At 44.7% G+C, this 72,089-nt stretch overlaps 1 long non-coding RNA gene across 1 annotated transcript; it reads right to left on the bottom strand.

Annotated features, from left to right (window-relative positions):
- Positions 1-27,916: 27,916 nt before the first annotated feature.
- On the bottom strand, positions 27,917-47,883 carry LOC138249182 (uncharacterized). The gene is made up of 3 exons (XR_011194764.1): positions 47,851-47,883; positions 29,898-29,957; positions 27,917-28,481 (listed from the first exon to the last, which is right to left on the bottom strand). It is a non-coding gene; the product is annotated as an uncharacterized lncRNA (long non-coding RNA).
- Between the last annotated feature and the right edge of the window lie 24,206 nt (positions 47,884-72,089).

Below are 72,089 nucleotides of genomic sequence, written 5' to 3'. Positions count from 1 at the left end.
CCGCACGAAAGCACGCCATCGAGCTCTGGGACCTGCTCGACACCACCGCCCCAGATGTAGCCTTCCTAACCAAAACCTGGTGGAACGACTCCTCGGCCCCAGACATCGCCATCGCCATCCCTGACGGCTACAAGATCACCAGAAGAGATCGCACCAACGGAATCGGCGGAGGAATAGCCATCGCCCACAAATCCACCCTCAAGATCCACACCCACACGGACGACACCCTCAAGACAGCCGAACACCTCCACTTCCAGATCCACACGGACCCTAACACTACCCTCAGAGGAACCCTCATATACCGTCCTCCAGGACCAAGAGCCCCCTTCAGCGACACCATCTCCGACCTCGCAAGCACCCACGCCCTCGCCTCTTCAGACTACATCCTCCTGGGAGACCTCAACTTCCACCTGGAGAACAACAATGACGCCAACACCGCATCACTGACCACCAACCTCTCCAACCTCGGACTCCGTCAACTGGTCAACACACCCACCCACATCGCCGGCCACACCCTTGACCCACTCTTCACTGCAAGCAATCACATCTCATTCAGCCACACCTCCGAACTCCACTGGACCGACCACCACTGCGTCCATTTCACCTTCAAGAAAAACACCGAACACCACCGCACCCCACTACCACCTCACCGCCGCTGGGGAAAAGTCACCGAAGACCAACTAGCCAGCACCCTCGACAAAAACCCACCACCCGACCCCACCGACCCAGACTCCGCCACCATCAACCTCCAACAATGGATCCTCAACTGCGCCAACATCCTAGCACCACTCAAGAGACCCACCGTCAACCAAGAAAAGAAAAAAACAGCCTGGTTCACAGACGAACTGACCACCTCCAAACGCACCTGCCAGAAACTCAAGAAAAAATGGATCCTCGAGCGCACACCCGACAACCTTGCTACCCTCAAGGAAGCCAACCGCGAACACCACCAACTGATCCGACTCGCCAAACGCTCCCACTTCACAGAACGCCTTAACAACAACGCACACGACTGCAAGGAACTCTTCTGCATCGTGAAGGAGCTCTCCAACCCCACGACGTCCCACCATCCCAAGAACTCTGCGACGATCTCTCCACCTTCTTCTACCAGAAAATCGCAGCCATCCACGACAGCTTCAACACCGCACCTCCGCCTGACCCCACCCCCAACAACTGCTCCCACGCCGACCGCCTCACCACCTGGACCCACGTAGACGCCGAAACACTAAAGACCATGAACTCCATCCACTCAGGATCTCCCTCTGACCCCTGCCCACATCACGTCTTCAACAAAGCCGACGTCACCATCGCCCTCAAACTTCACAAGATCATCAACCTTTCCTTCAACACCGCTACCTTCCGGACAGCTGGAAGCACGCAGAAATCCAACTCCTCCTCAAGAAACTTAAGGCTGACCTCAACGATCTCAAAAACTTCTGTCCGATCTCCCTCCTCCCTTTCCCAGCGAAAGTCATCGAGAAGATCGTCAACGCACAGCTCTCGCACTACCTCGAAGACAACTCCATCCTAGACCCCTCCCAATCCGGTTTCAGATGCAACCACTGCACAGAGACTGCACTCCTCGCCGCCACAGATGACATCAGACAACAAATGGACAACGGCGAAACTTCAGCCCTCATCCTCCTAGACCTCTCCGCTGCCTTCGACACGGTCTGCCACCGCACCCTACTAAATCGCCTCCACGAAGCCGGTATCCAAGACAAAGCCCTCAACTGGATCTCCTCTTTTCTCTCCGGCAGAACCCAGAGAGTCCGACTCTCACCCTTCCGCTCCAAAGCCACCAACCTCATCTGCGGCATCCCCCAAGGCTCCTCGCTAAGCCCAACGCTGTTCAACGTCTACATGGCCCCCCTCGCACAACTGGCCCATCAGCATGACCTCAGCATCCTCTCCTACGCCGACGACACCTAGCTCGTCCTCTCCCTGACCAAAGATCCTCACACCGCCAAAGCCAACCTCCACGAGGGACTGAAATCCATCGCCGAGTGGATGAGCAACAGCCGCCTGAAACTAAACTCCGACAAGACGGAAGTCCTCATCCTCGGCCGCTCCCCCTCGGCCTGGAACGACTCTTGGTGGCCCACCGCCCTGGGCCCCCCACCCACCCCAGCCAGCCACGCACGAAACCTCGGCTTCATCCTCGACTCCGCTCTCACCATGTCCAAACAGGTCAATGCAGTCTCCTCCTCCTGTTTCAACACCCTCCGCATGCTCTGCAGAATCTTCAAGTGGATTCCAACAGGAACCAGAAAGACGGTGACCCAAGCCCTCGTCAGTAGCAGACTCGACTACGGCAACGCACTCTACACCGGCATCCCAACTAAAGACATCCAACGACTCCAACGCATCCAGAACGCATCCGCCCGCCTGATCCTCGACATACCCCACCGATGTCACATCTCCCACCACCTGAAGGACCTCCACTGGCTCCCCGTGGACAAGAGGATCACCTTTAAACTCCTCACCCACGCACACAAGGCACTACACGACACCGGACCCACCTACCTGAAAACCAGACTCAACTTCTATGTTCCCTCGCGCTAACTACGCTCTGCCAACCTTGCCCTCGCCATCGTCCCCCGAATCCAGCGCAAGACCTCTGGCAGCAGATCCTTCTCCTACCTCGCCGCCAAGACCTGGAACTCACTCCCGACCTCACTACGCCAGACCCAGGACCTCCTCACCTTCAGGAGACTCCTCAAGACATGGCTCTTCGAATGATAGCAGCTACCCCACCCTCCCCCCAGCACCTCGAAACCCTAACGGGTACATAGCGCGCTTTATAAATCTAATGATTGATTGATTGATAGTGCCTACTCTTCAACAGGGTGTGCCAATTTCAATTAATAATTATTGAAACTGGAGAAAGAAGACATTTTAGAAATTACAGCTATCAACAAAATGGAAAACCAGGGAGTGACAGTGCTGCTTAGTGTAAAACTACAAGAAAAATGTAACTGTTTGGCGGAATCTGTATCCAGGACTGCTGGACTGGAGAAGTGTTTGTGTGTGTAAAAAATGTAGAGTAATTTTGAAACATAATTTATATGTTGAAGAAGGACTAGTAAATGTTGCTATGGGTAGTTATTGATTCCCTAACGGTGATGAGGTTGAATTCTTAGCTATAAAGTTTGATTAGGTTGATGGCATAAGGCAAGTTAAACAATGTGTTATACTCTTTTTACTTTTAAAAGACTTGAACGTCTGGAGGAAGTAGTTCCCAGTATGTTTTGCGTATGCTGTAACTAACCATAAATCACAAGGTTTAAGTGCAGATTCTGCATTTATTAATACTGGACGTAGAGTATTTAAAGAAGGAAAGACGTATGTAGCATTGTCACTATTTCGAACATTGTCGGGTTTGTTTCTGGTTGATTTTGATAAGCAGCTTAGTGCAGATGCAAGTTGTGTCAGAGGCTACACCAGATTAAGAAGATTAAGAAGTAAATATGGTCATTTAGGACAGTATCCAGTTATTGAAAAACGGATATTATGTCCTAAGTGGAAACTTAGGAAAGAATCTGAATTTCCTGGGTAAGATAGTAAACAAGGAGAAACAAAAAGATGCTTTGAAAAAAAAAAATTGAATGATAGGGATATTGTAGGTTACCAGTTGGAGAACACTAATGGTGTAAACTGCTATGCTAATGTTGTTCTCAATGTTCTCTTCAACCTACTACATGTTGTAAATGCAATAAAAAAAAAAGCACAGAACACATTATGTACAGCAATGTTTCATTGCTTTCAATGCTTATCTAATGAAAGAACTGTAATCCATTCTGCTTCAGGGATTCGAGAACTAGTAGATATATATAGTGGATCTATAGTATTTACTTTGACTGCTCAACAAGATGCACAGGAATTCATAATGGTGATCCTTGGTGTTTTAGAAGAAAATGTAAATATTGATGACATATTCTGACTGACATGGAACCATGAGCTTGAAGATTGTTCTCTCAACTACCACTGAAATCCAATTGAGAAGATTTCTCTACTTAAATGCTGGATTCTAAGATGTGTCTTTTGATAAACTAATAAAGAAGAGTGACCAAAACATGACCTATCCAAATTGTAAATCAACTATGTATGGTCTACATTGCTTATGCAGAGAAGTGGGAAATACATTAAAGCAATGTTTCAACGATGCAGAGCAGATGTCTCAAAACTGGTCACCGAAACAAACTTTAAAGCTGGACAAATATCAATTTCTGGAAGAACATACCTTACCTTAGCTATCATCTTCCATAAAGGCCTTAATATTACATAAGGACATTGTACTGCATATTTAAAGACTCAAACTAAATGGACAGAATGTAATGACAGTCTGTATTTCAAAAACAATCTACCTTTCAAACATCCTAATTTATACCTATGGTTTCTTAAGCCAAAGTTCCAAGGAGGATTTGTGGAAAAAATATGAGATACAGTCTTTGTCTCTGTGAATCAGTACTGCTTGAGACATCATTAGGCCTAGGATTTTATCTGTTAGTAATATTGTACCAGGTATAATAAACAAAACATTGTAATCATATGGGTTTTTGCTTATTGTAATAACTGTAGCTTAAATAATTTAGAGTGCAATTCAGAGTATCACTTATCTGTAGTGAAATAATGTGGACTTATGTTTTTTATACAATCTATGATCATGCTTTCCCAACTGTTCAACAAACAGAAAAAGTGGGAAATTAAAATGTTTTATTATAATGTCATAGTGTGATAGCATATGCAATGCATATAGTTTTGTTTCAGAACTATTCTAAACATAATACTTACATATTTATGTTCATTTTCTTTGTCAACAGTTTCAGGAGAGATAAGTTATCAAAATACTAGTAGTGGCAGAGAAATATTTAATTCAGATAGTTACATATATGAAATGCTTTGCCACCAGTTTTTTTTTTATCTCTCACCCATACAGTTCACACACACCCAGTCACTCTCCCTCTTAATTACACAACTGTACATCTACCACTTATACCCTCACTAACTCCCTCATTCACAGTCATACTCTCACACCACTCATACACTCACACACACAACTCATGTACTCAATCACCCATATAGTACTCATGCACTAATTCAATCATTCACCACTCATGCACTCACACACCCATACACCACTTATATACTCTCAATCACCCATACACCACTCAGTCACCCAATCATCCATACAGTACTCATGCACTAACCCACTCATCCATGGACCACTCATGCACTCACTTGCACATACAGGCACTCATACTCCGCTATTCACCCATACGTGACATATGCACTCACTGAGTTACCCATATGTCATTCATACAGTCACTTACCGATGCAGTCATACACTCAATCATCCATACACCACTCATTCATGCACTCTGTCACCCACAGACAATTCATAGTCAACCAATCACCCGTACATTGCTCATGCACTAATTCACTTATCCATAAACCACTCATACACTCCATTACATATAGATACTCAATCATCCATACAGGACTCAGGCACTCATTCACACATACAGACTCATACACTCAGGGATTCACCCATACACCACTTATGAACTCAGGAAATACCTCATGCACAAAGTCATACAAGAACAAAACAAACATGCATTCAGAATATTACAAATATAGCATATCATTCTTTTTTAACCAGAATGGGTGGTTCTAAATTGTTTTTTTTTTTAATTTTGTGTTTTCAAATGGTTATGTTTGGTGTTTTTTTCCCCAAAACAAAAAACTTTAAAACAGTGCTATTTAACAAACAGCATAAATCTTCCTTGAATAACAGAAGAAAAAAAAACTGACTCTTATGAGTGTTGATGCTGCTAATGATGGTCAGAATTGATTGCTCCCCCTACACTCAAAGTTACCTTACATTTTAGGCAATATTATCCCACAACAACTAATTTAGGACCAGTGACTGGTGAATCTGCAGATAGCACAAGGCAAGAGGATGTGCCTGGCTGAAAATCATGTTCTCTGGATGTTCCAAGGGAGAGTTCCCTTTTCCTCTGTGTTCTGGCAAGACATCCACTGATGATTGTTTAGATATGCTTCATTATGATTGAAGTTCCACAGGAATATTTTCTCTCATGGACCAGAGACAGTACTTTAGCACAATGTACATGTCACCTTCAGTGCATTCACCCTGTTTTCACCCTTGGGGACTTTAAAAAAGGTCCCCACTATATTTTCCTTCCTCTCTTTTGGTAGTTCCTCTTTGTCAGAATGATTGCTTTTAATGTCTTTCTTCTGTACTGAAGCAGCTGACGGTCCAGATTTGCCAACAACAGTGAAACACTAAAAACAAACATGCTATAGACAAACACAGGACTGTTCCCATTGAAACACCAGAGGGGTGAGTAAAAATGGGTTGGCATTCCTCTGCAATGAATGGAGGTGTTCAACCAATCGAATACTGCTTTGTGTGAGTCACATGTGGTATCCGTCGCTTACTTGTGAAATTTAATAAAAAACAAGCTTTAAAACATTTGTCTGCATTTATACCACTATTAGGGGCAGATTTATGAAAAGTGGTGTTGCACCTAGTGCAGCGTCCCTTTTCTTGCATCTGTTAGTGCCCTCTAATGCCACCATGTGTGAACCGTATTTAAAACACTGCGCACCATGCGCTAGTCAGGGGGACTAGTGTCAATTTTGTGATGCTAGTCCACCGTTTTGAAGGATTATCGTCAAAAATTGTCGCTAATCCTGCAAAGTACCCAAGGCCCATTGAATACAATGGAAATCTCATTTTAATGCCTGCCCCCTAGCGCCGGAATGCCCCCTTGCATACATTATGCCTGGCGCAAGCATAATGCAGCGCAAGGGTTACAAAGTGGCACAATGCAAGCATTGTGCCACTTTGTAAATATACTGCAGTACTTTTTATGCTAATGTGGCATTGGAATGGAGCTAGGCCACTATAAATCTGGGCTTTAGTATTTTATTAGAAAACCTCTTACTTTAAATTATATTTACAAACTGTCTTTATATACAATGTAATAGTGTAAACAATACAATAGTCACGTCTCCACCCCAACTCCGGAAATACATCGCAGAAGGGGTCGCGTATGGAACCAATGGTCAAAAGAAATTTTCTGTGAAAATCAGTCCCTTAACACTCTATAAATGAATCTCTTTATGTAATCTAAACCTATGAACTGATTATATATATATATATATATATATATATATATACACAACCACTCACGTCCTATTCAGACCCTTACTACTACTGACTCACTCCCTTATACAGCTGCGCACACTACCACTCACACCCATACAGCTACTCACATTCATGCATCCACAAAACATACCCATTCACATCCACACAGCCACTCACTCAGTGACTCACACAGCTACTCATTTACCAATACAGCAGAGCTACTCACTCACCAATACAGCCACTCACATCCATTCACTCATCCACAAAACCACTTACAGAACTATTCACGTAAATACAATCACTTACGCACCACTCACTCATCTATACTGCCACTCACACCCCTACTGTGCAAAACAGCTACTCACATATGCACTCCCATACCCATAAACCCAAACAGCCACTCACTTACCACCTATACAACCACTTACACACCCAGTCACTCACCCACTGAGCCATTCATAGCCACTCAGTTGCCCATACAGCCACTTCCACACTCATCCACCCATAGAGCCACACAGCCACCATAGTCACCTATACAACCACTCACACACATACTAACCCACCCAAACAGCCACTCACCTTTACAGCTACTCACAAACCTACTTCCACACTGATAGTTACAGTGCCAGTCAGATGACATTAGAAACAGTATCACTCAGTATTAGAAAAAGATTACTAATTTAACTTTTGCAGTATTTTAGGATAAATCTTTAACTCTCAGAATCTTTTACGCAACACTTGCACTCGCAGGATGATGTCATTAGTGATGACCCTAGGCATATCATGAGTGATGTACTATGTGAGGTCATAAGTAGTGCACTGCGAGGGCATACATTATAGTTAGCTCTGGTAACTCTAACTGATGCATCTCAATGGTATTGTATGAGTTCAATCTGAGCTTAACTATAATGTCCCTTTAATCTTTGTGTTTTTCAGTGAATCTCAAAGTTTTTTTTTTTAGTTCTATTCCCCAATTCTAATATCTGGTTTTTTTCAGTGTGTGTGTGTGTATATATATATATATATATATACACATATATATATATATACATATATATATATATATATATATATATATATATATCTGTAACAGTTGGTGCCACATTTGACTTTGCTGCAAGGGTGGGAAATGAACCCATTAAGCCCTTGCTTGAAGTTTTTAGGTGCAAAGGTCTCCCAGTCCTGCTGTATGGTGCTCCACTTTGGGGTTACACGGAAAATAGGGCCCCTGCTACAGAGGAAAATCGCTTTTGCAGAAGTTTTAGGGGTTGGTTAAAATACTTCTGGCTTTAGTCTTCAGGCTGAATTGGATCTAGACTATATAGAAGATACCATCCAGATTGTTCCCTTCATGTTACGGAGCTCTACTTGGACTAACGAGTTTGCCTCTTAATAGGGAGATCCTGCAGGATTGCATGCCATGTGATCATGTGAAAGATTCCCTGGCTGATGTATATAAGAAAAGTAGCGTATGTACTGGCGCGGCCAGATATGTTTGAGGCTCCAACTAGCTCTGATAAACGCTGGGCAAAGGAGAATTTCCTGAAAATCTTGGGGGGCTAAGAGGGAGGAGGAGGAACTAAGGAAAAAATCTGTAAGGGATTTTCTAATGTTAAAGATGGGGGCGGGTCCTGAGCCCTATCTCTTGGAGATAAGAAATATGAGGGAACGGAATCTCAACTTGCGATTCTGTCTAGGGGTTATCAGAAGTAGCCTATGCTTTCCGTTAGGTCAGTATGTTGAAAAACCCATGAAACTATGCCCCTGTGATGGAGTGTCTCTGCAGACTTTAATGCATTTTACTTTGTTCTGTGAATTTTATGCTCCCTTCAGGCATTATTATTCCCCCTATTGAGGTCTAGGGGTTTTGTGCAATATCGTCCAGCTTTTCTGTGGCTGTGTATGGCGTCTGATGCACTAGTGTGGTGGGGGGAGGGGCTTTTGTTAAGGGAGCTATAACCTGGTGGAACAATTTAGAGTATTTTTAAATGATTAAACTTTTAACCTTATTGAATTATTATTTTAATGAATTTTGGAATGTAATTTTGTATACATGTAAATTTGCTTAGTAGGACAGGAGGTGATAGACATATTGGCTTAATGATTTTTTTTCGAATGTGATTTAAAAAAAAAACTTTTTTACATCTCTATATCTATATATATTACTGGTGGTTGTCAGTACGTAGTTATAGTTTCCAGTAGCTAGCTATAGTTAGGAACTAGTTTCCACAGGAAAGTGCTTTTTGTTTTGTCAATAACTTTGGCGACAATTAATGAATCTTCACAAAACTTTCAAAACTATTATGCTGTTCATTTTAGCAGCAATCTTAAAGGTTTTAGGGTGATTCTTCACGCAGGGGCCAAGAAAAAGGGGTCTCCCAATGCAATTTCCAATAGGGATTTTATACACAACTACTGATGTATCGAATTACACAAAAATTGGAAGAAAGCAAAATCATGGCCCAGAAAGCATGATTTTTGTAATTTGGTGTAAAACTGTTCAGTATTTTTAGACAAAGGAAAAAGAAATACAGCTTCCTAGGGCTGCGGATCCACCATGGTGGATCCGTGGATCCACGCGTCACTAGCAATGCTGTGATTGATTGGCTTCAACCTGGCGGCAAAGTTTCATCTGCCATTTTAGGTATTGGTAAATGGTCCCCAGGGTGTAACATTTTAAATAAAATACAATGGGTCAGGGTAGGGGTACCCTGACCACTTCAGTGCAATATAGGAGTTTGTGAGGGACCCCTGGTTGCCAAAAAAGTGCCCTGAAAATTTCACATTTGTGGCTCTGCGGATCTGTGCCCAGCCCCTGTTTAAATCAGCAATGGATCCATGAATCATGCTGTAACATATATATATATATATATATATATATATATATATATATATATATATAGATAGATAAATATAAAACATATCCACAGGTCCACTGAGACATTCACAAACCCATATAGACACACCCACTCACAGGCCCATATGGACACTCACACCCACTGACAGTTCCACAGACACACTCTGAGAAAATAGGGCTGATTGCAGAGGCCCCCTGACTTTTTGCCACGATTTTTAAATTTTTGCTGGTGTTTTCCTGACTCTGATGGTGCTCTAAGTACTGCTAACCAGTCCCAGGCCTGTGCTCTGTGTAAAATGAGTATGCCAATTAGGCTATTTATAATTGGCAGAATCAACCTACCTGTAATTCCCTAGTATATGATAGCGCATTTAGGTTTAGGGACCTCAACATAGGTAGTGCACCCATAGGTGCAGTGCGGATGTGCCCAGTACCATTTTAAAAGCAGGTCTGCCTTGCTGGCTGCTTTTAAAGTTTTATGCAAATTCGACTTTGGAATTAAAAGTACTCCCAAAGTCTTAAACTACCTTATCTTTACACATAAGTCACCCCTAAGTTGCACCTATGTGCCCCTAGGGTTAGGTGCCATGTAACTATAAGCAGGGACCTTACAAAACTGTTTTGTAAGCCCTGGTGAGGTAAAATAGCCACATTTGTTTTTCCCTCACTGTAGTGAATGGCCTCCATAGGCTAAAATGGGGACACTATTTTAATTAACAAATTCCCCTTAAGTGTCAGATACCTTGAGTTTGGTATCAAATGAGTTATTATAATAAATCCCACAACTTACAATTGTTGGATTTAATATAACTAGTTCAGGTCAAGAGCATTAAAACTGTCCCTGAAAGTTGCCAACTTCAGCTCTGTAGTGCCCTTATCTGATTGGTCTGCCGCTGCCTTGATGAGGTGTTAAGTAGCCTGGGCTGAACACCAAGGATGTGCCTGGGGGAGGAGATCTGCCTCAGCAAATGGGGAAGGAGGAAGGGGGGGGGGGGAATGGCCAAACCCGTCTTCAACGGCAGGGAAGGACATTTGGAGCAGCCCAGCACCTCCCTCAAATCCTGAAAACCCAGACAATTCGGTGCCCTCTTGATGAGAAAAGGAGAGGGCAAGGGAGGGGTGTGACTAGGACTTTTAGCCACACCAGTGTGTGGGCTCAGCCAGATTTAACCTCCAAATATCACTTTCAGCCATGTTGTATTTTTGAGGAATGTTGATCCCTGGGATTGATTTTTGCCACACTTCCCAGGAAGTGGTCACCAAAGGGGGAAGGAGCCTGTGTGTGATTGGCTACCCAGGACCCCTCTGTTTTTCACCCAGGAACAAGCATTCATGTGGCAGAGCTACACCCACACCTCAGATCCCTACAAGGAAGTACATTAGAAGAAGGACTGCCCTGCTGGATCCCTGATCTGCAGCTGGACACTGGCCTCTTCAGGACTGCACCAGCTGCACACTTGGGCTTCACCACAAGAAGGACTTTGCCTGGCTTCAACTGGTTCAAGGAGGAATTCCCTGTTTGCTAGAGGTGAAAAACAGCTAGAGTCCCCTGAATCAAATCTTGAAGAAACTGACCAGCTGAACCACAGTCTAGTGGCCATTTTGGAGTTTGAGCCAGGTGCATTCTGGGAGTTGGAGTCTTCTCCCTCAAAGAGCAACTCAGAACTTCTGGAAACTCGGGGTGAGCTGTGGACTCCTAAAGGACCTTCAAAGACCTTCTCGAAGTTTGGTGAACTTTTTGGGAAAAGATCCATAGAGGGACCGACTCGCTGCAGTGAGTAGCTGGCTTGCCTCAACCGTGACCCGGCCTAACTTGCAGGTTAGTCCCACTGAAGAAAGTCTCCAAAAAAGTGAGTTGCTCAGGACGTCCCCGCGCAGTGTATCCAAAGAGGGCTCCAGGGACGTCGGTTAAAGATTCTGGTTTGTTCCGGTCAAAGGATTTTCATCTCTAAAAATTGTCTAAGTCCAAACATAGTAAACTTCATGAGGTCTCCTGTGATGAGTATCTGAGGAAGGGCTCCTGGGTGGTTGGATCGGACTGGCAACTGCGTTCCACTGATGAAAATCGACTAAGTCCGAAGGTAAACTTTTGACCGAGGCCTCCCACTTGCTGTAGCTGAGCAAGGCTCCATCGCAGTCAGCCTTAAACTTTGACTTTGCCTGGAGGTGCGACCAGATGACCAGATTGGCGCTTTTCATTTCAATGCACTAGAAAACAGTAATTCTTTAAAAAATCATCTCCGGTTCCCCTTATCTGATTTTAAACATTTTGGTGTCATTTTAAAGATAAAAATATAGGCCCTCAGTACAACCCTGGCGGTCGGTGTTAAAGTGCCGGTAATACCGGCAACAGGTCGGCGGTAAAAAAAAAACAAATTAAGTTACAAGCACGGCGGTGACCGCCATGCAAAACCACCACTTCTCTCCGACTGCCAGGGTGGTAACGACCACTGGGCTGGAGACTTCGGTCTCCAGCCTGGTGGCCGTCACTACACCGATGGCCGTATCACGACCCCACATACCGCCATGGATTTTGGGGCGGTTCAGTACCGCCACAAAATCCATGGCATTAGGCACTATCAGTGCCAGGGAATTCCTTCCCTGGCACTGATAGGGGTCTCCCCACCCCTCGTCCCTGAGTCATCCCCCACACCCACAACCACCCTACCACCCCCCAAAGGTGGCAGGACCCCCCCCTTCCAAACCCCCCCACATTGACACCTCCCACCCCTCCCACACAAACACACACAGACATACACATTTCCCATACACACAACACACCTCCGCATGCATAGATACACTCAGACACCCCCTCTACACACACCCCCATGCACGCACACAACACAACACCCCTCCACCCACCTCTTATAACGGACAATCACCTTACCTAGTTTGTGTGGGATAAATGGCAGGACTTTCTTTAGAATTTGAATTAGCCAGGAGTATGTTTTAGTAACTTTATTTACCCAAACATCAAAAGTTAATGCTGTTGCAAATAACCGAGATTCCTGACCGCGGGTGTTGGTATAGGTAATGTACATGTCTCGGATCACCAGTTATAATTCCAAATGGTGGTATTCGCACCGAAGACTAAAACTTTGGTTTTGTCCCCATTCATTTTTAAAGTTTTGGTGCATCTAATTCTCTCATACAGGTTTGAAACCTGTCAGGTGTAATGTGAACATTGTCTTGAATGGTAACAATAATTTGGGTGTTGTCAGCATATGATGACACCTGGAAGTCAAAAGACCGAATCATTTTAGACAGAGGGGCAACATACAAATTAAAGAGCATTCTTTCTCAAAGATGAAACGTCACCACAGTACTCAAAGCTGAGCCCCTCAGGCCTGCCTGGTATAGTCTGTGCATCAGTATTTGGGGCGAGATGGTGTCAAATGCAGCCAACAGATCTAGTAGGATTAGAATAGTGCCCCCTTCCTGATCCACCTGTTTTTTAAATAATATCTTTAGTGGCCAGTAAGGCAGACTCTGTACTATGTTGTTTCCGGAATCCAGGTTGGGAGACATCCAATTGATCATGTGCCAGCAGAAAGGTAACGAGTTCATTAATATGCTTTTCTAACAATTTAGCCAGCATCTGTAGCAGAGCAATTGGATGTAAATTTTTAAGATCTCCTGGATCTCCTCCTTTATTTTTTTAATGTGCATAACCGTCTCTTTCCAAATGGTAGAAAATGTTCCTGATTCTAGAACTTCTGCATAGATCTTTTCTAATGGTGCTACTATAAATTCGCTGACCATTTGCAGTACTCGGGGGGAGGCAGAGATCATTTGGGGAGCCCAAGTGAATCCTGTATAGAAGGGAGTTGACTTTGTTAGCTGTCCATGGTGTAAATTTAGTCAGTGTCGCACCTCCAGCTATCTCATTGGACTCAGTGACCTGTACTCCTAGAATCATATGGGGGGCTGAAAATTCAGCAAATATTTTCATGATCTTATCTTTGAAAAAAATAGCTACACTGTCACAGAAATGTTGCTAATTTTCCAACTCCTGATAGGGGATGGAGACAGCTAAGGCCTTTAATACTTTAAACAGCTCTTTCGGGGAATTGCCTGTACTTCTAATTTTCTGGGACAAATAGCATGACTTAGCACATTTTACAGTGCTTTTGTATGTTTCAAGTTTGAGTTTCGTTCTTTCTAGTGGTCCAGGGTCAATTTTCCATTTCCTTTCCTGTCTTCTGCATAACCTCTGGAGAACGGGGCTGAAACCTTTTTTCCAGATTTAGGATTGATTTCCCTCAAAGGGGCCACCATATTGATTGCTTCTCTAACCTAGGATTCCAAGACTTCCCTCAAGTTTCTCCTGACCTCTCTCTAAAGCAGTGGTCACCAAAAGTTTTATGTCGCGCCCACCCCCCCACATGAAATAAAAATCATTGGGGCCCCCTCAGAATTTCACAGTTATTTTACAAAAAGGTGTCAATGTTTAAATATATCCAGACCTATTTAAACATTGCAGTTAAGTACTATTACCTTTTAAAAAATGCAATAACATTCTTCTATTTAAAACAAAGGCCTATTACCTGTATAATGCCTCTTTTGGCCACAGTCTGGAGCCCCCCAGGGATCACTTGAGGCCATCCCCCTAAGGGGGCCCGCCCCCCCCCCCCCCCAGTTTGAAGACCTCTGCTCTAACGCTAGGGTGAGATCCTCTTTCTCAATACGGTTGTAGTTTTACACTGGGAGTAGTGAGTCTGCTTGGATTCCTTTACTCACCTGTATTTTACTTCAAAAGGGATCAGGTTATATTCTGTCCAATCCAGGTGCCTCACTTTCTTACCGTGATAAATTCCTGATTGGAGAACATGTCATACAGTATATGGCCCCCAGTAAGAATATTTGAGGTAACCTCTTATACCAACTCACCACAAGTTTGAAAAATCCGCTGTACCATAAGCACATTGTATGCTGTGTCACCTCTAATAGGGCCAATATAACCTCCTCACGATTGTGATGGAGCTTCACACATGACAAATTGTGGACTGTTTGGTACAACTGTCCTTCATAACAGACAAAATCCAGGTACATCTTTTTTTAGTCATGTATCTGCTCATAATACTCCTTTGGTAGTTATCAGAAATCTAGTGGTAAAATTGTGCACAAATCAATACACAAAACATCATCATACACCTTGTGCAAAACTTACACCTTCCAGAACTTTATTATGCTTTGGATGTGTGCCAACCTTTATGTTGATCAATAATTTGTTGCTGTAATCTTTATGCAGCTGTGGGGCTCCCAACCTCCCATCAAGCTCAGGATAGGTGACTGCAAATATGCAGGCCATTTGGGGGGGGGGGGTTGAGGAAGGGTGCGGGACATATTTTACATTTCTCTCATTTCAACATTTGCCTGTATTTTACACTTATGAAACCGTTTCTACTGGCCACTGGAAGTAGGGAACATGCAGTTTGTTCTTTGCAATTTACACACATCTCAACATTTTCCATTTACAGTTACTTGAATCATCAAGACACATTTTCGTTTCAATTTACAGACATGTAAAAACGTTGTTAAACATCATTTTGTTCACAGCCAAATTATTGAGTTGACTTCAATCACATCACTTTACAGTGGAACTTAGACATATTTATGAAAAATTACACAACTGCGCTAGTGCAGTTGTGCATAATTTTTTTTAATGCAAGCTACCAACCGTGCGCTATATTTAGGAAATTATGTAGGATGGTGCTAAGGAATGGTTAGCATTAACAATGACGCTAACATCTGCGACATGCCACAAGGAAAAATGACACTAATGCTGCAAAAAAGTGGAACTAGACCGTTTTACGGCATGTAAACATGTCACAAAAGGGTTAGTTCCATTTTTTACTGGATTAGCATCAAAAGAAAGGGGCACATGTAAGTACCATTTTTCCTGCTGTAAACGGCCTGATTCGCAGATATAATTAGGCGGATCTGCCCCCAGTAGGGGGGAGAAATCTCGACACCAGGGATATAGATATATATTTTTTTTATTTACTATGTTTTTATGTATGGGGAGCAACCCCTTAGACAGGGGTCGCTCCCCTGGGGGGCAAATTGTGTTTAGGCCATTTCTGCCCCCTTGGGGGCAGATCGGCCTATTTTTGTTAGGCCAATCTGCCCCCAAGGGTGGCAGAAACCTCTAGACACTATGGATTGGTGTGTGTGTGTGTTTTGTTTGGGGCAGACCCTTGGGCAAGGGTCGCTCCCCATGGGGGCACATTACTGTTGGCCATAACTGCCCCGCTTGGGGAGAGATTGGCCTATTTTTGGAAGGCCCATCTGCCCCCAAGGGGGGGGCAGAAAACCCACCAGAGACCAGGGAAGATTTTTCAAAGTAAGAGTTTGTGTAGCCATTTTAGTTATAGCTTCATGCATGTTAGTTTAATACACTAGGCCGCTGTGCACCTTGACCTAGATATATTTTATTCAGCTTCGCATTGTTATTTTTACAATAACCAGTTTTATGGTTTTGTTTTAATTTCTTCTATAACTGTTTTGCTTAGTCCAGCACTGTGTTCTCAAACAACACATTCTTGATCACTCTGTGCTTCAGTCAAGGCTACAATCTGGTACATTGCTGGTAAACGTGGTAGAAGTTTAGTCTCCAACTTTCGTAGAAAATACACATCCTTACGTAGGGACATTTTCTTAGAACATCAGCTGTGTTAATTGTAAAAACACTTTCTAGTCCCATTACACGTCAAGAGGGATTTTCCAGCCAGGGAACCACAACTGTATGCTTCGCTGCTGACGCAGATTACAGGCCTTTTCTCAGGTATGGTGGTTGATGCCCTCCCAGGGGAACCTGAAAGGCAGGATTAGAGCTTAATATGCTGTGCTCAAAATATGATTTAGATAAGAAATAGTCCATTGATTCTAGTGGCAATATGATAGCATTATTCTTATGCTTCACTCATCGTCACCATTTTAATATTGTTATGTTGCGTCGTTCTGGTTATTGCAGCTCACGATTTGCTATCTAAAATGCAGTTGTTTTATTAAACCAATCTTTAAAACTTATATTGCTCTTATTGTCATTTATATGAGACAGAATTGTGATTGAGAGAACCGTATGCGACCTGAGTGACCACGACTTCCCTGTGAAGTAAGATATGTCATGTCCTCGGAAGGCCAATCATATCTACCTTTCGGGAGAGATGAGGCACTGCTAGTTAGCCGGAACAAAGCCCGGATTTGGAGTGACCGGTGTCACCCACCATGGGTCAGACTCAGTCTCCCACACGGGACTATCTTGCTGCTCAAAATTCAGTAGTCTCATTAGAATAATGAGAGCCTATGCGACAGTTGGGTGTATGGCCATACCCCCCACCCTAAATAAATGGGGCCAAAGCTTTTCTGCCCACCAGTGGGCAGATACCCCTGATCCACACTCCGGGGGGTGGGGTGCAGAAAGTCTACTAGATGCCATGGAATAAAAAAAATAAAAGACAAGTGGGGTGGTGGCTCCAACCAGCATGGGCCTGGTTATGCCCCCATCCAAACTGAAGGGGCTAACAGTCTTTCAGCTCTCCCCCACGCACTAAAACATCTTATCCCACGGCAAGCAAGAGGACATTTGATTATTTTTGTTTTACATTTGGGCCATGAGAGCTTGGTAACTCAATCGTCCCACTTAGAATGGTGAGGGCTGCACTTTTTTTTTACTTTGGGATGCTGCCATGTAGAAAAATCCACAAGACGTAGACACATCTGAAAACTAAACATCTGGTTGATTCCAGGGTGATGTGCTTCACATGCACCCCGCACCATTTCCTTACCCACAATGCCCGGCAAACCTGCAACTTTGCTGCAAAGCACACATTTTTTCCACATTTTTATGATGAACCTTCTGGAATGTGCAGGAATCCACACAATTCCTACCACCCAGCATAGTCTCATCTATACCGATAAAAGTTCTGCTGCACTTGTCAGCCTAAAATCTTTTTTTATTTTTTTTCCAAACTGCCCTTTTGGATCCACTTTGGTTCCCCCTCAATTTTGACAAGTGTTTGGTTCTTCTCTGTCACAAGCACTTGGCCCACCTACGCAAGTGAAGTATCATTTTTACTGGGAGAATGAGTGGAACTTTGGGTGGTAGGAACTTTGTCCCGGTGCAGTGATCCAACACAAATGTAGGAAAAAAATTGATTTTGCTAAATTTGAGATTTGCTGAGGATTCTGGGTAAGAACACATTGGGGGATCCACGCAAGTCACACCTACCTGGACTCCCTTGGGTGTCTAGTTTTAAGAACTGTCTGGTTTTGGTAGGTTTCCCTCGACGGCTGAGCCCATGACCAAAAACGCAGGTGCCCCGCCGCAAAAACAGGTAGTTTTGTATTTGATCATTTTTATGTGTACAGATAGTGTTTTGGGGCATTTCTTGTTCTACCCACACAAGTGAGGTACCATTTTTATTGGGAGACTTGGGGGAATGCTGGGTGGAGGGAAATTTGTGGCTCCTCTCAGATTCCAGAACTTTGTCACCGCAATGTGAGGAAAAAGTGTATTTTTAGCCAAATTGAGGTTTGCAAAGGATTCTGGTAACAGAACCTGGTGAGAGCCCCACAAGTCACCCAATCTTGGATTCCCCTAGGTGTCTACTTTTCAAAAATGTACAGGTTTGGTAGGTTTCCCTAGGTGCCAACTGAGCCAGAGGCCAAAATCTACAGCTAGGCAGTTTGCAAAAAACAAGTCAGATTTCAATGTAAAAATATGTGTCCATGTTGCGTTTCCTGTCGCGAGCATTAGGCCTATCCATGCAAGCAAGTGAGGTACCATTTTTATCGGGAGACTTGGGGGAACACAGAATAGCAAAACAAGTGTTATTGCCTGTAGGATTGCTATCAAAAACACTGCTGCTGCCACCAAGGGGAACTAACCCCAATCGCTGCCTTTCCCTCTCTACAGCCAGAGATTCCCTGTCTAAGGCCAGCTGCTGCTGCTGTTTCATCCTGGCCTCTTCCAACCTCAGCTTGGATTACCCTTTCCATTAAGTTATTCTCAGGGTGGAAGGCTTGGGCATGGTGAGACACAGGAAATTTGGGAATTAGCAGAGAGAGACCTGTCCCTAACTGGCTGGACTCCAATAACCTTGTCACTAGGAGTGAAGGGTGCCTTACTAATGTGTGACCCCCTCCTACTACCAGTGTCACTAGGTGGCCTGCTAAGTGGCAGGTCTTTGGAAGAACCCTCCCCAGTCTCCTCAGGGAACACCTCCGAGTTTGACTGGGCACCCTCCCCTCCTGTTCCTGGGATGGGCAAGACTGGTTCTGGTCACTTCCTAGGAGAAGGTTAAAGAGAGTCTTTGGTAGGATTCTTGCCAGAGTGAGTTCTACTGCAGACATGATAGAAAAGGTTTAGGCCAGAGAGAGAAAACGTTTTAGAACTTTTGAAAGCACAGAGAAAAAATAAAATAAAAAAATAATTAACTTTTTGAAAACTTATAAAAGTTTTCAGAAAGTTTTAGAGCAGAACAGTAAACTGTTTTGGTTCAATATGTATATATTGAAATATTTGGTATATGTTTCTCATGAACAGCACCAATGACAAAGTGGTAAAGCAGTTACAAGTACTTATCCCACTGATGCACCACCAATGTAGGAAGCTGGCCTGGCTTATAGTGGGTACCTTGTGGTACTTACACCTTGTGCCAGGTCCAGTTATCCCTTAGTAGAATAGAGGTGTTCTAGCAGCTTAGGCTGATAGAGGTAGCTATATCAGAGCAGCTCAGGCTGAACTAGGAGACATGCAAAGCTCCTACTATACCACTGATATCATACAGCACTATGTCTTAAGAAAAAACAATACTCAGTTACTAAAACTAAAAGGTACTTAATTTTAGTGACAATATGCCAAAAGTATCTCAGAGGATATACTCCCTTAGGAGGTAAGTAATAGTCACAAAATATATGCACACAAACCAAAATCAGGTAAGTAACAGTTAGAAAACAATGTAGAACACAATAGGAAGAAATAGGCCTAGGGGCAACACAAACCATATACTCCAAAAGTGGAATGCGAACCACAAATGGACCCCAGCCCTAGTGTAGTGTATAAAGGGTCGCTGGGAGTGTAAGAAAACACTAATGGTGTCCAAGATACCCAATCCCAAGACCCTGAAAAGTAGGAGTAAAGTTACCCTACTACCCCAGAAAGACAGTAAAGTCGAGATAGGGGATTCTGCAAGGACAACAACTGACTGCAAAACACTGAAGACGGATTCCTGGACCTGAGGACCTGTAAAGGAAGGGGACCAAGTCCAAGAGTCACAAGTGTCCGGGGGGGCAGGAGCCCATTAAACCCCAGATGAAGGTGCAAAAGGGCTCCTCTGGGTGGAAGAACCCAAAGATTCTGCAACAACGGAAGGTGCCAGGAACTTCTCCTTTGGCCAGAAGATGTCCCACAGTGTGCTGGAGGATGCAGAGTTGTTTCCACACAAAGACCGAAACAAGCCTTGCTAGTTGCAAGATTTGCGGTTGAGGATTTTGGGTGCTGCTAGGGCCCAGGAAGGACCAGGAGGTTGCCCCTTGGAGGAGACAGAGGGAGCGCTCAGCAACATGGAGAGCCCATGCAGAAGGAGTCAGCACCCACAGAAGCACCTGAACAGGCACTTAAATCCGAGGACAGCGGTCAACAGAGTCACAAAAGAGGGTCCCACGACGGAGTCCAACTCAGCGAGTTGGGCAATGCACAACAGAGTGCTGGGGACCTGGGCTAGGCTGTGCACGAAGGAAGTCTTGCAAAAGTGCACAGAAGCCCGAGCAGCTACAGTTCACGCAGTACACAGGATTACTGTCTGGCATGGGGAGGCAAGGACTTACCTCCAAATTTGGACAGAAGTGCCACTGGACTGTCGAAGACACTTGGACCCAGCTCCTGTGTTCCAGGGGCCAAGCTCGTCAGGGTGAGAGTGGACCCAGAGGACCGGTGATGCAGAAGTTTGGTGCCTGCGTTGGCAGGGGGAAGATTCCGTTAACCCACAGGAGATTTCTTCTTGGCTTCCAGGGCAGGGTGAAGGCAGGCGGCCCTCAGAGCATGCACCACCAGGAAACAGTCGAGAAAGCCTGCAGGATGAGGCGCTACAATGTTGCTGGTAGTCTTCTTGCTACTTTGTTGCGGTTATGCAGGTGTCCTGGAGCAGACAGCCATCAATCCTTGGAAGAAGTCGACGAGGGAAGTGCAGAGGAACTGTGGTGAGCTCTTGCATTCATTACCTGGTGAGATGCCCACAGAGGAGGATTGGCTACTGAGAAAGGTAAGCACCTATCAGGAGGGGTCTGATGTCACCTGCTGGCACTGGCCACTCAGCTGTCCATTGTGCCCTCACACCTCTGCATCCAAGATGGCAGAGGTCTGGGAAAAACTGGAGGAGCTCTGGACACCTCCCCTGGGAGGTGCTGGGAAGGGGAGTGGTCACTCCCCTTTCCTTTGTCCAGTTTCGCTCCAGGGAAGGACTGGGGAAAAAGAAATCACTGAACCGGTGTAGACTGGCTTATGCAAGGAGGGCTACTCCTCCCAGGCCCTTCACACCTATTTCCAAAAGGAGAAGGTGTAACACCCTCTCAGAGGAAATCCTTTGTTCTGCCTTCCTGGGACCAGGCTGCCAGGCCCCAGGGGGGCAGAAACCTGTCTGAGGGATTGACAGCAGCAGTAGCTGCAGTGGAGACCCCGGAAAGTTAGTTTGGCAGTTCCTGGGCTCTATGCTGGAGACCCGGGGATGCGTGGAATTGTCCCCCAATCCTAGACATGTTACATGGCCATGTTCGGAGTTACCATTGTGACGCTACATATAGGTAATGACCTATATGTAGTGCACGCGTGTAATGGTGTCCCCGCACCCACAAAGTCCAGGGAATTTGCCCTGAACAATGTGGGGGCACCTTGGCTAGTGCCAGGTGCCCACACACTAGATAACTTTGCACCTAACCTTCACCAAGTGAGGGTTGGACATGTAGGTGACTTATAAGTTACTTAAGTGCAGTGTAAAATGGCTGTGAAATAATGTGGATGTTATTTCACTCAGGCTGCAGTGGAAGTCCTCTATAAGAATTGTCTGAGCTCCCTATGGGTGGGAAAAGAAATGCTGCAGTCCATAGGGATCTCCTGGAACCCCAATACCCTGTGTACCTAGGTACCACATACAAGGGAATTATAAGGGTGTTCCAGTGTGCCAATCAATTGGTAAAATGAGTCACTAGCCTGCAGTGACAATTTTAAAAGCAGAGCGAGCATAAACACTGAGGTTCTGGTTAGCAGAGCCTCAGCGATACAGTTAGGCACCACACAGGAAACACATACAGGGCATATTTAATGATCACTGGCTGACTGACTAGCAGGATCCCAGTGACTCATAGGCAAAAACAAACACAGTAAAAATGGGGGTAACATGCCAGGCAAGATGGTACTTTCCTACATTGCCCCTTGTCTTTCTCTACATTTTTCCCTTCCAAATGTAAGATAGTGTGTAAAAAAAAATCATCTATTTGAGAAATGCCCTGTAATTCACATGCTAGTATGGGGCACCCCGGAATTCAGAGATGTGCAAATAACCACTGCTTCTCAACACCTTATCTTGTGCCCATTTTGGAAATATAAAGGTTTTCTTGATACCCATTTTTCACTTTGCATATTTCAGGAAATTAATTGCTGTATACCCGGTATAGAATGAAAACCCATTGCAAGGTGCAGCTCATTTATTGGCTCTGAGTAACTAGGGTTCTTGATGAACCTACAAGCCCTATATATCCCTGCAACCAGGAGAGTCCAGCAGACATAACGGTATATTGCTTTAAAAACAATCTGACATTGCAGGAAAAAGTTAGAGTAAAACATGGAGAAAAATGGCTGTTTTTTTTTACCTCAATTTCAATTTGTTTTATTTCAGCTGTTATTTTCTGTAGGAAACCCTTGTAGGATCTACACAAATTACCTATTGCTGAATTCAGAATTTTGTCTACTTCTCAGAAATGTTTAGCTTTCTGGGATCCAGCATTGGTTTCTCACCAATTTCTGTCACTAACTGGAAGGAGGCTGAAAGCACAAAAAATCATAAAAATGGGGTATGTCCCAGTAATATGCCAAAATTGTGTTGAAAAATTGGATTTTGCCTCAAGTCTGCCTGTTCCTGAAAGCCAGGGAGCTGGTGATTTTAGCACCACAAACCCTTTGTTGTTATCGTTTTCAGGGGGAAAAAATCACAAGCCTTCTGCATCCCTTTTTTCCCTTAAAAAAACAACAACAAAAAACACGTTTGCTGTATTTTGGCTGATTTATTGGTCTCCTTCAGGGGAACCCACAAACTCTGGGTAGCTCTAGAATCCCTAGGATGTTGGAAAAAAAGGATACAGATTTGGTGTGGGTAGCTTATGTGGGCAAAAAGTTGAGGGTCTAAGTGTGATCTGCCCCAAATAGCCAAAAAATGCCTGCCACCTGAGGGGGGAAAGGCCTGGCAGAAAAGGGGTTAAAAGCAGTCACAGCCATGGTGGTCTGCTGTCTCCAGCAGGCCACCATACCTGTGAGGGTGGCCATTCCCAATGGGGTCTCAAATTGCAGCCAACCTCATGAATATTCATGGGGTAGGTAATTTGCGACCCCCTTGCAAATTGCACACAGTGTAAAGTACACAGTTATTTATAAGGTTTTGCAGCTCGCAATTTGCGACTCGCAAAGGAGTTGCTAATCGCGAGCCGCACAACTCTGGGTCTTACATCTGGCCCAATATGCACAAGAGTGCAATTGCAAGAGAAGATGGAATCAACAGGCCAGGAGAAACCCCAGGGAGACCCCAACCAGCCAGGAGGGTCCAGAAAAGCCCCAGGGGAAGGAGAAGAGAAAGCACAAGTGTTGCTTTAGCAAGGAGGAGCATGACATCTTGGTCAGAAATGATGGAGCACCAACAACAGCTCTTTGTCACTTCCAAATTGCAAGTTTGTAGGAGATGCGCAATATGGCAGCACATAGTGGACAAAATCAACAGCATCACAGAGGTAAAGAGGACTGTGACTGAGTGCAAGAAGCGCTGGCACGATTGCAAGTGCAGGACTAAGGAGAAACTTGCCAGGAACTATAAGGCAGCACTGCAAACTGGAGGTGGAAGTCTTGCACCACAGGTGGACCTGGATGAGCTGGAGGAGATGGTTGCAGCAGTGATCCTAGAGGAGCTGGTCACTGGGATTGCAGGACAGTACAGCGCAAACTACCAGGAACAACCACAAATGCTGGGTAAGTTGCAGGGGGATATCCAGAGCTCCACTAATGGCAGAAGGGGAAGGCACATAGGACACACCCAATGCATGCAAAAGGGTTGCATCGGGACACAGTCCCTGAATCAAGATGCACCATCCCCACCCAAGCCACACTTTCACTGGCGCTTCAGTTGTGCTATACACTCCAACATATACACAATGTTAACATAGGCCACTCACTATGGCTGTTCTCCACCATATAATGTGCACCATATTGCCTGGTAGGAATGTGCAAATAGTGTGGCTGTGCCATTACAACACCCATTGCATATTGTCAAAGCGCCAGTACCAACAACGTAGACATCGGAGACTACGATGGAATTCAATATCACCCCAGGTGTGGTGTCAGGCTGGTGTCTCTGGCCAAAATGCTTCCCTTCCTCATTGTTGCATTGCCTTAACTCATGTGTGCTGCATCTTGCTGCATACATTGACATGCCATCTCAGCAAAAATGCTTGTACATGTGCAGGAATGGACATACGCCTTCATATGAACAAATCATCCCTTCAAGGCAGGCACCCCATCGTCATGCTGCAACAATACCCGTGTTGGTACAGGGAGAACAAATCTGTGCAGGTGCTTGGGGAATTGCAGGGCTGTACTGTATGCGAGTAGATATGGTACATTCCTGCATATCTAAACTGCTGCAGTGTACTGCAATACATATTGCAACTGCCCTGAGCCTTGCCACATGAGAAAAATATGCCCTGAAGCTTGCAACCTGTGGAACAACCCATACTGGGTGAACCCACAACAACTCAGACAACCATGTGAACCATATGGTAATGGCCACAAAATAAAATACATACAACACATTGTACATGTATGTTAACACCATGTGTGCAGCTGGACAAGTAGCTGCAATATCACTGTGACAAGATACAGGGCTAGATCAAACAGGAAATGATGGTGCGTGCTGCTGTGCCAAATTAGGCATCATCATGCACCGTCAGTTTCAAAATGCAAGGCTGCGCCATATACATCGGATCCCTGTGTACCCTCCTGCGCAAGTGGAAATTAGCTGTTGTGTGCCAACACAGCTACCCTTTGACTATAGTGCAAGGATGGCAGCGTTGAGGGCGAGATTGTTTTTGCGCAGGAAGAAACACCTTTCTGCACAACAACAAACTTAGAGCAATTTGCTATTACTATGTGTTTCACATAGAAAAAGCACAAAATTCAGTAGAAATGTGAGCATTACTCCTAGATTTAGCAATGCTAAATCCACCCTTGGACTGGACCAGCATCCGGTATACAAATAGTCCAAAACATGAGGCAGTGTCAAAACGCAATAGGTGTAGCTGTGGTACACCCATAGCAACACCCATTACACACACTTCCACGCAAAGTGCTGGGTATGAAGGGTCCATATATGCAAGGTGGTGTCAAGGCACAAAAAGTGGCTTCATGACACCTTGTACATACAGGGCAGGGCATTGCGCCACCTGAGCATAATCAAAAAGGCACACTCAGGTGGATCTTAGGGCACCTACATATGCCCCAAAATGCTTATTGAGCTTGACCTATGAGACAATGCTACACGAGTCCAACCACAACCTTGCGTCAGTAACATGTCACTGGGCCTCCAGTGGCAAATAAATGTCCCATGTCAAAAGCCAAAACAATAGAATATTGATTTTTACATTCTCATTGCAGAGGATGATGGCATACCTCCTGCCGACTCGCCTGTCCTGGATTTCGCAGATGGCATGGATGACCAGCTGTCAACCATTAATGAGCAGACTCCAGTATTCCCTAAGATTACTCCAGACACCACCTACAGTCACAGAGAGGAGACAGCGTTGCAGGGTCTCCACATGAACCACCCAGCTACCAACACACGCCACCAGCCAGTACTCACACAGCCCTGGACTCCAAGGACCCAGAGATCAGCTTTCATAAGACAGTGGAAGGAGACCAGTAGGAGCTGGCCAAGTATGTGGGGGGTGGATGGAGACCATGTTAGGCAGACTAGAGGGAGTGTGCACATGCCTCTGTCCAAATAAGGACAACTCAGCAGCCATCAGAGGCACCCACTCCCTGCTACGTGGACTCCAGCAGTCTGTTTCATGACAGCAGCTATGTCAGCCAGAGTCTACAAAAATTGCCCTCCCAAACTGGCAGCAGCATAACAGACAACAGGCTGGGGGATATGCAGAATACCCTGTAGTCCATACAGCAGGAAGTGACCTTCCTCAGGGAAAACATGGCTGCTTACCACAATGATGTTGCTGAGGTGCTGAAAAAACTGCAGTTCCTACTTGCTGCAGTGATGCCTTATGTGTTGCCAACAAATGGCATGCTGCCGGGACCTTTGACTGCACATCTCTATCTCCTGAAGAGTGTGTGGCTCCCTCTACCTCTACAACTGCATCAGTCAGGGCACAGGAGTCACCATTCACATCAGAGGATGAAGATGCGGAAGGAATAATATTCACAAGGAAAAGCACCCAGTAGCACTAGTCTGTGCCACATGGACAGTTTCTCCTTAGTTCTGGTCTTAAGATCATGCCAGTGTTGTTACAGTAGGAAATGCACCCTCTTCACCTAACCACTGTTGATTTGTCTATGTTCTGTCATTGTCTCTTTTATACCCATTGGCAATTTGTTTTTTAACTCCTCACTAATGCACACTACTAACCATGTCTCATGACATGTCCCTCAACCCTGGACTTTGATTGTGCTACATATGGCTAACATTCACTCATGCGGTCTGGGAACTGGACATTCTATAGAATTCATCTATTCAGCTAAATAGCATGGTATCAATCCATGTCAATGTGTACAGAATATCAGCACAAGAGTGCATGACCGTCAGACACAAAGCCACATACTAAAATCCTAAAATGAGAAAGGTGAATGATGGTGTTGTCAGCTACAACCAACTTACTGAGTATTCTATATATATTTAACAGATAACCTTTGAAGTAGACATATGGCATGTATGGCTCTGAACCAAGTCAATGGTAATTTACTCAGATGGGAGTACCAGTACAACTTGTGTGGTATAGGAGAAGCTAACCTTATCGGTGATGGCCGCCTGTCAGTGTTGCAGGACAGTTTAAAATGTACCTGTTGTCAGATGTGCCACACTTGCCAAATGAAACTGCAGGACCCTATCAATAACAGATGAATCATTTTTACCTGTCCAAAATAAAGTATACATACACATTGTGGATGGCTAATGTATGGACTAGTACACAGTATGTAGCAGCCAATCTGACAGCTCTTTGGTCATAGGGGATGCACCCGTTAAACCTGGGAAATCAAGACGGTAAGCATACTCTAGGCCATTTCTCTGACTTGGCCAGTGCACTCATGAGAACCCCCAGACAATCAACACACAAAATTAGGCAAAGAAAAACAGGATTTATTGTAAAACAATATACATATGGCAAATCTAAAAACTACTTTATGCTAAACTAACATACTAACTTAACTATACCTATCTAACCTATTCTAAATTTATCTTACACATGTAACACCCAACATTACACATTGGGCTTCCACCCCCCCCCCCTTAAGAGACAAGATACACATAGGATAAACTATGACAAAACATGTACTATCCTAACCTATAGCCTAAATAGATTTTTATTTATTTTTTAAATACACAAATACCCCAGCAAGACCTCACAACCTACCCCCACCAATAAATAAAATGAACAACCCCCCGTATACTAAACCTAACATATGCCTACCCTACACTAACCTAATACTACCCATCTAATACCCAATCTAAAACAGTAAAAGGGAGGGAAAGGAACTGGGAGATTGTAGAACAATACAAGTCCAATTTTTTCTTCAGTTTTTTTGATGTATGGCAACATCCTCCGGTTCTCAGCACTCTCCTCCAATTTCTTAAGTCTGGCTAAAATCTTGGCCATGTCCCATCTCATGTCTAGTTCAAATTGGCTAGCAACAACTGTAGCAGGTGGCTAAACTGGTGCCTGGCTTGTAGCTGGTGCAGCGGATGGAGGGCCTTTAACTGCCTGTGGCCCCCTGCACCCCTAATGTTTTTCCTACAGTGTCCTTGTGTGGCTGCTGTGGAGGTCCACCATGTGCAAATGCCCGCCATTCCCCAAATGCCTTCTCACTGTGGAACCTCCTTCCCATTCGGCGGTATCCTGCTTCCACCTCCATTATGTGCTGGTAGTGTTCTGCCCTCTTGTGAAAAACGTGCCTCTGGTCTGGTATATTGTCAGTGGAAATAAGAGGAGAAACACACATCAGGTACAGCACTGGGTGGAGGTTGTACGGACATATGATGTACACTGCAACTGCAGATAACACATTCCTCAACAATGACTTACTCCTCATGTATGACTATTTACTACCAGCCCTCTACAGTATCATGTACATGTCACTGGGATGACGGCTATCCATTGTTAACCAACAGGGCCCAGAGCAGATTGGACAAAATTGTTCATGATTAACTTGTGTCAAACTTGTGATGATCACATACCCCAACAAGTCGGGAATTCCTGTGTGCCTGTACATAATGGCGGCTGTGTATGCAATCCATAACCTTGACACCCCTGGTGAAACATCAAGGCTTGCACAATCATGGATGCAAAGTGGGGACCATATGATAGGCGGTCTAGTAACTTCCCACCAGATATTCTAAGGTTTGGAAAATCAGCATGCATGTGTCCTGGTGTAAGAGCTGGCCTGAGCATATGTTACAAGGGGGCACGCCATTGCTCATGACGTGCCTACATGTACAACCCAGAAGGTTTGGGCAAAGCCTGACCTGCACATCAAATTGGTCTTCACATTACAGAACTGAAGCCCCTTCCCCTGTGCTATGTTATGCTAAATGTGTTAAATGGCACACATGGTGGCTGTATGGGTGCCCTTAGGCTGCACTGGGTGCTGCAACATTATCCTGATACATTGCACATCATTTGCACATGCATGTCAGACATCAAAATATCAGGTACACACATTAGTCACATCATATGCATATGTGCTGTGACCTACATCACTCACAAATATCTTGGTGGCAGAACCATGTTGTGAAAACTGCTGAGACTTGGCGTAGGATTAATCAGACTTTTCTGACAACCATCTGGAGCAGAGTTGTCTACTAACTGTGCACACGGACTTGTGGAGAATAATATGGATCCTTGCAGTACTACAGCCTTATTATATCTGAAGGGTTCGGAGGCACCTGTGGTGCATGCGTCGCCTACATAAGCCTCCTAGAGATGTCTGAAAATTATAACCCACATCTATACAGTCTTGTCAGTAAGCGTAGCCTATGTGTGGCACACAGTGTTGACAAAAGTGCTGTGACAAAGTGGTTGTCAACAGCCATGCTATATACATTAACAGCTGCCCTGACACATATCATGGTAGACATCAATGAATATGCCGCCAGCCATTACAATTCCTATTCCACACAATTCTATGCCAGCATATGTTGCCCCATGTGCTACAAAAAAGGTATTCTCATTGCCCAACATTACGACATGATGTCACCATCCATTCCCCAATGATAGCATATCATTGGTCAGGCAGAACCGTATTTCATAGCATTCCACACTTCAGAATGTCTCTCACCAAACCCTGAATTGGCACACATGATGCACAAAATGACTCACTGGCTGCATTGAGGTCTTCAAATCAGGGATCCTCAACTACGGTGTAGGGTGGAGGTCCACCTGCAAGACATAATGGAAAACATTGCTTAAGGTAATTTGTACCCATGAGTTAATGGACGACATTGTTCACTGTCAACTTATCAGGCTGAGTGAGCAAGTTATCCTAGTGGTAGATCAGAGCAACTGACAAACATCTATGATCAGCCAATCACACATTGTCTTAGATAATGTAGACCACCTCATGAACAAACCATCACTGTTCTTGACACTCCAGTGGTGCTTCTCACTGCACCATTTATACACTACATAGCTCTACACCTCAATGGCCATATGGGACTGCATGACACTATACTGCATCTGAGGGGCATGCAATGCTTGTTGCAGTGTTGGACCTGGCCCTTTTTGCAGGGTCATGCCTAAACTTTTCGCATCCCTACTCCTATTTTTTCTGACCTCTTGTTGTTTGCTCTAGGACTATGAGCACTTTATCACTGCTGATCAGTGCTAAAGTGCAGGTGCTCTCCCTTCTAAAGTTGGTATGACTGGCTTACACCTAATTAGCACATTTAATTTACCTGTAAGTCCCCTGTACAATAATATCCCCATACCAAGGGCCTGTAAATTAAATGCTACTAGTGGGCCTGCAGCTCTGCTTGCGCCACCCACAGAAGAAGCCTTTCAAACTTGTCTTGAGCCTGCTAGCGCAGGGCCTGCATACACAGTTTACTGAGACTGGGACCTGGCATCTAAATTAACTTGCCAGGCCCAGAACGCCACTTTTACTACAGGTAAGTCACCCCTAAGGTAGGCCCTAGCTATCCCTATGGTCAGGATGCTATGTATGAAGGAAGGACATGTGCCTGGTTGAGTGATCTGTCCTGGCAGTGACAAAGTCTATTTGGTTTCTCACTGCTGTGAGTGTTGCCTTACTCATAGGATTGCACTGGAAATGCCCTGCCTTATGACTAGGGAGCATTGTCTGAGTTCTAAGGGGTTGCTTAGGCAAGGTTGTAATGGTAGTGAGAAATACTGCTTTCTTGTGTAGGTGGATGTTTTTATTACCATTATATAAATGCCACTTCTAGAAAATAAGCATTTCTCTCTGCTTATGACGCTGGTGTTTTGCTGCTGGACTCCAATCTACATCTGGACAGGGTGACAGCTGGGCTCTGCATACTTTTCAGACAGCCTGTACACAGGGCAGGTGGAGGTGTCACAGAGGTGCACTTGCGTTTTGAATGGTCTTCCTGGGCTGAGAAAAAGGGGAGGCACACCTGCATTTGTAAAAGCTGTGCCCTGGCCTTACACAAAGGGCTCATTTACCCCCAACTGATGTCTGGAGCCTGTGCTGGAGGAGAGAGGGGACACTCCTAGAACCAGTTTTAACTGGTTGAAGCTTCTTCTCCCCCTCTTTGAAATTGCTTTGCAAAACTGAGTATAAGTACATGGGATTTTCCCCATGTAAAACTCACAAAAAACATTGACGTTATAGACACAGAATGCCAGAACCTTGGACTCCTGCTGTGCTGATCTGTGACCTGCTGGGACAATAGGAGGAATTGCCACTGACTGCATCCTCCTTGTGATGGCCTGTTGGGCTCTGCTGCCCTGTGCTTCACTCGTGTCCCCAGAGACTGGGTGCTGTGGCCCCTATCTGCAACCACAGGCCTCCTAGCGCAAGGACAGTGCTGTGTTTGATGCTCCTTTGCTGGTACAGAAGTGCTTGGAGAACGCTCAGTCCTTTATTTGTTTAGCACCTGGAGAGCGTTTCTCCTATTGCTGAGTGAGCTTTAAGCGTGAGTAAAGCGCTTTTTTTTTTTAAGTTAGTGCACAAGGAGCGCTGGATTGGGTGTGACGATCCCCGAGTGAAGAAAGAACCACCACAGCCCGAATTCCCACAGCGCATTCTGAAACACATGCCTTGACATGCCCCCAGGGCACAGGAAAGATGAAGGTTGGAACAGGTGCGCTCCTAGTGGTGCCCTCCTGGTGTGGCATACTGAGGAGTGCCCCCAGGACACAAGCAGACTTCCATTCCTGAGCCTGGTGCTGCCAAGTTGCGAAGGAGGAGGAAGCCAGCTCTCATGTGAGTGAGGGATAAAGGTTCATGAACTTCCACAACCATGTCTAACTAGAATGAGACGGGGGAAAGAAGGAAGAGAGAGGAAAGAGAGAAGAGAGAGGAAAGAGAGAAGAGAGAGGAAAGAGAGAAGAGAGAAGAAAGAGAGAAGAAAGAAGGAAGAGAGAGAAGAGGAGAGAAGAGGAGAGAAGAGGAGAGAAGAGGAGAGAAGAGAGAGAAGAGGAGAGAAGAGGAGAGAAGAGAGAGAAGAGGAGAGGAGAGAAGAGAGAAGAGAGAGAAGAGAGAGAAGAGAGAGAAGAGAGAGAAGAGAGAGAAGAGAGAGAAGAGAGAGAAGGGAGAGAAGGGAGAGAAGAGAGAGAAGAGATGGGGAGAGAAGAGATGGAGAGAAGAGATGGATAAAGGGGGAGAGAAGAGATGGAGAGAAGAGATGGATAGAGGGGGAGAGAAGAGATGGATAGAGGGAGAAGAGATGAGATGGATAGAGGGGGAAGAGATGAGATGGGGAAGAGATGAGATGGGGAGAGGAGGAAGAGATGAGAGGGGGAAGAGATGAGATGGGGAGAGGGGGAAGAGATGAGATGGGGAGATGGGAGATGGCACAGGACTAAGTAACTGATTAGTGAGTGTGTGGAATACAGATTCATGAACCGCCACAACCATGTCTAACTGGAATGAGATGGGGGAATGACACAGGAGTAAGTAACTGATGCGTGTGTGGAATACAGATTCATGAACTGCCACAACCATGTCTAACTGTGGGGAGATGGGGGAATGACACATGAGTAAGTAACTGTTGAGCGAGTGTCTGGAATACAGATTCATTAACTGCCACTACCATGTCTAAATGGAATGAGATGGGGAGATTTGGAGATGACACAGGAGTAAGATACTCTGATGAGTGAGTGTGTGTAATACAGATTTATGAACTGCCACAACTACGTCTATCTGGAATGAGATGGAGTCTGTAGGAGGCTGGCCTGGTTTGTAGTGGGTACTTACACCAGGTCCAGTTATCCCTTGTTAGTGAATGTAGTAGTGTTCTAGCAGTTTAGGCTGCTAGAGGTAGCTATAGCAGAGCAGCTTAGGCTGAACTAGGGGACATGCAAAACTCGTGCAATACCACTTAGTTACACAGTACTTATACACAATAAAAGACAATACTCGGTGTTACCAAAACTAAAAGTATTTGGGTGACAGTACTAAACATACCTCCACAGGGAGTATTCTCTAAGATAAGTATTATACACAATATATACACCAGACACCAAAATTAGCCAAGTAAAGTCATTGAACAATGCAAACAGTAGGAAATCCTATAGAATGCAATGGGAGAAAATAGGTCTAGGGGCAACACAACCCATATACTAAAAGTGGAATGTGAATCACGAATTCCCCCCTAGCCAAGTGTAGTGTGTAGAATCACTGGGAGATTAAGAAAACAGTAAAGGTAAGTAAAATACCCCACACTAGAGCCAAGAAAATCAGAAGTAAAGTACTGCAATTTTCCTTAGGACGCACTACACCTCGTTTGAGATTTTCAACAACCAACCACGTCTGCTAAGAGAAACTGGTGGATTACTGGACCTGAAGACCTACAAAGGAAGGGGACCAAGTCCAGAAGTAGAAAGAAGTTCCAGGAAGGACAGGAGCCCCTGCCAACCTAGAAGAGGGTGCAAAAGAATAGTGCCCGGTTGGTAGGAGACTGCAGAAATGCACCTAGGAAGATGCCAGTGGGTTTCTGCATGATGCAAAAGATGTCCCATGGCATGAAGATTGTTTCAGATGAGATTTCGTGTTGGAAGGCGCCAACAAGCCTTGGCTATGACAAAAGTGCATTTGTCATCACAATGGCACTGAATGGACCCAGGAGGGACCTGGGGGCCTCAACTCTGAGGAGGAAGAGGGGCCTCAGCACTTTATAGAGCACTCAGGATTCCAGCCAGCTCCCCCTGGAGCTGCAGGATCTGGGTTCAAAGGAGGTGCAAAATGCATTTGATTGAGCACAACAAAAGAAGGTCACACAGTGCCGGAGAACAACTCAGCGAGTTGAGCATCACAGGTTGAAGTGCTGGGGACCTGGGCCAGGCTGTGCATGAAGGAATTTTGCAAAGAGTGCACAGAGGCCTCAAGAGGTGAAGACCCAATACACAGGGGTACTGTCGTTATCAGGGAAGGCAAGGTCTTACCTCATCCAAATTACATCAGCAGGACCTCAGGATAGTCTATGTTGACTATATCTACCCTCTGTGTCCTTAGGAGCAGGCTCGTCAATGTGAGATGAGTCCCAGGGTACCGGTCGTCACCTTGGAAGGTGCCTGCTTGGAGCAGGGGAATTACTCTGTCACTCCACGGGAGATTGTCAGTCCTTCTGGTGCAGGATGAAGACAGGGAGTCCCCAGAACATGCACAGACGAAACTGTTGCAGTTGCTGACTTGCATCTGAGGTTGCTGAAGAAAAGTGTCTCTTGTTGACACTTTGTTGCAGTTACAGCGTTTCTTGGAGCAGGCTACGGTTGATCCGAGGTCAGAAGAGTCTCAAGTTGTTGCAGAGGATTCCTGAAGGAAACTTGCAACAAGCAGAATCTGAAGAGAACCCACAGGAGAGACCTTAAATAGCCCTGAGAGGGGGGATTGGCTACCTTAGCAGGTATGGACCTATCAGGAGGGGTCTTGGACATCACCTGCTGGCCCCGGCCACTCAGGCCTCCAGAGTGCCCCCACACCTTTCAAAGCAAGATGGCTGAAGTCTGGGACACTGGAGGAGCTCTGGGCACCACCCCTGAGGTGGTGATGGACAGGGGAGTGGTCACTCCACTTTCCTTTGTCCAGTTCCCCGCCAGACCAGGAGAGAAGGGGATCCTGAACCGGTGTAGACTGGTTTATGCAAGGAGGCTGCTAACTGTGCCATTCAAAGCATTTCCAGAGGCGGGGGAGGCTACCACAGACTGCAACACGTATTTACAAAGGGAGAAGGTGTAACACCCTGCTCAAAGGAAAATGCTTTGTTCTGCCTTCCTGGGACTGGGCTGCCCAGACCCCAGGAGGGCAGAACCCTGTCTGAGGTGGCAGCAGCTGTAGCTGCAGTGCAAGCCTCAGAGAGCTGGTTTGACAGTACTGGGGGTCCATGGTGGAGCCCCCAGAATTCATGGAATTGGCTCCCCAATACCATATTTGGAATGGGGGGGACAATTCCATGATGTTGGACATGTTACATGGCCATGTTTGGAGTTACCATTGTGAAGCTACATATAGGTATTGACCTATATGGAGTGCTCACATGTAATGGTGTCCCTGCACTCACAAAGTCTGGGAAATGGCCCTAAACTATGTGGGGGCACCTTTTCTAGTGCAAGGGTGCTCTCACACTAACTGTGCACCTAACCTTCAGCAAGTGAAGGTTAGACATATAGGTGACGTATACGTTACTTAAGTGCAGTCAAAATGGCTGTGAAATAGTGTGTGCACTATTTCATGCAGGCTGCAATGGCAGTCCTGTGTAAGGGTTTGTATGAGCTCCCTATGGGTGGCAAAAAATGCTGCAGCCCATATGAATCTCCTGGAATCCCAATGCCCTGGGTACCTCGGTACCATATACTAGGGACTTATAATGTGGGTCCAGTATGCCAATTGAAATTGGTAAATGAAGTCACTGGACTACAGTCTCAAACTTAAGAGCAGAGAGAGCATAAGAAAAGAGGTTCTGATTAGAAGAGCCTTAGTGACAGTTAGGCACTACACAGGCATATACATTAGGCCACAAACTATGAGCACTGGGGTCATGGCTAGCAGGATCCCAGTGACACAGTAAACACACTGACACTCAAAAACAGGCCAAAAGTGGGGGTAACCAAGCTAGAAAGAAGCGACTTTCTCATAGATGGGGAGAAAGTAACTGATGAGTGTGTGGAATATTGATTCATGAACTACCACAACCATATCTAACTGGAATGAGACGGGGAAATGGGAAGATGACACAGCAGTAACTGATGAGTGCGTGGAATACAGATCCATGAACCACCACAACAATGTATAAATGGGGGGAGATGGGGACCGGAGTGAGTGTGTGGAATACAGATTCATGAACTGCCACAATCATGTCTAACCGGAATGAGATGGTAAATGACACAAGAGTAAGTAACTCTGATGAGTGAGTCTGGAATACAGATTCATGAACCACCACAACCATGTCCAACTGGAATGAGAGGGGAGATGGCACAGGAGTAAGTAACTGATGAGTGTGTGGAATACAGATTCATGAACCGCCACAACCATGTGTAACTGGGGGGAGATGGGGAGAGGGTGAGGGAGGGGGAGGGAGGAGATGGCACAGGATATAAGTAACTCTGATGAGTGAGTGTGTGGAATACAGATTTGTGAACCACCACAACCATGTCAAACTTGGGGGGGGGGATTCGGGGAGATGACGACATGTCTGAGATGGGGGACATGGGGACAAGTCTGAGATGGGGGACATGGGGACAAGTCTGAGATGGGGAACATGTCTCAGATGGGAGAGGGGACCAGAGTAAGTAACTGTTGAGTGAGCGTGTGGAACACAGATTCATGAACCTCCACAACCATGTCTAACTGGAATGAGATGGGGAGGTGGCTCTGTTGAGTGAGTGGAATACAGATTCATGAACTGCCACGAGCGAGGGCTCTGTTGCGACCGAGCGAAATGGAGAGAGCTGCCTCTGTTGCGACCGAGCGAAATGGAGAGAGCTGCCTCTGTTGCGACCGAGCGAAATGGAGAGAGCTGCCTCTGTTGCGACCGAGCGAAATGGAGAGAGCTGCCTCTGTTGCGACCGAGCGAAATGGAGAGAGCTGCCTCTGTTGCGACCGAGCGAAATGGAGAGAGCTGCCTCTGTTGCGACCGAGCGAAATGGAGAGAGCTGCCTCTGTTGCGACCGAGCGAAATGGAGAGAGCTGCCTCTGTTGCGACCGAGCGAAATGGAGAGAGCTGCCTCTGTTGCGACCGAGCGAAATGGAGAGAGCTGCCTCTGTTGCGACCGAGCGAAATGGAGAGAGCTGCCTCTGTTGCGACCGAGCGAAATGGAGAGAGCTGCCTCTGTTGCGACCGAGCGAAATGGAGAGAGCTGCCTCTGTTGCGACCGAGCGAAATGGAGAGAGCTGCCTCAGTTGCGACCGAGCGAAATGGAGAGAGCTGCCTCAGTTGCGACCGAGCGAAATGGAGAGAGCTGCCTCTTGCGAGCTAGCGAAATGGAGAGAGCTGCCTCTGTTGCGAGCTAGCGAAATGGAGAGAGCTGCCTCTGTTGCGAGCTAGCGAAATGGAGAGAGCTGCCTCTGTTGCGAGCTAGCGAAATGGAGAGAGCTGCCTCTGTTGCGAGCTAGCGAAATGGAGAGAGCTGCCTCTATTGCGAGCTAGCGAAATGGAGAGAGCTGCCTCTATTGCGAGCTAGCGAAATGGAGAGAGCTGCCTCTATTGCGAGCTAGCGAAATGGAGAGAGCTGCCTCTATTGCGAGCTAGCGAAATGGAGAGAGCTGCCTCTATTGCGAGCTAGCGAAATGGAGAGAGCTGCCTCTGTTGAGAGCTAGCGAAATGGAGAGCTGCCTCTGTTGCGAGCTAGCGAAATGGAGAGAGCTGCCTCTGTTGAGTGAGTGAAATAGAGATTCATGAACTGCCACAACCATGTCTAAAGATGGGAGATGGCTCTGTTGAGTGCGTGAGTGAAATACAGATTTATGAACCACCACAACCATGTCTAGCTGGAATGAGATAGGGAGGTGGCTGGTGAGTGAGTGGAATACAGATTCATGAGCTGCCACCACCATGTCACTGGAATGAGATGGGGAGGTGGCTCTGTTGAGTGAGTGGGCGGAATACAGATTCATTAACCACCACAACCATGTCTAACGGGGGGTGGGGGACCAGAGTAAGTAACTCTTGAGTGAGTTTGGAATACTGATCTGATTCATGAACCGCCAGTCATGTGTAACTGGAATGAGATGGGGACATGGGCACAGGAATAAGTAACGCTGTTGAGTGAGTTTGGAATACAGATTCATGAACCGCCACGAGCGCTGGCTCTGTTGCGAGCGGGCGAAATGGAGAGCTGGCTCTGTTGCGAGCGAGCGAGCGAAATGGAGATTCATGAACTGCCACAACCATGTCTAAAGATGGGGAGATGGCTCTGTTGAGTGCGTGAGTGAAATACAGATTCATGAACCACCACAACCATGTCTAGCTGGAATGAGATGGGGAGGTGGCTGGTGAGTGAGTGGAATACAGATTCATGAGCTGCCACCACCATGTCACTGGAATGAGATGGGAGGTGGCTCTGTTGAGTGAGTGGGCGGAATACAGATTCATGAACCGCCACAACCATGTCTAACGGGGGGAGATGGTATGAGGGGGGAGATGGGGGACCAGAGTAAGTAACTCTTGAGTGAGTTTGGAATACTGATCTGATTCATGAACCGCCACAGTCATGTCTAACTGGAATGAGATAGGGACATGGGCACAGGAATAAGTAATGCTGTTGAGTGAGTTTGGAATACAGATTCATGAACCACCACAACCATGTCTAACTGGAATGAGAGGGACATGGGGAGATGGGGACATGAGTAAGTAACACGGTTGAGTGAGTGTGTGGAATACTGATTCATGAACTGCCACAACCATGTCTAACTGGAATGAGATGGGGAGGTGGGTAAGAAACTGTTAAGTGAGTGTGGAATACAGATTCATGATCTGCCACAACCATGTCTATTTGGGGAGACGAGGTTGAATTTAGATAAGTGAATTTCCTCAAACATGTCTACCTGGAATGAGGTGGGAGAGTGTAGAATAAAGATACATGAACTTCCACAACTATGTCTGACTGGATAGAGATGGGGAGATATGTCTGCATTGGTTGACACATCAGAAAGTAACTGATAGCAGTGTTGGTAAGAATTCATTAACTTCCACTACCATGTCGAGGGAAGATGGATCTGCATCAGATGAAACATTTGAAAGTAACTCAGTGTGTGGCATAAAGGTTCAGAGGATCACTATCTTACACAACCATGTCTAACTGGAATAAGATGGGAAGAGCAGGGGAGATATGTCTAATGAGATGGGGAGATATGGAGAATTTATCTGTGCTCTGATTAACCATGTAAAAGTAACTCCAAGGAGTGTGTGGGATAAAGGTTAGAAGGCTCAATATCTTCCATGACACAGAAATTTTATCTGCATCAGATGATGAATGTGAAATGAACTCCAATAAGTGTGGGATAAAGCTCCAGTAAGTTCACGGTCTTCCACAACAGTGTCTAACTGGAACAAGATGGGGAGGATATAGCTGCATCGATGAAACATGTGAAAGTAACTCCAATGAGTGTGGTGTAAAGGTTTAGAGGTTCACTATCTTCCAGAACTATGTCAGACAGGAAGACAACATCCAATGAGGGCATGGGATAAAGGTTTGGAGGCTCGCTATTATCCATAACTACGTCAGACAGCGAGATATCTGCATCAGATGAAACATTCAAGAGGTACTCCAGTGAGTGTGTGGGATAGAGGTTTAGAGGCTTGCTGTTTTCCACAACTATGTGGAACAGGAACGAGACAGGTTTTCAAACCTACCCAAAACCTCTGACACTGATTTACATCTTAGAAATGAGGTCTCTAGTTGGCAGTCAGTTTACACCCTGTCCAAGTAGGGACCCTCACTCTAGCCTGGGTAAGGAAAATACACAGCTCAGATAACCCTTGATCACCCAATTGGTATCTTGGCACAAGCAGGCAGGCTCATCTCAAAGGCAATGTATGAAGTACTGACACAAACATACAGTAACACCATGAAAACCACAGACGTATTCCACACCAGTTTAGAAAAAAAAAATATTTATCTTCAAAAACAGAAGACCGAAAGGAGAAAAATCCAACTCATACAATTAAGATACCAAATTGTAAAGTCTTAATCCATGAGACTCAATGGATGTGTTGCTTTAGCATAAAGTACCTGGTATGCATTTAAAAAAACAGGTCCATCAGAAAAGCAATTGATGCATCAATTTCTTACTCACAAATGAAACCATGTGTCAATTCTTTCTCAACTAGGTAAGCAATGTGTCCATTCTTTCCTCATAGGTAAGGGATGCACCAAGTGACTATGTGTGGAAAAACCTGACCCAAATGATGAAGTTACACTGAGCTGGTGATGTGCTGATTTCTGCAGCCATAAGGCAGGCGCTGCATCAATTTTACAGCCACAAGGTAGGTGCTGCGTCACTTTTTCTGCCACTTGACTCTGGTATATGGATTGTCAGGTTTCACCAGCTTCTCCTTCCCAGGGCCCAAGGAATGGAGTGGCACTGATTTGTCAAGTCAGGGGTCTCAGCAAGATAGCCCAGGTGTTGGCAGATGAAGTCTTTGTTGTCCCTGAGACTTCATAATGGAAGGTAAGCTCAGCCCAAGCCCTTGGAGAAACTTCACCATCAAGATATACAGCAATGTCCAGTCTTCGTCTTCTCTGTGGCAGAAACAGCAATTGCAGGCCAACCCAATAAAGCGCACACACACAGCAAAGGTGCAGTACTCCCCACAGCTCTTCTTTGGAAGAGGTTCCTCTCGATTCAGAAGTGGAATAAAATTGTGGGGTCAGCAGCCCAATACATACACATTGCTGCCTTGTAAGTTGGCAAATTTACAAGGTAAGTCCATCTCCAATTTCTCTACCAATAGACTCAGAAAGAAGCAGCATGGTAAGTTTGTTGTAATCATAAATACAGCTGTATTTTTCTTAGAGACTAGTTCATAAGGTTGTGGCCTGAAAGGAAAATAAGAACTGATATTAAATTAAGTGTGGACCTTTCTGCACGAACACAGTTTGACAGTTAATGCTGAATTTTATATGGGATTATTAGAGTAATAGGATAATTCAAGTACAGCTCCTTTGTAGGGTCACACTGCATTCTCATGTGTATTAATAAAGTGCACATTCATGCCTGAGGATATCTTGGTACTGAATAATCTATGTTTGTTACCCAACACAATTGAACACATTTGATGAACCTTAGAAGGATGAAAGGCTGAGTGAAAGCACCAGGATTCAAACGTGTCAGGAGGTCAAATACAGATCCATCAAGTGAAAACATTCGTTTACTGAGACACCAGACTAATACTATCTGTTTGGGGTCTTCAATATATCTCTCATTACAGACATTGCTGTGGAGACTTGAATACGACTATCAAACACTATCACTATGGGGACATGAACATGACTATACAAACAGTATCTGTGAGGCCAGGGTAACAAACACTATACCTTTGGGGACTTTGGCATTCCATTAATCACCCACTATCGCTGTGGGGACCTGGCATCCCTATAATCACACTGTGGTACCTGGGCAACCCCTATAATCACATACTATGTGGTGATCTGAGCATCAATATGATTAAAATCACTATCACCGTGGGGGCTAGAACATCACTGCAATCACACTATTGCTAGGGGGACTTCAACATCACTATAAAGATGCTCCCTCTCATTGAGTACCTCAGTTAGCACTATAATCATACACCATTTGAGGACCTTGATACCCATATAATCACAAAGTAGCTATTTGGAGCATTACTATATTCACACTCAGGGGACCTGACCATGTCTATTTTCACACACTATCTGTGGGTCCTGGCCATCAACATAACCACAATATCTTTGTAGGAACTTGAGCCTTACTCATCATGAACCCCTTCTACGAGGACGTCCATATGTCTAACTATTATCCCTACAGGGACTGGATTTTGACAGTCATCAGTTTCTCTACAGGTCTATAATTACTAGCTCTGTGGGTGTGGCATCCCTATAATCCACACTCTGAAGACTTGAGCATGACTACCCAGGTCTCTGTGGGCCTGGGTAACAATCAGACTGTGGGGCCCAGGCATCCCAGTAATCACATTCTGTGGGGACCAGGCGTCTTGATCACAAACTAAGAGTATGGGGTCTTGAACATCACTGATCATGCACCCTCAATGGGGACTTGAATGTTACTATAAAGATGCACCATCTCGTTGGGTACCGAGGTAACACATTTTTATCATACACCATTTCTATGAGGACCTCAATACCCATGTATTCACAATTCACACTAACTGGAGAGATGAACGTGACTAATCACACTAGGTCTTTGGAGGCTTGATCATTTATGTAAGTACTATCAATGTGGGACCCAGGCATCTATATAATCACACACTATCTTTGTTATGACTTGAATTTGATCATCACAGCACTATTTTCTGATTTTGACAGTCACCGCAGTTTCTCTACAGGTCTATAATCACTAGCTCTATGAGGATGGGGCATCCCTATATTCCACACTGTGGGGACCTAGTCTTCACTATCACAATATCTCTAATGGACCTAAGCACCAATATAAGGCACACTATATGTACAGGGTTCTGGCCTTCATTCTAAAAGATAGCGTATCTGCAGGGACCTGAGCTTGTTTATTAAAATAGTGCTCACACAATGACATGAGTAAAGCAACACTATGTATGGACTTGAATGTGCCTTTAGTCACACCATATGTGGGTATTTGAACATAACTAATCACATACTACCTCTAGGGGAGGACTTATTATGAATATCACCCGACCCTATCTCTAATGGGACTTGAGTGTAAGTATAGTTAGATGCTATATTTATGTGGACTTCAGCATTAGTGTAATAATTTCTATATGGAACTTAGCATCAATATAATCACACTACCTCAGTGGGACCTGGGCATTAATATAATGACACCAACTCTTTGGGGACCTGGGCATCAGTATAATCACACTATCTCAGTGGGGACTTAAGTAATATTATCACACACTGTCGGCTCTAGATCATCATCATCATCATCACATGGCATATTTCAGAACTATTATTGCAGTCATGACAAAGAAGATGCCTAGAGGTGAAGGTAATGAAAAAGAGCCAGGTAATCTCATCTTGGCTTTACTGATTCACCACACTGTAGGATCTTTGGCATCTAAATTAATTTAACTAATTTTTGTTTCCTTATTCCTTCAACCCTTCACTGCCAAAGACATCACGGTTACATCCTTGGAAGCACCTCTCAGATGCCAAGGACTTAATTGTGTTCTGGACCTGGCCCACGGGGGGAAGAAGAGGTGCTAGTGCTCCCCTGATGGGCCTCCCACCCCCTCTTCTGGGCAGGGATGGAAGGGAAATCACTCCCCCGTGACGTCTGATTATGTCAGCGTGTGATCGCTCACTAACCTCCGAACACACCATATTCCAGCACGATCGGACGAGAAACACTTGCATTTCTCTTCAAATCGGGGGTTGGAGGCAGGCAGACAGGCATGCCTAAGAGCCATGTGAGCATTTCTGCAGCCTGACTGCAAAGTGATCGAGCTACAAAAATGCCCACTAGACACAGGGAGTTTTATTTTTTACAGTAAAGGAAAACTCCTTTGGCAAGGGTCGCTCCCCTGGGGGGCACATTTATTTTACACCATTTCAGCCCACAGGGGGGACACTTAGACACCAGGGATTGGTGTGTATGTTTGGTGGGGCAGCTCCTTGGGCAAGGGTCGCTCCCCATGGAGGTACATTACTGTTGGCAACTTCTGCCCCCCACCCATGAGCCGATCGGCCTATTTTTGTAGGCCCATCTATGCCCTGGGGGGAAGGGGGGAGGAAAGCTACCAGAGAATAATTTTTTCAAGGAGGGAAGGGGTATAGCCACCAGTGGGCAGATGGGCCAATTACCCCTGATCCACTCCTGGGAAGGGGGTGGGGACAGAAAATGTACTAGATGCCTGGGAATTTAAAATAAAGTGGGCTGGTGGCTACCAACCAGTATGGGCATGGTTATGCCCCCCACCCCAACTGAAGGGATTAACAGTCTCCGCTCTCCTCCGCACACAGAGTGCTTATCCCAACAGCAAGCAAGAGAACTTGATTACTTTGGGTTTTGTTTTTACATTTTGCCCATGAGAGCATGCCTCCCACTGGGAATGGTGAGGGCTGCACTTTTTGGACTTTGGGACGCTGCCATGTAGAAAAATCTAAGAGACCTAGACATTTGAAAACTAAACATCTTGGTGAGTCCAGGGTGGTGTGCTTCACATGCACCCCACACCATTTTCTTACCCACACTGCCCTGCAAACCTACAACTTTGCTTGAAATCACACATTTTCCCCCCATTTTTGCGATGGAACCTTCCTGAATCTGCAGGAATCCACAAAATTCCTACCGCCCAGCATGGTTGCATCTATACAGATAAAAATTCTGCCCCAATTCTCAGCCTAAAACCTCCCCCCCCCACCCCCCCAAACTGCCCTTTTTGACTCTTTGGTTCCCCCTCAATTTCAACATGTATTTGGCTCTTCCCCATAACAGGCACTTGGCCAACCTACACAAATGAGGTATTAGTTTTATCGGGAGACTGAGGGGAACATTGGGTGGTAGGAAATTTGTGCCAGTGTGGTGATCACACAAATGTGGGAAAAAGGTGGATTTTTTTAGCTAAATTTGAGGTTTGCTGAGGACTTGGGGTAAAAATGCTGAGGGATCCATGCAAGTCACACCTCCTTTGACTCCCTCGGGTGTCTAGTTATCAGAAATGTCTGGGTTTGGTAGGTTTCCCTAGATGGCTGCTAGGACCATGACCCAAAACATAGATGCCCCCCGTAACAACAGTTTTGTATTTGATAATTCTGATGTGTCCAGGTAGTGTCTTGGGGCATTTCCCGTCACGGGCACTAATCCTACCACACACAAGTGAGCTACCATTTTGTTTATCATGAGACCTGAAGGAATTCTGGGTGGAAGGAAGTTTGTGGCTCCCCTCAGATTACAGAACTTTGCAGCACCAAAATGCGAGGAAAGTCTTTAGGCCAAATTTTGAGGTTTGCAAAGGATTCTGGGTAACAAAACCTGGTGAGATCACCACAAGTTGCATCATCCTGGGTTCCCCTGGGTTTCTAGTTTTCAAAAATGCACAGGTTTGGTAGGTTGTCCTAGGTGCCAGCTGAGCTAGAGACCAAAATCCACAACTAGGCACTTTGAAAAAATCAGGTCAGTTTTCTTTGGTCAGTTTTCTTTGGGAAAATATGTTGAGTCCATGTTGTATTTTGAGGCATTTCCTTCCGCAGGCACTAGGCCTACCCACACAAGTGAGGTACCATTCTTATTGGGAGATTTGGGGGAACACAGAATAGCAGAACAGGTGTTATTGCCCTTTGTCTTTCTCTGTAGTTTTTCCTTCTAAATGTAAGACAGTGTGTAAAAAAAGACTCTATTTGAGAAAAGCCCTGTAATTCACATGCTAGTATGGGGGCCCCAGAATTCAGAGATGTGCATGTAACTGCTGCTTCTTAGCACCATATCTTGTGCCCATTTTGGAAAACAAAGGTTTTCTTGATACCATAATCTATATTTCACCAAATGAATTGCTGGATACACTGAAAACCCATTGCAAGGTGCAGCTCAGTTACTGGCCCTGGGTACCTAGGGTTCTTGATGAACCTACAAGCCCTATCTATCCCCGCAACCAGAAGAATCCAGCAGACGTAACATATTGCTTTCAAGAATCTGCCATAGCTGGAAAAAGTTAGAAGAAAACGTGGATAGAAATGTTTTTTTTCCATTTCAATTTTGTATTTTTTTGTTCTAGTTGTTACTTTATGTAGGAAAACATTGAAGGATCTACACAAATTACCTCTTTCGGAATTCAGAATTTTGTCTACTTTTCAGAAATGTTTAGCTATCGAGGATCCAGCATTGGTTTCACAACCATATCTGTCACTAACTGGAAGGAGGCTGAAAGCACAAATAGTAAAAACAGGGTATGTTCCAGTAAAATGCCAAAATTGTGTTGAAAAATAAGGTTTCTGAAAGCTGGGACGATAGTGATTTTAGCACTGCAAAGCTTTTGTTGATGCCTTTTTCAGGGGAAAAAAACAACACAAACTTTCTTCTGCAGCCCTTTTTTTTTTTTTTTTTTTTTTATTTTAGCTGTATTTGGTCTAATTTCTTTGTTTCCTCCAGGGAAACTCCGGGTACCTCTAGAATCCTTCGGATGTTGGAAAAAAAAAAAAAGGACTCATTTGAGTCAGGATCCCATATCTTTATTTTTTCTTGACATTTTTCTGTAAATATTATATTTTAATGCCATTGAGAGAAGTTAGTCCCCATAAGGCAGGTACCCACAGTCCCCACAAGGATGGTAACGTGTATGTGTGCATATATATTTATATTATTGGTCTGAAAATAAATTCCATCACATATATGTTTCAAAATCCTCTATTTTCTTCAATGTATGATGTTAATGCAAAACAGTCAACGGGTTTTGAGACAGTCTTTTTAATAGAAGATTAACAAAAATCAAAAATAAAACCATGTATAGACACTGGTACACAAGTGTTCTATACAAAGCATTTAACATTTTATAGTGCATAAAAACATCCACAGATGCAATAACTGTTCTTATGCCAATATGCAAACAATAGCAGTTCCAGTGTCATAACAAAGGTCCCTGCGGTGCGGGGCAAGCTGTGGGGTGCCCTTTCAGCACAGTGCTCTGGCATAAGAAACCCTGCCTGAAACCAGGAATTTTGGGGGGGGGGAGGGGAATCTTGACCTGTGCAAGGAGGTCTCAAGCTTGGTTACACCATTGAGCAGTTCAGTTGTAATTACACTGTAACAATACCCATTTCACTCTTGTATCTAGAATAATGAAGTAATTACTCTCTGTATAACAGAGGTATAAATTGTTGAAAAATAGGAACACTCGACCAAACGAAGGTGGCATCTCAAGCTGCAGCACACGAGGAAAAAAAAATCTCACTTATCTATTTTGCCATCTTAGACCTTAATTAATGATCTGATCAATACTCCCCATCCAAGCTTAAGCCCCAAGGTTAATTCCACAGTAAATTACATATTTAATATATATAAATTTATAAATTATACAGTCTAATCGCCATCAGGATCGAACCCCTCCCAAGTTAGTCTCAAACGTTTCCACACTGGTGGTATAACACGGTCCCACTCACGTGTTAATAACATGAAATTACTAATAGAGTTTAGCAGCATCCTACATCAATTTCTCGAAGATCCTCCCCAAAGGAAGTGTAACAAAACTATCAAAATGAAGGTTTCCTTCCGTTCTGTACTATGAAAATGGAATCACAAACGGGGTGAAACACTTAGCATCAAAACCGAACTATTTAAATGATTCATAAAGTAGTTACATGCACCTACACAACAGAAAGCAGAGTTCTAATTAGACGTAAAAAGGGTATGACCATTTATCTCGCTCATTATTTTTTCCAATTAAGTTATGTATCCCACAAAATACGTTGTTGAGGTGAAAAGTTGCAATGGGAGACAAAAGCAATCGAAAAGTCAATACGGACATTCAGAAAAGCCGTTGCTGTGTTAACATCCCCACTAACTCCTTCGCTATATAGCGCGCAAACGCGCAAGGACAAAAAGGGTTGAAATAAGTTTAAAGAAAAAATGTAAGGAAATAACAAATGCAGATACGTTCCGTATGTGCCCGTCACAAGCCAAGCTGTATACGAGGCCTAACGAACCCACTGTGCCATCAGTCACAACTTTCGGGCATCGTGACAGTCTCGCTGGCACAAATGCACTAAAATACAAATTAACGCGACATTTCCCGGACCTAGAAGGAGTTAAATGAGCTCAAAAATTAAGCGCGTACAGAAAAAGAGAATAACCCCCACATTACATTAAATACGATACAGTCGTACAAGTAATCAGTGTCCAAAACAATATTAACCAATCAAAGATAACCATGACATAGAGCCGGAAAAGTTGTACTTAATAATACATCTATTTAAACGCCTTCTATCTACAATTATATAAGCATCAAGTTACCTCAAGAACGAAGCAGCAACAGCTCAAATCGGCAAGAGTCGCGTGCTGCTAAGCACCGGATATATATACCTTAGTTAATGAATTGCACCTGTGAGAGGGAGCACGACCACCTATAGAGAAAGGAGAAAAGACTTTTGAGAAAATTACTAAACAGCATTCATGAGCACCAACTACTACTGTCAATCGAAAACAAAACACAAAGTGAGAGAAACGATATCATAACTAAAAAATGAGTACTGAAAATGGGCTAACTGGCAGAAAAGAAATATTGATTAAGAAGAAAAAAGCCGAAATGGCGTGAACTAGGCTCATAGCTTGAGCTGTAACTAGTCACATGAAGGTGCCTCTACTCTATATGGCTTTGTATCCGTCCTTTGGAAGGAAAGCCTTCATTAAAATTGGAAGCTAACCCAATAAACATTACACAAAGGAATTTTGCAAAGAGTGCACAGAGGCCTCAGGAGGGGAAGAAAACACAATTCACAGCGGTACCATCGTTCTCGGGGAAGGCAAGGTCTTACCTCCTCCAAATTGCGTCAGTAGGACCTCAAGACTGTCTATGTCGATGATGTCCACCCTCTGTGTCCTTAGGCCCACGCTTGTTGTCGTGAGAGGAGCCCCAGGGTACCAGTCGTCACCTTGGAAGGTGCCTGCTTGGAGCAGGGGAGTGATTCCTTCACTCCCTGGGAGATTTCTTCAGTTCTTCTGGTGCAGGATGAAGACAGGGAGTCCCCAGAGCATGCACACAGTGGAAACTGTTGCAGTTGCTGCCTTAGAGCTGAGGTTGATGAAGAAAAGTGTCTCTTGTAGACACTTTGTTGCAGTTACAGCGTTTCTTGGAGCAGGCTGTGGTTGATCAGAGGTCAGAGGATGAAGTAGTGGTTGCAGAAGAATCCTGAAGGAAGCTTGCAAGCAGAATCTGAAGAGAACCCACAGGAGGGTCCCTAAATAGCCCTGAGAAGGAGATTTGCTACCTTCTCAGGTATGGACCTATAAGGCCGGTTCTCTGACATCACCTGCTGGCCACGGCCACTCAGAGCCCTCCAGAGTGCCCCCACACCTTGCAAAGCAAGATGGCTGAAGTCTGGGACACACTGGAGGAGCTCTGGGCACCACCCCTAGAGTGGTGCTGGACAGGGGAGTGGCCACTCCCTTTTCCTTTGTCCAGTTTCCCACCAGAGCAGGGGAAAAGGGGTCCCTGAACTGGTGTAGACTGGTTTATGCAAGGAGGGCACCATCTGTGCCCTTCAAAGCATTTCCAGAGGCTGGGGGAGGCTACCCCTCCCCAGCCCGTAACACCTATTTCCAAAGGGAGTGGGTGTAACACCCTGCTCTCAGAGGAAATGCTTTGTTCTGCCTTCCCGGGACTGGGCTGCCCAGACCCCAGGAGGGCAGAACCCTGTGTGTGAGGTGGTAGCAGCTGTAGCTGCAGTGCAAGCCTCAGAGAGCTGGTTTGGCGGTACTGGAGGTCCATGGTGGAGCCCCCAGGATGCATGGAATTGGCTCCCCAATACCAGATTTGGAATGGGGGAACAATTCCATGATCTTAGACATGTTACATGGCCATATTCAGAGTTACAATTGTGAAGCTACATATAGGTATTGACCTATATGTAGTGCTCCGTGTAATGGTGTCCCCTAACTCACAAAGTCCGGGGAAATGGCCCTGAACTATGTGGGGGCACCTTTGCTAGTGCAAGGGTGCCCTCACACTGAGTAATTTTGCACCTAACCTTCAGCAGGCGAAGGTTAGACATATAGGTGACTTATAAGTTACTTAAGTGCAGTGAAATTGGTTGTGAAGTAGTGTGTGCACTATTTCATGCAGGCTACAGTAGCAGTCCTGTGTCAGGGTTTGTCTAAGCTCCCTATGGGTGGCAAAAGAAATGCTGCAGTCCATATGAATCTCCTGGAATCCCAATGCCCTGGGTACCTAGATACCATATACTAGGGACTTCTAAGGGGGGTACAGTATGCCAATTGAAATTGGTAAATGAAGTCACTGGCCTACAGTGACAAATTTAAAAGCAGAGAAAGCATAAGCACTGAGGTTCTGATTAGCAGAGCCTCAGTGACACAGTTAGGCACTACACAAGCATACACATTAGGCCACAAACTATGATCACTGGGGTCATGGCTAGCAGGATCCCAGTGAGACAGGCAAACCACACTGACATATAGGTTTTTATCTCTGAGCACTGGGGTCCTGGCTAGCAGGATCCCAGTTTCACAGGAAAAATACACTGACATACACTCACAAACAGGCCAAAAGTGGGGGTAACCATGCTAGAAAGAGGCTACTTTCCTGCACCAGCCCTATCCAAAGCCCACTCACACATGTGCATGCACCCACTCAGACAAACACAAACAGCACATCCAATACAAACACAGCAAGAAACACAGACGCACACACAAACAGACACCATGCCCCCACCACAAGAAAACCTACAACACAACCATCCACCCTCACCACCACCACACCTGCATACACAACAATTCTGAGACACAAACATCCACACCCACACCCACACTCACATGAATCAGAACATCCACAGGCACCACATCCACACACAGAGCCTCTACAGCACACTCATTCACACACAAACATTGCATGTTACACACACTGAACACCCACTGTCATCCATACAACAGACACCCAGTAAGAGACCTAAACTAACATGTACACCACATAAAGCAGGACCACAGGCACCAGCAACATCAGCAGACACATCAGACACTACCACTACCTCTACCTTCCAAAGCGAACTCCCTGCCAACCACCCTACCCATTTTCCTAAAGAAGACCTTCTTTTGCCCTTGCCCTGACCCTTTCCACGTCCCAAACTATCCCTTCCAAACATCTTTCCACCCCTTCCACATGCCAACCCACCCCTTCCATATTCCAAACTACCTCTCCCAAATGTAAATCCACCTCTCCCAAATGTCTTTCCACCACTGCCATACCCCAACCCATGCCTTCTACATCCGTAGGAGGTTGGTTCTGTCAGTATGAATAGGAGGCAAGTACTGGGCATGCAACCCAACCTTCAGACATTTGGGTGACTCTTTCCTGTACCCTTTATATTAAACCAACATTTTAAGAGATTTATCTCATTTTCACTATAAATATTCAGTTTGACAGTACCTTTGTCCTGACCTTATCTTTGGATTGTTTCTAATTGTTTGCTGATTATGTTATTCCTGCTAATGTGGATGTCATTTTTAGAGGCTGGCTCTCTATATTGTATGCAAACCCACTGTACACTGTGCAGAGATTCTGAGCAACCACACATGGGTATCCAGAGGCAAAATAGATCGCCTAAAGATGTGTTTTTGTTGCAGATCGGTTGAGCAGTTAGGCTAATCCAGGAGATGTGTTAAGCATTTCTTGTGCTCACAGTATCAATAAATGTGGACACACACTCGAAAGAATAACTGGAGACCAATTTACAAAAAATGCCCAGTGGGAAACTCATAATAGGGCCAGTGGGCTAAAAACCAAACTGAGAGTCTTCCGACCCAAAGGGAGGCCGCCCTCCAAACTCATAATGAGGCCCAAAATGTGTAAAGCATTCAAGTATCATAAAATAGTAATAAAAGAAAGCACAGGAAACAGTTTAAAAATCCAAAACCAGTTTATAAAAATAGGAAATATGTTTACCATTAATTTGACACCAAATCAAATTAAATAGGATTAAGGGAACTAAAGATATGGATCTTTAAAGAATTTATGTTTTTTTAGCTTTTAGGAACTAAAAGCGCCTATGTGGTCGCACCTCGACTGGGTCAAATTCAAAGTTTAAGGTCGACCACGATGGAGCCCTGCTCAGCTACAGCAAGCGGGAGGCCTTGGTCAAAAGTTTACCTTCGGACTTAGTCTTTTTCTCAAAGATCTTCTTTAGAGGGACGAAGTCACAAATCCGATTCGACCTCCCTGGATCCCTCTTTGGATGCGGGTCACAGTAGACCTCAGTGAAGAAGTGTACATTAGTACTTCATCCAGGCCAAAGCTGAATCTTGATTCAACATCCCTGGAGCCCTCCTCAGATACGCTGCACAGCAAGTCCCATTCAACTTTTTACCTTTGGACTTAGTCACTTTTTTGGAGCTTTTTCTCTCTGACATCGGATGACCCTCCAGAGCAAGCCAAGTTCGAGCCAACGTCATCAGATTGCCTTTCTAGGAGCCCCTGGCGAAATCCTGGAAGTCTGGGGCTCTGGAGCTTTTCAGCGGGACGAACCTACAAGTCAGGCCCGGTCGGTTTCAACGTAAGCTGGCTCGACTCTCAACGACGGGTCGATCCCTTTATGAAGCTTTTTACCAAATGTTCTCCAATCTTCTACAAACTTCTGGATCTTCTTCCAGAAGGTCTTGGAAGTCCTTTAGGAACCCACAGCTCACACCAAAGTTTCAGAAGCTCTGAGTTGCTCCTTAAGGGTTAGGACTCCAACTCCCAGAATGCACCTGGCTCAAACTCCAAAATAACCACTGGACAGTGGTAAGCTGGTCAGTTTCTTCAGAAGTTCATGCAGGGGACTCTGGTTAGCTATTTTTCACCTGTAGCAAGCAGGGAGTCCCTTCTAAATCCAGTTGAAGCCAAGCAAAACACTTTTAGTGGTGAAGCCCAAGTGTGTAGCTAGTGCAGAATTTCAGAGTGCAGTGTCCAGATGCAGGTCAGGGGTCCAGCAGGGCAGTCCTTCTTCTTCTGATGTTCTTCCTTGTAGGGATCTGAGGCATGGGTGCAGCTCTGCCATATTTATCCTTGCTCCTGGGTGGACAGTCCAATCACAGATGGGCTACTTTCCCCTTGGATGACCACTTCCTGAAAGTGTGGCAAAAATCAATCCTGGGGAGCAACATTCTTTAAAGAAAAAACAACATGACTGAAACTGAATTTTGGAGGTTAGGTCTGGCTGAGCCCACCCACTGGTGTAGCTAAAAATCCTCAAGACACCCCTCTCCTGTCCATTCCTAATCTAATGAAGAGGGCATCTAATTGTATGGGGGTGCAGGAAATGGGGGAGGTCTTGAGCTGCTCCAAATGTCCTTCCCTCCTTTGAAAACAGGTTTGGCTGCTTTCTCCCCCATCATGTTTCACCATCTGCTGAGGCAGATCTCCACACCCTTTATGTTCAGCCCAAGACACTTCACATCTCATCAAGACAGCCCGCCAGGCTGCCAGAGGCTGGCCAATCAGAGAAGGGCACTACAGAGCTGAAGTTGGCAACTTTCAGGTTTAGTTTTAAAACTCTATACCTGACCGAATTATATTAAAACCAACAATGGCAAGTTGTGTGATTTATTATAACAATTAATGTGCCACCAAACTCAAAATATTTGCGTCTTATGGGGACTTTAATAATTAAAATAAAGTATCCCCATTTTAGCCTATGAAAGCTATTCACTACATTGAGGGAAAACAAATTTGGCTATTTGACCTCACCAGGGCTTATAAAACAGCTTTTATAAGGTCGTGCTTATAGTTTCACGGCACCCAACCCTAGGGGCACTTAGGGCACACCTTAGGGGTGGCTTCTATGTAAAAATAAAGTATTTTAAGACTTTGGAAGTACTTTTAATTCCAAAGTTCAATTTGCATGTAACTTTAGTTTAAAAGCAGCCAGCAAGGCAGGCCTGCCTTTATAACACTGGGCACCTCAGCAGTGCACCTATGGGAGCACTGCCTATGCTGGGGTCCCTAAACCTACATGCCTTACCATATACTAGAGACTTAGAGGTAGGTTAATTATGCCAATTATAATTAGCATAATTTACATATCCACTTTACCCAGAGCACTGGCCCTGGGACTGGTAATCAGTAACCAGGGCACAGCCAAGGGTCAATAATCACCAGTATCTGTCCAAAAAAATTGGGGGCGACCAGGGCAAAAAGGAGAACTTTCCTATAGTGTGGTTCCCTGTTCCCGTGGGACTAGGCGCTGAAACTCTTGGAGCTGGTGCGTCACAGGAAAGGGGACCAATTGGAAATCTGCTGCACAGGAGGACTTAGAGGCGAGTCTGGTGGGTCCCCTTGGAGGGAGGAGGTCGCAAGGGACTAGGGACCCTTAGACCACCACTGGTTCTCTGTTGCAAGGGCCAGGGAGGCCAAGTGGAGAGCAAATAGGTCAGCCAAGGGCTGTGTGTCAGGGAGCCTTTTGAGCCAGGTGCAGGTCATTCAGAGGGCGGTTTGCAAGTCAACATGGCAAATCTGAGGGGTGGTTCTTGGGTGTCCACCCCTCAGGGGTGGGTGCTTGCTCCTGGACCTTGGAGAGTACGGAGTGGACTTTGCTTCTGGGTGTCCAATGTTGGGGGTCCAGTATCCCTGGCTATTGCACGGTTCAGCCACTGGAGGTGGCAGTGCCACTAAACCTGGCACACTTGCAGAGGTTTGTCCTCCGGGTTTGTTAGGTGAAATTTAGACTGGCTGCTGTGTCTGGTTCATTGGTTAGAGGCTGATCAGTGGACTGGACTTCATTGGGTCTTGCCTGCTGGTTTCAGGGAGTCATACCTTCACTCTAGAGGGAGGTTCTTGGCAATTTTTGGAAGAGTGAAGGTCCTCTGGGGTTTCTTAGAGTCCGTCCGATGTCCAGTCGACCCCTCAGCAGCGAAGCAAAGTTTGGAACCTTTTTCTTTGTGCAGCAGGTCTTCTGTTCTTAAGCCTTGGGTCCTCTTTGTCACTGGCCTTCTTGTAACCATCAAATCTGATCCACAGGCGTGGGGATACAAATTAAAAACTGCATTTAGTGGGCGTTTAGGGAAGTACCTGGAAGTGGCCAATGGTCTGCTTACCTTTGGGTGGCTACACCCACTATGTGACCACTTCCTGTGGGAAGGGGTCACATCCCTAACCCTAACAGGCTATTTTCCTGCCATCCAAGGTAGAGGAAAATTAAAAGGAGTGGTCACCTCATCTGCCACACCTGAGGGGTGGTGCAGGCTGAGGGTGGCCACTCGTCCTAGTCTTTGTGCATTTTCCATCTGTTTCTCCCACCAAAAGTGGGGTTTGTAATGGAGGTGGCCATCTGCTGCTAGCAGCAGGGCTGGGGTTTGAGTTTCAAGGGCAGCAGGCCCTTTGAAGCTCGCTGGCCTGGGCATTAAACATTCCTGGATGAAGAGCTGTAGCATCTCTGCCCAGGAATGGCTTTGTTTTCTGGTCCCAGAGAGCAGAGGTGCTCTCCCCAGGGATAAAGACTCATGTCTGGTGCTGGCAGGCTGGTTTGAACTAACCAGCAACCAGGTGGGGCTGGTTTTGCAGGGGCACCTCTAATGTGGCCCTGTGTACATTTTATAATAAATCCAATGATGGTAGCAGTAAGGATTTATTCCTCTGAGCTGTTTGATACCAAACAACCCTGGGTTCAGACTAGCCTTCATGTAACTGGGAAACTCATAATGATCAGTGTCCAGCACATATACTTGTTATGGCTCCCATGTACACTTTCTATGCCTTAGGGTTTTGTAAAGGCACAGTATGGGCATATTTGCTCATTTGCTATATGCCCTCACATGCTATATGCCCTCACATGCATCACAGTGCTCCCTGTCTTAGGGTGTATGGCCTGCCAGAAGGGTGACTTACCTATAGCGCATGCAGTGTTGGTGGACAGGGCACTCTTGATGAGTGCCATGCCGAGATCACAACTTTTAAACACACCTTGTCATGCACTTGCAATGGAAGTCTACATGAGGATGGTGTGATCCCTCTGCAAGAAGCACAATTTGTGCTGCAGCTCTGGGGGGCGGCATCTTCAGCACCCATGCCCTCAGACCAAGGGGCACCATTTACTGGGGACTTAAATGGGTAATTGAAGTACCAAAACATAGCACAGTTTTGGGGAACGATCTGGCCCTAGGAAAGTGTTTAGCAGTGGCCCAGGGCACTTACAATGTTGAAACCACATACTTTTCCAGGCAAAAAGTAGGGGCTATCCATGCAAAACGATGCCTCTCTCACAGCCATGCACTTACTGTAATTTGTGACAGTGAAAAGCAGAGGTTGTAATTTTTAGATATCTTTGGAATGCATACACTAGTGTACATGTGTGATGGTCATGCTAATTTTGGTGCAATCATTCAGTGTGTTAGCTGACAACTACACCAGAAGGATATGTGTTTTGGGTGTGTGTTATATTTCAGCAAGACATGTCTATAATATACACATATGCATTACACAGGGAACCTGACACTTTAAAGCAAAATGACATTTAATGTTTGTCATTAATTGCACAAACCAAGGGGACATGTGACCTTCATATATCTCTGACATGTTTGCAGTTTAGAGCTAACATTGGTTGTGCATTCTGTACACACCCACTTCAGCATTTTATAAGACAATTGGGACTTTATCATGGATGTATAAAGTTCCTATTGGGTATACTGTTTAAGTATATGATATGATAGTTTAGAGACAATTATTGCACTCTCCTGTATGGACACAATACGATTTGGGATTGATGTGACTTTTTTGTGTAGGTGTCCATTGCCATGAAGGCAGTTAGCACCAGATTGATGGGTGTTTCTGATATCTCTAGGTGTCTTTTTAAATATTTTTCTTACTACAACATTACAGACATTTGTATTGCACATCATTGTAATATTATTTGCAAGTTATTTTTAACATACACAAGTCCTGTGCTACTGTACACCGACAATTCCGAGGATGATAGGCAATACAGTGACTTACTTCTATTCCGGCGACAACAGGGTTGATTTTCATCTTGGTCCAGGAGCAACAGCAATGGCAGCAGGACTTCTATGACCATGTTCATGGTGGTGGAAAACCTTGGAAAACACTGAGTTTTGTAATTTTATCCCTCTTAATCCACCAACTCAGATGGGGAGGTTTAGCTGTCACAGTTGCATCATCAGGAAGGCACACCGTGATTGGCTTATCGGTAAAACTGGCTCGAGTCATGTCACCAGCCGCTTTTCCCTATGGCTCCATTGGTGGTGATTCATGGCAGTGACAGTGGTTCGTTGGCTGTCTTTCATCTATGACCCACCAACTTCTAAATTGAGCAGGTAAACTGCCAGGGAGATGGACAGGAAATCTGACAGAAAATCAACAGCGGGACCTTTACCACCAATATCTATATCAGGCACTTAGGGGGTTATTACAACCCTGGCGGACGGTGTTAAAGCGGCGGTAAGACCGCCAACAGGCTGGCGGTCTTTTTTTGAGGATTATGACCATGGCGGTTACCGCCATGGTCATCCGCCGCTTCTCCGTTCCGCCTGCCAGGGTGAAGACGACCGCTGGGCTGGAGACCTGGGTCTCCAGCCCGGCAGCCGTGACAATACCGCCGCCGGTATTTTGACCCGGCTTACCGCCGTGGATTTCTAGTGTAGGAACTGCCATGAAATCCATGGCGGTAAGCACTATCAGTGCCAGGGAATTCCTTCCGTGGCACTGATAGGGGTCTCGTCCACCCACCACCCCCACCCCGACTCCCTCCCCTACACCCCCCACCACTCCTGCCACCCTCCAAAGGTGGCAGGAACCCCCTCCCCACCCAGACCCCCGACATTACCTTACACATACACACCCGACATGCACGCAGGCACCACCAACGCACATCCATGCACACACACCGACATATATGCCAACATCCACACACACACAGTCAGACACGCACACCCACATTCAAACGTACACGCGCACATCCATACAGACATACCTACAGACATACACGCACTCATTCCTAATCACACAACACCCCCGCAAGCATACACGCACTCACACAGACCCTCCACATACACCCACGCACACCCCCATGCACGCACACAACACACAACACCCCCCACCCACCTCCCCTAACGGACGATCGACTTACCTGTTCCGGCGATCCTCTGGGAGGGGACGGGAGCCATGGGGGCAGCTCCGCCGACACCACACCGCCAACAGAACACCGCTGCGGCGAATCACAGGACGTGATTCGCTGGGCGGTGTTCTGTTGGCGTGGCGGTGCAGGTGGAGCAACCTCCACTTCCCCGCCACCCGTCACTATGGCTGTTGGCGGCTCCCCGTCGGAAAAATGACATAGAGCTGCCAACAGTCATAATACGCCGAGCGGAAAACCGCCACCACTGGCGGTCTTCAGCACAGCGGTCCCTCGGCGGTCTTGTGAAAAGACCGCCGAGGTTGTAATGACCCCCTTAGTCCCCTGTCCTGATTTAAAAATAAAGGAATGTAAGGGGACAGGGTTTGCGTAACAAGTCCCCCTACCCAAGCCTTAATTGGTGTGTTCAAATTGTATACAAATACTTATAAAGTAATATTAAATGAAATTTGTAATCTGTCGGTTGAGTACTTCTGTGCTTTCCAAATGCACTTCCTCTGTTTGCAGATCCTCTCTTTCATTAACATGTTTTTGTTCAGTCAGTGGTTCATATATTATTAGAGTTAAATTTCACCTGATTGCAACATACAGTACAGCACAATGATACAACAGAATCTTTCCAGAGAGAGCGTGAGATCCCTACCCAGGACAGGTACACAACTAAATATATGTTTTAGCAGCCTAATAGTGATTTTAATTGTGTTCCTAATTTTATGTGTTCTAGTTCTTCTATTCATGGCTCTGTGGACTCAGTATATGAGTCAACAGCCATGACTTTAATAGGTAGATGTAGTCATCTATATGGGAAGGACTAGTAATTATTGCGAAACAAAGATGAAATTGAGGAAATTTAACACGATTCACTAAATGAATCAAGAAGTCAAACACATTTTAGACATAGATTTATATTTTCATAAGAAGGCAAAACACTCAGAATTTATGTTAAAGCATTAACTCTCTGAATGCTTGTCTATCATAATGCATGGAATACGAATGCAACTTAGTATATATGAGTCATGGGAGGACCTTGGAATATTGGTGTAGAAAAGTGTGATGATTAAAGACCTAATTTAGAGCTCGGAGGACAGATTACTCCTTCACAATTGTAATGAAAAATCCATCCACCAAAATCTAAATCCCATTATGACTCATGGGATTTTGATTTCAAGGGATGGGATATCTGCCACAGTTGTGATGGACTAAACCATCCACAGAGTTCTAAATCAGGCCCTAAGTCTGTCTCAGAGATAATTTGCACATTCAAACTGCCTGTTGTTTATCTGCTACAGAACAGGCTCTCCTTTCCAATGCCTATGTGCATGCGATTAGTGTTGCCCTCTACAAGAAGAAATAAAACAAGGGCATAGAATCAGTTTTCACAGAGGTCAACTATGTTGTGTCTTTTGGATATTGGATGAAGTGGTAAATGTCTTGTTTCATGATCCTGAAGAAAATAGGTTTAATAATTCCAGTGAAAATTGCAACAGTCACTTGAACAGAGTTACTGGTGCAGAAATGAAGATTAAGAAGTAACTTCACTAATGGTGAGACTGCTGTGTGGGTACTTCTGCATGTCTCTATTTTTTTTAGAGTGTCTTGGGTTGACTTATTTCTCAGCCTTTATTATGCCACCACCTGCTCTTTGCTTCTATAGAGCATGCTACCTTTTTTTCTAAAAATGCAGTCCTTTCCAGACTCCTGTTCTTCAGCAAGTTGCTGAGCACCAGAGCCTTTCAAATGGCACCACCGAGGGGAATATTTACAACCCCCAAACACAACTGGATTGTCACCTATGTTGACACTTTGACGGCGCAGAGAGCAGACCCATATCTATGAGATTCTCACTAAACCACTTTGCATGGCTTTCCATGGCCTGATAGATATGAAGTAAGGCAAGGCAGTGTCAGTCACAGCGCTGCCGTACTCTGCATGAGGGGCATTTCATGGACATTGCAATTGGTTTTCTCATGCACCACTGAGGTTTTGGCACATTTCCAGATTTACAAGGACGTGTAAATCTGGGAATGCATCAAAACCGCACAACTTGTCAGGGGAGGCATAACAAAGAGAAATATCTTTATATCTCCTTGTGTTTTTGGCAGCACACATAGAAAGAGGAAAACACCTCCATGGATTGCTTTTGTGCAGGCAGGTGCCCCATCCAGCACAAAAACAATTCTCCATGCAACGCACATAACATTGCAGCATGGTACAAAGGTGACTGAAATGACACTAGGCAGCCACAATTGTGTCAGTGCAGGAGGGCAGGACAGAAAAGTATAGTGTTTGGTAAATACAGGCCAAATCTCCCCTTTCCCTGTGGCGCAGGGCAGCGCAGCAAGGTCACTTGCTTCCATACCCTGCATTATTATTCTAGTAAATATGCCCCAGAGTTTCAATTGTTCCCACATCAAGTACTTGTTATTTCTATATAAAAAATACTGTAATTTTAATTTTGTACAATAATGGCACAACTTGAGTACACTTTTCCTGAAGTGCCCTTCCACTAATGAAAAATTGTCAATAAAGAGAATAATAAATGTTAAAAAATTAAAGCAAAATGATTTGTGAAATACGAAGAATTCATAATTGCCATTGTAAGTGCTAAACTACTCAAAAACCGGCAAATCTTTCATGAAAAGCATGCAAAATAAATACCCACACAGTAAAGAACAAACACCAAACGTTAAATATATCTTTCAACTTTGAACATCTGCAAATTGAGAATATGACAAAATGGCATTATCATTGTCAATTACAAAGGTTCGATCATGGACTCGGTTTTAGCATGATTCAAGCGCAGATACATCTTAATTCAGATGTGTATGAGTTTCAAGTTTCAGTGCTGATCTGTGAACATAGGAAATAAAAAAACACAAGTTCGACATTTATATACTATGAAGTGATGCTCATCCAAGGACGCTGCAAGAACTAGGTAAAGTACGTATGTGAAATTATAAAAATGTCCAACAGACTGTCTTGTGATGACGTTTTCCATCGATTGAGTACAAAAGTTTTTATAATTGTGTTTAACAGGTTAGACTAACAAAAATCAGAAGCCTATTACAAAATAAGATTGTCACAAGAGGAAGTACAGTAACAATTTTTTAAATCTTTGTTCAAGCAAGCTAGGTAATATGAATCACGGAGTAGAGAATAAAATAACGTTGTCGCTGAACATTGAGTGTACATTGGAATCAGCGAATGGCTGGGGGCTCGTGTGACGGACATTGAGTATGCGCAAAGAAAGCAAAACCAACACCATATTGCCTGCAGTACATGGACACAATGAAACAAAAGTGCAACTATTCGTGGATGAAGGTGGAGGTAGAGGAATGGGGTAACCTTGGTGATTGTACCTAAAGTTTACTGCACCCATGTATCTTTGAACTCTAGCTACAACAGAATTAAAAAAACACTCCAAAGCAAGTAGAGGCCACTATTCTCCCCACACCCCAATACTTGTGTCATTAAAGGAAAGGAGAGGCCTAGCTTTTTCTGTGAATTGAGTTTATGGCGTACTGAATTTTTCCTGTCTGTTTTAAGAGGTAATTGAACAGATTTCCACACATTTTTTTATTTCAACTTCTTTCACAATGTTTTGACCCTCTTCATTCCTGCTGCTTAGTGAATACTTCATAGACAAATGTAATTGTTTTCATTAGGGTTTTGAGCGCTAACCATGCAATGGATCCTTTACTAAACCATCCAAGACTTAACATAAGAATATTGTATTTTTGTAGACTCCCATTTAAAACCTTTACCTTGAAGCAAAAAATGGACTGACATTTCAGTTACATCATCTATTAGACCTAAACATGGTAGAGATGCATACACTCATTGGTGTATGGTCAAATAGAGAAACGTATTTAAAGTGAGGATTACATTCCTTAGTGGTCCATTAATGAAAAAGCAGGCTGATATAGAAATGATTTAAAGCTTACCCGAACATGGTCCTTAGCTGATTTATTTTTATATTATTTATTCAATGTTCTCTCTAAAAAACTTAACAATACATGCACTAAAAACATAAATTATGCAATATCAGTGAATAAAAATATAAACAAATTAAAAGCGACATACATCAGAAAGTTATTAATGCATTTCAGAAGTCTAAAGAGCATTTAAATTCGATTAAAATAATAACAATACTGTTACAAATGTGTTATATAACTACCAGAACATTCCAAACAAGCCAAATATAAGTGGCATTTTAGATCACTGCTTGATCATTCCTCTAAAATAAAATCCACATGATCCATAAATGAGTATACTTGGAGTAAAATGCAAGCCATTCCCAACAAGTGCACAATGGCTTACAGTTCATATCAATTTCCGTAACTCCATTGTACAGTCACATCGGATCATCACAAACCATGCCAGCGTTCCATTTAACCATATACATGTGTGTTTGTGGGCGATACCCTAAGACTAAATGTAGCATATAAATTGTTCTGTGCTTCAGGATAAATGTTATTTCGATCCATTCCAAAGCTGGGATGATCCTCGTGTAGGAGGAGCCTCTTGATCTGGGTGTCAATTTTAGGCCCATATTTATACTCTGTATGCGCCGAAGGTGCGTCAAACATTTTGACGCACATTCAGCACAACCCTTACCCCATATTTATACTATGGCGCCCGACCCCGCGGACGTCAAAATTCCTCCGTGTGCATCATTTTTTGGATGCGGGAAACCGCCTTGCGTTAATGACATGCAAGGCAGGTGTTCCCGCCCAAAAAATGACTTTAAGGCCTGTGTGCCTTATTTATACTCCCGTGTCATTTTGATGCACAGGAGGGGGCGGGCCTTAAAAAACGGCACACAGCCTGATGTGCGTCGTTTTTTAATGCCTGGGTGAGGGCAGGTGTTAAGGGACCTGTGGGCTCACTTCCATGGTCTCTGACCATGGAAGCAGTCCAGAGGTGCCCTTCCCTGCCCCCAGGGACACCCCTGCCACCCTCGCCCACCCCTGGAGGACACCCATGGATGGGGGGATCCATCCCAAGTAGGTACAGGTAAGTTGGGGTAAGTATAATTTTTTTATTTTTTGAAAGTGGCATAGGGAGGCCTAATTTGGGCCCCCCTACATGCCACTGTGCCCAATGACCGTTCCCAGGGGACTTAAGTCCCCTGGGCATGGCCATTGGGCAAGGGGGCATGACTCCTTTCTCTGCTAAGACAGGAGTCATTTCAATGGGGGTTGTGCGTCACAAAATGGCGGAAGTCCGGTTTGAGCCATGATTTTTTACTCAAACCTGACTTGCACCATTTTTTGACGCCCAACCCCCATTTTCCCCTACGCCGGTGCTGCCTGGTTTGAGTCATTTTTTTTTACTTTGACCAGCCCGCAGCGCATGCTAACGTCAATCCTTAAATAAGGCACCAGCCTGGCGCGTAGGAATGGCGTTAGCTTGCGGTAAATTTTTTTACGCAAACCAGCACTAGTTTGCGTCAAAAAGTATAAATATGGGCCTTAGTGCTGTGCGAAGCTTCCCTGACTTTATATTGACAATTTTCCACTATGAGCCTGCTGGGTGAACCTGAATTAATAAAGGATGTGTTTTTTCTGAACTGGCCACCTGGGGGAGTACCAGGATCTAAACGTCGGTATGAAAGCAAAAGTTATTTTCAATCTTTTGTGACAATGCTACGTCAATGTGACCCCAGAGCGCTGCGCTATAAATAGACGCTGCAACCACTTTCAATCTATATATGTGCACTGTCCTGCTCAGAGAGTGAACAACCTTCTGCTTAAACTTTAGAATAGCAGCAATGGCTTTTTTCATGTTAACCTGGTGAGAATATGTATACCTGTTAGAAATTGGGTTACTGGTTGAGTGGGGTGTCCACCAGTCATGTGACCCAGGCAGGCAGCATGCACCCGTTGGCTAAAGAAAGGAAATGGTAGATTTCTAAAAGTAACATTTTCATATTGTCTATTAAAAACTGAGTTTGCATAAGTTTGGATTTTAAATCGGGATTCCAGAGGCATGAAGCCTGAAGTGGTTATCTCTATACATTTGAGAACTGCACCAAAAAATCTAATGCAGCAACTGTAAAGTTGTTCCATTGAAGAGATAGGCCTTGCAGTAATGAAAAATGAATTTAAGAGTTTTTAAATATGCCATTTGGGGATAAGCCAATATAACAATGTTTTGAACGGTGAGCACATGCACGTTAAACACTATTTGGCAGTCTTAAAGTGATCCGAGTTATAAGGCCAACAAAAATAGGTCTAGCAAAATGGTGGAGAAGATGCAAAAAGTTTGGAGAAAGACCTTTCTAAGGCTGATAGGTATAACACATGCCACCCCGGCTGAAAGTGGGGAGAACTACTCAAACCCTCTTCAATGAGGCAAAAGAACCTGGAGAGACCATCAGCATTGGAGTGGCCTGATCCAGTATAGTGTTTTCATCGTAAAGTCCAGTCCCTGTAAGGAAATGGATCAGTTTAAATTTATTGGATTTTCACCCCTCATTCGCATTAGCCACCTGAGGGGCCTGTGTCTGTCGGAACTTGGAAGTGAGTCCCAAACAAGTTTGGTCTCAACTTCTTCAGTGTCCTGACCACAGCAAAGGCTTCTCTCTCAATCGCACTTAACCTGTTATCTAGGAAATAGCCTCCTAGAGATGAATGCTATAGGTTGAGCTAGGCCCTCTTCATTTAACTGTGATGGCAGCAACGGATGACATCCGCACTCTCCTCGACTGAGACAAAACCACAGCCCTCTTCATACTAGACCTCTCCGCCACCTTCGACACTGTCTCCCACCACACCCTCTGCATTAGACTGCATGATGCCGGCATCAGCAGCAAAGCCCTAGAGTGGATCCACTCCTTCCTCACCGGCCGTATCCAGAGAGTCAGGCTCCCACTGTTCACCTCACAACTGGCAGAGATCAGCAGTGGAGTGTCTCATGGCTCCTCCCTGAGCCCCACCCTCTTCAACATCTACATGACCCTTGCTAAAATCATCAGAAACCATGGACTCAACATCATCTTCTACACTGACGATTCCCAACTGATCCTCTCCCTCACCGGCTTTGGTCACCATATTTACATCACCCATGGACACTAGGGTAACCTCAGTAGTATCCCCACATTAACTGGGGGCATCTCCTCCCCAACCACTATGCTGACTATACCCTGTGACTATCCTCTTGAAGCACTTGGCATCTCCCATCACATGCCCATACTCATAGCAATTTGGGACAAATGTTCTAGTTTTCTTATCTATAAACCTTTCTTCTGGTGGCCAGATTTGGCTTGCGACCCTTTCCCCTATGAACTGTTTTGGGGGCCTTAAGAGAACTCCTTGGTTTTATTTTCATCTCCTTCCTCTTTCTTCTGTTGGGAACCTTGACCACTCTTTTGGGAGCCGCCCCAGACACCTTCTTAGAAAATGGGGTGCTGATTTGCTTTTCACAGCTCTGAAAAACAAGAATGGAGCATTTGCTCCCTCAGCATTAGGTCATACAGCCCAGTAAAATAATACAATTTGCTGACCTTCACCCAAACCTTTAGCGCCTTGCTGGCATAATTAACAAAATCCACCCAGGACTGATTTGGGAGCTTGTGGCTTTCCCTGAACCTCTGAAAGTACTTTCAGCTCAAACTTAGCAACAAGGATTGCCTTCATGGGATGGTACCTGGTCTGAGTCTCTGCCTCTATTGTCAGGAGCGTGTCCTTCCCCTCTGTGTTCATGTCTTTTCACAGACTACCCCCCAGTACTTCTCAGGGACCTTATGTACCCTGAGTGCAACTTTGTAATTGACAAACCACATGTCTATATCATCTCTCACTACATAGTGAGGCACCAGCTCCTGTGGTATGGAGAAACTCACCTTACCAGCAGATGGAGTGGGCACGCTGTCACCATCATGTGGTTTGCCTTTTGCTTCAACTACATCAAGTGTTTTTCATGCTCCATTAGTAGCTTTTACTCAGCCAAGCTCTTCTCAGCATGCTTTGCCTCCATGGACAAGTTCTCCTCCTTTTCTATTTTTAGTTTAGCCAGCTCTAGCCTGAGCTTCCTCTCTTCCCTCCTGTTCTCTATCTCCTGTGGGGCAGGCCCCTGGAAGCTACACTGCTCTCTGCACAGGACAGAACTTTTAATCCTAAGAGTTGGCTGCCTTCCTCCTCAACAGGCTGCAAACCAAGATCCTCCTGCTGGTCCTGCTCTGATCCTTCCTCATCATCTCCTCCCTGATCATCATCTGTTGGTGACTGGTGGGCCTCTGCCCATACACTTAAGTCCTTTTGAAGCTCCACCTTCCTGCTTCTCCTTTTTGAGGGCAGCCTCTTCTCCTTGCTAACTCCTTCAGTTCAGCAACAGTATAGCTCTTCAGTTTGGCAAGTTCAAGCTCCATCCCTGCATGTGGGGCCAAAGACACTGATAGGTAGACTAGGGATCCATTTAGAAAAACATAAAGGACAATCAGGAAGAATTTGAAACTCAAAATAGCCTTAGATATGGGATCGTAGTGTACATCAAATCACTGTATTACACTTTACAAACACAAGTTCTTTCCTCACCGCTGAACACCAATGTTAGAATTTGACTGGGGTGTAAGCCCTGGTCCAGCAGCAACCACAATCCTAGTCAGGGTAAGGGATGATCAAACCCCCACATAAGTTGTATTCAACCCCCTGGTAGCTTGATTCAGAGCAGTCAGGCTTAACTTAGAGAAAATGTGTAAGTTATTAGTGCAACACTTCAAACACTAAAACCACCACACAGAAGATCCCCCACTGGTTAGAAAAATATAGACAAATAAAACAAGGCTAAAATGACAAAAATCCAATCAGTAGAACCAGAGGTATGATTTCTTAAGGAATAAAATGCAATATAGAGCCTAAAAGCATAAAGTGCCCACCACGGCTCTCTCATCGCAATGAACCAAGTCAAAGTCAAACGTTCAAGCCTACTGATATGGAGCTCAGGATAGACACAGTCCCAGGTTAGTCCAGCTGAAGTTTTACAGTCTCAAGTTTTGGGCCAAGAGTCCCATTTTCATTGAAGATGTTGCTGGCGATAGTTGGCGTGGTGCGAGGAGCAGGCCAGGTGTCGTAGATGGGTGGGCTGGAGCCTCACATTGGTGAGCCACAGGGCTGGTTTTAGGGTGGTACGACGAGTGTGACCATACTGGGTGCTGACCTGGAGGGTGGGCAATGACCTCAGGGGAGGGGCTGTATTTAACAATAATTTATGATTTAAAAGCACCTGCTGCAAAGTTCCTCGTATGCCCAGCTTTCAGGAAGCAATAAAAATATCAAGATCACTCTTGTGATTAATGTTCCTGCTAGGGAGAGATCAGTGTGTTGTCAAGTGGCAGTTTTGACTAGCCATAAAGTAGCGCAAAGAACATATCTGTGTTCTATGTGTATAGCTGAGAGGATTAGTCAACCCAACAAAGCACAGTCACAGGCAAGGGGGCAGTACTATTCCTCCAGCTCTTTTATCTCTTCTCCTTGGCAGAGATTCCTATTGATTCCTGAAATAATCTAAAAATCTGGGGTTTTGGGTTCACTACTTATACCCCTTTCTGCCTTTGAAGAAGGTAAACTTCAAAGGAAAGACTCTGTTCTTCGCAAGATCCTGCATTGCCCAGGCCTGGGTCCAGACTCACACCAGGGGATTGAAGACTGCATTGTGTCGGGGCAGGCATAGCCCATTCAGGTGTAAGTGATCAAGCCTTCTTCCACTCTTGTTCTGATGGCCCATCAGGATATGCAGGCTACACCCCAGCTCCCTTTGTGTCACTGTCTAGAAGGTATTGACAAACAGTCCAACTGTCATTCTGACCCAGACAGGGAATACACAAGCAGGCAGAGTCACAGAATGGTTTAAGCAAGAAAATACCCTCTTTCTAAAAGTGGAAAAACAACAGATGATGGACGGAATGAAGAACCAATCAAACATTCACCCCCAGTCACAGATCTGGGTTTAATCCATCAGAATTTGTGCTTGCCATGTCATTTCAGTTTGGACCCAGCCATATGCAAATCAGTCCTGACCCTGTTCCCCATGGGAACAGTCCAGCCCGAACTGCCAGACCAGGTCCTCCCTGGACCAGAAACAAGCATCCTGGGACTGGTTTCAGGGTATCACCCTTCATCAGCCAGGCTAGTTTAAATCTGGTGGCATAGCAAGCACGGGACCCAAGTCTGGGCATACCCTTCCCACTTGGGGCGACAAATGCAAAAACAACAGATGATGGACTTTCTAAAAGTGGCATTTTCAAACTGACAATTTAAAAAACAACTTTATCAAAAGATGTATTTTTAAATTGTGAGTTCAGAGACATCAAACTCCAGCTTTTTATCTTCTCCCAAAGGGAAACTATATGTATAAGTTATTTAAAGGTAGCCCCCATGTTAGCCTATGAGAGAGATAGGCCTTGCAACAGGGAAAAATGACTTTGGCAGTATTTCACTGCTAGGACCTACTAGTAGCATTTGATTTACATGCCCTGGGAACCTCTAGTGCACTTTACTAGGGTCTTACTAGTAAATCAAGTGTGCCAATCATGGAAAAGCCAATCACACACACATTTTACACAGGGAACACTTGCACTTTAGCACTGGTCAGCAGTGGTAAAGTGCCCAGAGTACCAAAAACAGTGTCCAGCACACAGTCAAAACATGGGAAGCAGAGGCAAAAAAGACGGGAGACCACACCAAGGATGTCAGGTCTAACAACATTCATTTGATAATGTGTACTTGTACTAAAATGAAAATTGTGTATGTCATCAATTTATGTTCTATACAGGTATGTCTACAATGATGTTTGACACAGATGTCTTACAGACATATGTATGTCACAATTAGTTTAAAAAAATATTTCTGTAAGAAGGATTTTACTGCACTGGTTCAGAACTAATGGTAAGTGACTAAATTATGTACACAAACAATATGTAATGCTTGCTTTCGAGTCCAGTGACAACGGGGTCATGTTTCCTCTGTGGTCCAGTAGCAGCAGCAGCAGTGGTCTCGTACCGTCGGGTCCAGTTGAAAACAGAAGTGGAAATGGTAGAAAAGGTGGGTTTTGCCTCATTTCCTTTGCAAGGTGTAGAGGTAACACCGTCACAGGTGCCTTGGCGGAAAGGCACATCATAATTCACTTGGCAGGAACAGTGGCTGTAGTGACGCCACCAGCCACTTTATCCAGTGGTGCAGTCGACACGGGTTGGGATTTCTTGTAGAGTCGGCAGGCCTCAAATGGTCTCTTGTCTATGGGACCCCCAACATCTAAATTGAGAAGGTAGACCGCCAAGGCGACATACAGGTTTTCCAAGGGAAAACAATCAGCAGGACTGTTACCGCCAAGATTTAAATCAGGCCCTTAATCTTAGACCCATATAAAGCCAACGAATATGCTGGGTCTCCAATCAGTAACAATAAATGCAGTGGATTCACATTTTGATATTAATTTTTAAAAAGTAGTGTGGGTAAGAAATCAGGTTATTTGTTGACAGGGGTGAGAGACCAACTCAAGTAATAAACACAATCCTTGTGAGTGCGAACCGCAAAGATCAATAAATAAACCTGTGCTTAACCCTTTGATATCCTGGCACAAAAGCAGCCAGGCTTGACTTAGAGGCAATGTGTAAAGTATTTATGCAGCACTCAAGCAGTAATAAAGTGAAACACAAGACAAGACAGTTCTCAAACCAATTTAGAAAAATCAAATACAATTTATTGAACAAAAATTATACTAAAATCACAAGAATCCAATAAGCAGAACTTTAGTTATGAAGTTTTAGGTGAAAATAGTGACAAAAAGCACAAAGCGCCACTCATGTGTGTGCATTCGCCCTGGACAGCGTTAAAGTGACATGTACAGACTGACCCCAATGGAGTAAGCGTCTGATGCAGATACTTTGTTCATCTCAAATAGGGGAGTGTAGGCAAAATGTCTGGGGGAATACCACACCAAGAATGTTAGGTCTAGAAGTTTGCCTAAAATATGAGTAGATTTCTAATGTACTTGGCTTAATCGGAAATCTAAACATCAGCAGTCAGGCAGGGATTGGCTTGAAGGTTAATTTATGTGTCACTGTATATAAAGGGAAGATGAGTATTCAGATGTCATTTAGCCTCATATATTTATCTAATCATTTTTTTACAATTAAATTAATACACAAATAATGTATCTTTACAACCATGACATTCTCCAACCACTTTCATCTAACAAAAATCAAAACAAGTGAGGGAGCGTAGCTCTTATACTCAACATTAACATGAAATGATTATGAACTAATGCATAATAATGCCGCATAGAAAATGTATTAATGTGTTTCTGCTAAACGTGCGCTTGAAATGTGCCCACGGGGAGTGGGCGCCAATGTATACGATGACTAATGAAATTGATTAATAATGAACTAATGAGAAGTTAATGTATGAATTTATACTAATATTAAAGGTTATATGTTAAAGATTTGCTAATTAATCATTAGGCCTTGGTTAGCATGAGTCGAGGCCTAGATGCCCGGTTTCATATTAAATGTGTTTTTCTAATGTGCAGTGTGCTGACTTGCTGAAGGACATGAACTCGTACTTTTCCAAAAAGCTAGAAGATGAGTGTAACCGTAGTAGATCCGTTCTCATGAAATTCGACTTGCTTAAGGAAACATTCTTGCTGAATGTAACAGTGTAGACTTGTTACAGGTACAAGGTCGCCTAAACTGGTACAGACAATGGAACCACTGACTAGGGATGTGAAAAGGACCACAAGAGTATGAAATCATACCGGACATTCTACCCGTTGGAGACGTCAATCACAAGAACCAATAAACTACGTGAGAACTGTTATGGGGTGACAATTTTGATAGTACCACTGGAGAGTCATTGGATGGAGATAGTGGGGTGGCAACCTCACCCAATTAGTAATTAGGGGACTGTACAACAGAAAAGGGATAAAGCCCTATGACACGAGGAGCCGAGAGAGAGATGCCATTGCAAACTTTTGCTATGACCCAGACACTTTGTCACTCTGCCTAGAGACTTTGCTGTTTGACTCTTCAAACCATCCTCACCCTTACTTTGCCCCATTCTATACTTTTCCACCTTAGGAGGGAAAGTGTCTTTTCTTACCTGTCTGGCTGAATTCTTGGCTGATGGCGAATCAACTGATGTCCTGAAGATGAAGACTGACTCTGTATGCTGACCCATTCCGGAGGGTAACTATAATATGACGAAATGTATTTGTCTGTTTGCCTTTCCTTTCTAGGTACCAACTGCTTCTTTTGACAGAGACCTTAGAGGTTTTCCAAATTGATGTTGCTAAATTGTTTTGCATCAAGCCCAACATGCCAATGCTAATTCGAGGTTATTTGAAGAGTTCACTAAACGGACGCAAATAGACAAATGACTGAATCTATGCTTTGTTGAATAACATGCTAAATAATACTCTGCTGGGGTCAATCCATGTTGACTTTGTGCTATGTTCTAATGTTCGTGATCTTTGCTTTGATGAAATCTTATTCGAGCTGCCATATTATGACAATGCTGATGTGTTTCATGGTTTTGAGACTAATAAACTTAATAGTAGAATTGTAATCAATAGTGAATAAACATCATAAAATCATATTAAACTGGTGTGGTTATTCATGACTAAAAGGTCATGGTGGTTCCTGAGTCTTATTACTGTCATTGATTAATCTGAATTGTCTTGTTATTGTGAATATTGATGACGTTATTGGCATATTGATTGACATGTTGATCAGTTATCTCGTCCTAAGGTGTCTTCAATCAGGGTCAAAAGATTCATTGGCCTAAAACGAGTCCCAGAGTGAATAAATTAGCCATAAAGGGATGCGTTAACAGTTCTGGTAGCAGTGCGACGGTTTAGGCCCTTTGGGGGCCCTAGGACGAAGGACTATTGTTTAGAATTGTTTTTTGAGATAATGCAAATTGGAGGTATGATGTGTCTCTAAATTCCCCATGACTTTCCCAGAATCTCGGAGCTTGCCTAAGTGGGTTAGCTATGTTCTCGGCGTTCTAGCAGGTGTGGTGTAGAATTTGGGCTTGCTCAGCTGATGCATATTGCAGGCGATTTGTGAAGTGTCTGTGAATTTTAGGCCAGGTAATGTTGTTTTAGTAGGAGTCGGCGTACTCCGCAGTATGAGAGTAGGGAAGTCGGCGAACTTCATGTGAATGTGGCGCTTTGTGCTCAAAAATTGTCCACATGGTTGTTGGTGATGTACGGACCTGTCGTGGTCTAAGACTCCAGAGTATATTGACAAGTGTATGAGACACTTGGTTGATGTTGTAATTTGTGCGGTTTAATAGTTCAATCGGGCGTGGTTGACAAGTCGATTTTGAGTCAATTGTGTGAATGAAACCTTCTATGGAGATTTGGCAAGTCCTAAGGTGCACTAGAACGAACCACTGACAA

This window comes from Pleurodeles waltl, chromosome 8 (assembly GCF_031143425.1).
Source record: "Pleurodeles waltl isolate 20211129_DDA chromosome 8, aPleWal1.hap1.20221129, whole genome shotgun sequence".
NCBI classification, from domain to species: domain Eukaryota; kingdom Metazoa; phylum Chordata; class Amphibia; order Caudata; family Salamandridae; genus Pleurodeles; species Pleurodeles waltl.
This window is presented reverse-complemented; position numbering and strand designations above follow the sequence as displayed.